The sequence below is a fragment of the Brassica napus genome, chromosome C9, assembly GCF_020379485.1.
Source record: "Brassica napus cultivar Da-Ae chromosome C9, Da-Ae, whole genome shotgun sequence".
Lineage (NCBI taxonomy): Eukaryota > Viridiplantae > Streptophyta > Magnoliopsida > Brassicales > Brassicaceae > Brassica > Brassica napus.
This window is the reverse complement of record NC_063452.1, coordinates 18514300-18586290: the sequence shown is the minus strand read 5'-3', so window position 1 is coordinate 18586290 and position 71991 is coordinate 18514300. Positions and strand designations below refer to the sequence as shown.

The 71991-nt window shown below is 33.7% G+C and overlaps 4 protein-coding genes, 5 long non-coding RNA genes and 1 pseudogene across 15 annotated transcripts; 6 read left to right on the top strand and 4 right to left on the bottom strand.

Annotated features, from left to right (window-relative positions):
* Positions 1–1448: 1448 nt before the first annotated feature.
* Positions 1449–3141, top strand: LOC106391578. Its single transcript, XM_013832260.3, has 2 exons — positions 1449–1730; positions 2264–3141. Exons 1-2 carry the CDS (start codon positions 1661–1663, stop codon positions 2980–2982), a joined length of 789 nt encoding a protein of 262 aa, XP_013687714.1. The 5' UTR covers positions 1449–1660; the 3' UTR covers positions 2983–3141.
* Positions 3142–11893: 8752 nt separating this feature from the next.
* LOC106414153 lies at positions 11894–14353 on the top strand. Of its 2 annotated transcripts, none has more exons than XR_007328354.1 (3): positions 11894–12286; positions 12362–13264; positions 13380–14353. It is a non-coding gene; the product is annotated as an uncharacterized LOC106414153 (long non-coding RNA). The 2 variants fall into 2 exon arrangements; XR_007328353.1 differs by having other exon boundaries at positions 13392–14349.
* A 745-nt stretch (positions 14354–15098) lies between these two features.
* Positions 15099–22392, top strand: LOC111205041 (annotated as a pseudogene).
* A 4875-nt stretch (positions 22393–27267) lies between these two features.
* On the bottom strand, positions 27268–30068 carry LOC125592397. Of its 2 annotated transcripts, XR_007328351.1 has the most exons (5): positions 29906–30068; positions 29533–29782; positions 29202–29326; positions 28061–28808; positions 27268–27967 (listed from the first exon to the last, which is right to left on the bottom strand). It is a non-coding gene; the product is annotated as an uncharacterized LOC125592397 (long non-coding RNA). The 2 variants fall into 2 exon arrangements; XR_007328350.1 differs by having other exon boundaries at positions 28061–29326.
* A 2728-nt stretch (positions 30069–32796) lies between these two features.
* Positions 32797–34356, bottom strand: LOC125592398. The gene is made up of 2 exons (XR_007328352.1): positions 33624–34356; positions 32797–33224 (listed from the first exon to the last, which is right to left on the bottom strand). It is a non-coding gene; the product is annotated as an uncharacterized LOC125592398 (long non-coding RNA).
* A 388-nt stretch (positions 34357–34744) lies between these two features.
* LOC106398970 lies at positions 34745–37070 on the top strand. The gene is made up of 7 exons (XM_048767478.1): positions 34745–35280; positions 35373–35459; positions 35546–35737; positions 35898–36056; positions 36208–36261; positions 36344–36475; positions 36601–37070. Exons 1-7 carry the CDS (start codon positions 35185–35187, stop codon positions 37000–37002), a joined length of 1122 nt encoding a protein of 373 aa, XP_048623435.1. The 5' UTR covers positions 34745–35184; the 3' UTR covers positions 37003–37070.
* A 9997-nt stretch (positions 37071–47067) lies between these two features.
* LOC125592396 lies at positions 47068–49120 on the bottom strand. 2 transcript variants are annotated; one of them, XR_007328349.1, is made up of 4 exons: positions 48627–49120; positions 48244–48504; positions 47914–48038; positions 47068–47524 (listed from the first exon to the last, which is right to left on the bottom strand). It is a non-coding gene; the product is annotated as an uncharacterized LOC125592396 (long non-coding RNA). The 2 variants fall into 2 exon arrangements; XR_007328348.1 differs by having other exon boundaries at positions 47068–48038; positions 48627–49089.
* A 2749-nt stretch (positions 49121–51869) lies between these two features.
* On the bottom strand, positions 51870–57626 carry LOC106397637. 3 transcript variants are annotated; one of them, XR_007328347.1, is made up of 5 exons: positions 57233–57626; positions 53430–56835; positions 53178–53307; positions 53047–53095; positions 51870–52840 (listed from the first exon to the last, which is right to left on the bottom strand). It is a non-coding gene; the product is annotated as an uncharacterized LOC106397637 (long non-coding RNA). The 3 variants fall into 3 exon arrangements; XR_007328346.1 differs by having other exon boundaries at positions 51870–52326; positions 52716–52840; positions 53047–53307; positions 57233–57624; XR_007328345.1 differs by having other exon boundaries at positions 53047–53307; positions 57233–57623.
* Positions 57627–57937: 311 nt separating this feature from the next.
* On the top strand, positions 57938–60739 carry LOC106400412. The gene is made up of 7 exons (XM_048767477.1): positions 57938–58910; positions 59001–59087; positions 59174–59365; positions 59527–59685; positions 59877–59930; positions 60013–60144; positions 60270–60739. Exons 1-7 carry the CDS (start codon positions 58815–58817, stop codon positions 60669–60671), a joined length of 1122 nt encoding a protein of 373 aa, XP_048623434.1. The 5' UTR covers positions 57938–58814; the 3' UTR covers positions 60672–60739.
* Positions 60740–67396: 6657 nt separating this feature from the next.
* On the top strand, positions 67397–71273 carry LOC125592395. 2 transcript variants are annotated; one of them, XM_048767475.1, is made up of 14 exons: positions 67397–67510; positions 67601–67668; positions 68111–68974; positions 69063–69464; positions 69565–69663; positions 69748–69795; positions 69873–69941; positions 70029–70103; positions 70199–70267; positions 70335–70484; positions 70576–70647; positions 70726–70797; positions 70864–70998; positions 71095–71273. In XM_048767475.1, exons 3-14 carry the CDS (start codon positions 68123–68125, stop codon positions 71197–71199), a joined length of 2148 nt encoding a protein of 715 aa, XP_048623432.1. In that variant the 5' UTR covers positions 67397–67510; positions 67601–67668; positions 68111–68122; the 3' UTR covers positions 71200–71273. The 2 variants fall into 2 exon arrangements, with proteins under 2 accessions (XP_048623432.1, XP_048623433.1); XM_048767476.1 differs by having other exon boundaries at positions 67397–67668; positions 68111–68923.
* Positions 71274–71991: the final 718 nt, after the last annotated feature.

The following is a 71991-nucleotide window of genomic DNA, read 5'->3' as shown; positions in this document are numbered from 1 at the left end:
AAATAACTATATTATAGATGTACGATAAATAAATAGATATTAATAACATTAAATGACTAAAATCTAATGAAGTAATTTTTTTTTTTCATTTTAAGCTCTCTCCCTTTTTTTTGTTAAAGGGTTTTATAGTTGGATTAAAAAAGTGAAAACATTGGTGATACTAAAGATTTTTTTACAGCACTAATGATTCTTTCGAATTATTCTTGTTGAATCAAATAATTAACCAATACGATTTAATAAATAATTAGATTTATTATTATATATTTAACCATAAATAAAAAACAATTTCATTGATATGATAATTATTTTTATCTAAAGTTAGTTTATAATGCGTTATCGAAGAAAACATTTTTCATAATGAAATTGTAATTTTTTAAAAAAAGAAAGATAAATTCATATAATTTTTTTTGGATATAACCATGTATTCTAAAGTTTTTCTAATTTTGTTTAAAATTATTTTACAACATAATATTTTTTTTTAAAAGAAATCCCTATATATTCACTTAATTTTATGTAAATATGATTGTTTTCAGGTTTATTTTATGCAGTAAAAATTATTTATTGTAATGATTTTTTGTAATATATATATAAAATTTTGATATTTAATTTATCATTCAATGTTTCTAACACATGAGTGTTTTCAAATTTATGTTAGGTTATAAAAAAAAATATGCTATGATGAAATATTTTTGTTATATATAAATATTATTTTGCTTAAATCATTATTAAACATTTTAAACACATGGACAATGATTTATGGTCTTTGGTTAATTATTTGATCCAAACAAGAATAATTCGAAAGAATCATTAGTGCTGTAAAAAAATCTTTAGTATCACCAATGTTTTCACTTTTTAATCCAACTATAAAAAAATTGTTAATCACTTATAAAATATAATAAAATCAGCTATAAGAGTTAAATAATATGTGTGTTTTAAAATTTTAAAATATTATTTATACAATATTTTTAATCGTCTATACATGTTTATATATGATTATTTCAATAGTTTTTATACATAACTTCTACAGATTGATATATTTATAATGCTGACATATATATAATTTATTTCAATATGTTTTTATATAATTATTATAATATAACTATATATAAAAATATAATCTCATTTTGTCAAATAAATACCTTTTAAAATAGAACTCATGTTTTTAATTGCAGTATTTTGTTAAGTGTAGACTATATTTTTGTTAAAAATACACTATATTAGATTTCAAAATATTTACTACTGATTTATTTAAGTTAGAAATGAATAGTAGTTTAACATAATTATAGTAGTGGCAGAATATTTAATATTTCCTTTGTATCAGTTTAATTAGAGTAAAATTTTCGTTTTTATTTTTTAAAAAATTATTAATAATATTCTACAGTTTGTTTTTTTTAGTATGTGTGTATAAATATAAAAAGACAAATAGAATGAAACATAAGAAGTATCTAAAACAAATCAATGCTAAATCCCAAAAAAGGATATTAATTTAACAGCATTGATTTATTATATAAGATTGATTTATGCGAAACCGGGATCAGGTCTCATTAGCTAACCGTCATCACATCCACATTGCTTTGAATAGTCTTTCCCTCTGCCACACTCAAACGTTTTGTTCTTTAAGCAGAAAAAATTGGGGGAAATCTGGAATCGAGAACTCTTCATGGACTTCCGCAGTAGAAGGGTTCAATTTCTTCTCTTCGCTATAGGAATCGTCGCTCTCAGTATCACAGGTGCTTTCTTCTTCATCCTCAAACTTACTGTTTGTTTTTTTTCTGGATGTTCATGTTAAATCAATGTATTTGTAGTGTAAATCTATCTCTTTTTCATCAATTTTTTCCTGTAAGTGCTAAATCTCGATCTGGGCTCTATTAGTTTGTACTGAAGTTTTGACATTTTTGAAGATCTGGTTTTAGAAAAAGTAAGTTTATTTATTCGTCTGATAGATTAGATTTGGCGTATGAACTTCATAGCTCAGTGTGCTGTGTAATTATTTTTATATACTATGGTTGTTAATATATACTTTGGTTTAAACTTGGTTATATGAGTTGTTGGGATGTCTGAAAGATCTGTTGTGTTAGCTCAGTGTGTTGTGTAGTTATTGTTTGAATCTTCAAATTTCGCAAACCCCTTTCCCTCATCTAGCTGCTTAATCCTCGGAACCATGTAGTTTTTGATATATACTATGGTTTAAAATTATTATATGAGTTCTTGGGATGTCTGAATCATCTGTGGTGTTGTCTTTTTTTTTTTATATGTTAAACAGCGGAAAAATGTCGGGAACTTGTTGGAGAAGAAGCTGCGTCAAAGAGTGGACAGTTTACATTCCTGAACTGCTTTGATATGAGTTCAGGAACCGTAGCCTGTGCGGTCAAAGAAGGCGTGAAACTCTATTTCTACAGCATAAGGTCTATCCACGTCGAGAAAGCGCGGAACGTCGCCATCGAGAAAGCCTTGCACGAGGCGTTGGTAAAAGGCATGGCTGCGAACGAAGCAGCCAAAGACGCTCAGAACGCGGGCGCGAAAGCGGCTAAAATGGCGACACGGCAAGCGAAACGGATCATAGGACCGATCGTAGCAGCCGGGTGGGATTTCTTCGAGGCGCTTTACTTTGGAGGGACGTTGACCGAAGGGTTCTTGCGTGGCTCGGGAACTTTAGTCGGTGCTTATTCGGGAGGGTATGTGGGAGAGCAGAGGTTTGGGAGATTCGGTTATCTTGTGGGAAGTCACTTGGGGAATTGGATCGGTGCAAGAGTTGGACTGATGGTTTATGATGTTGTTAATGGGGTGAATTTCTTTCTTGAGGCTTATCAATCTGGAGAAAGTTATGAGGATAAGTCTACTTATGAAACTGAGGAGAATCAGTCGACATTTGAAACTTCTGAGGAGGATCAGTCTACGTATAAAACTTCTGAGGAGGATCAGTCTACGTATGAAACTTCTGAGGATCAGTCTACATATGAAACTCCAAGTTACGAGCTGTAGAAGCTTCCTGGATTGACCATGGCCTAGGAAGCTTTTGAAGATGAATAGATTTGCTCTAGAAGATTCTGGAATGTTTGTTTGTGATACGTTTGACATAGTTGTATAGACCAAAAGAGTTCCAACATTGCTTATTTAAAGTTATAATTTGTTCCTGTTTGACTCGATTTTCCTTTCAGTCATGTCTTGTTTTAGAACCGGTTATACACTACAAGAAAACACGCCGAATTTCGACGGAGGTTCCGACGGACATCAATGTCGTCGGACGTTTGTGACGGATTACCGACCAATTTCCAACGAAATCCAAAAATTTGAAGTCGTCGGAATTCCGTCGGCCCTTTCCGACGGAATTCCGACGAAACATGGGTCGTCGGAATTTTCTGACGACTTTTCGACGACATTCCGATAAAAAATGTAACCGTTGTAGTCGTCGGAAATTCGTCGAAATATACCGACGAACTTCCGACGAATTTCCGAATCGTCGGAATTTTCCGACGACTTTTCGACGAGATTCTGATAAAAAATGTAACCGTTGTAGTCGTCAGAAGTTCGTCGGTATATTCCGACGAATTTCCGACGACATTCCGATTAACAGTACAGTCGTCGGAATTCCGTTAGAATTTTCCGACGAATTTCCGACGAACCATGTGACCGTTGCCGACAAATATATATGACCGTTGTATAGCCGTTTGAGATTGGACAATACCGACGGAATTCCGACGGACTGCTTTACATCCGTCAGAATTTCGTCGGAAAGTCGTCGGAGGGCCGTAAGCAATTTCATATAAATACAACCCCTCCTCATTCAACTCATTCACACTTCATTCTCTCTTCATTCTCTTTAGTCATAACAATTCCGTGAAAATCATGTCTTCAGAAGTTTATTATCGTTCGTGGATGGATAAACCTCATTTGGATCCGAACACCAATTTGCTTACGGAAGAATACGTTCAAGGGATTGGAGAATTCATGAGGCTTGTTCAACAGCAACCGGATGCAAAAAGTGGTATGTTAAGATGTCCCTGCTCTACTTGCAATAATAATAAGGTTATAAAAGAATTTGATGTTTGGACTCATTTGTATATGAAAGGGTTTTCACGTAATTATAAAGTTTGGTACCTTCATGGGGAAACTGGTTATGAATATGGTAGTACTAGCGAACCTCAGCCTGTTAGTGAACTTCAGCCTGATATTAGGTTAGAAGAATCTAGAACGGATATAGATTATGGTGTAGGTACTGAGCAGATGGTACATGATCATTATAGAGGGGAAGAACCAAATCCCGAATCTAGGAGATTTTTTGACATGTTGGATGCAGGAAAACAACCTTTGTATCAAAATTGTAGAGATGGTCATTCAGTCTTATCATCTGCAACTAGATTAATGGGTATTAAGACAGACTATAATTTGGCTGAAGAATGTATGGATGCGATTACTGATTTTGTCAAAGGTATTCTACCTGAGGATAACCTTGCACCGGGTTCATACTACGAGGTTCAGAAACTTGTTGCCGGTCTTCAACTACCGTATGAAGTGATAGATGTATGTATTGACAACTGCATGATCTACTGGAGAGCGGATGAGACACGGAATGTATGCAAATTTTGTGGGAAACCTCGTTATCAGGAGACGAGGGGAAGAGTTCCGATCCCATTCAAAAGAATGTGGTATTTGCCTTTGACGGAAAGATTGAAGAGGTTGTATCAGTGTGAGCGCACAGCAAAAGCAATGAGATGGCATGCAGAGCATTCCACAAATGGTGAGATTAGACATCCTTCAGATGCGAAGGCTTGGAAACATTTCCAGTCAACATATCCAGAATTTGCGGAAGAGAGAAGAAATGTTTATCTTGGATTATCTACTGATGGTTTCAGCCCATTTGGAAAGCATGGAAGACAGTATTCTCTATGGCCAGTTATTGTGACACCGTACAACTTACGGCCGAGCTTGTGCATGCGACGAGAGTTTTTGTTTCTCTCAATTCTCGTCCCCGGGCCAGATCATCCTAAAAGATCACTAGATGTGTTTCTTCAACCACTAATATATGAGTTGCAACAACTATGGGCGCATGGTTTTGAGACATACGATGTTCGTGCAAAGAAAACTTTCAGATGCGGGCAGTACTTATGTGGACAATAAGTGACTTTCCAGCATATGGTATGTTATCTGGATGGACAACACATGGGAGGCTATCATGTCCATATTGTCAAGATGACACAGATGCTTTCCAACTAAAGAACGGAAGGAAAACGTGTTGGTTTGACTGTCACAGACGATTTCTACCACCTGATCATCCATACCGCAGGAGTAAGACTTCGTTTACGAAGAACAAGCAGGTGTTTGATGGTCCACCTGAGGAAGTTAGTGGGAAAGATTTGTTGAAGCAGTTTAGGTATTTTGATGCAGAAAGGACGCCAGATGTAGGTGGACATGAAAACATTCGAGTCAGTGCGGTTGGAGAGCTACATAACTGGCACAAAAAGAGTATTTTCTGGGATCTGCCATATTGGGAGAGTCATCTATTGCGGCATAATTTAGATGTCATGCATATTGAGAAGAACTTCTTCGACAATCTGATGAACACAGTCCTTAACATCCAAGGTAAAACGAAGGATAATTTGAAGTCAAGGTTGGATTTAGTCGATATCTGTGATCGTTCTGAACTTCACGTTGATGAGAACGGTACGGCCCCTTTTCCCATTTATCGGCTGGATGGTGCTAGAAAAGAAGAGTTCTTTGATTGGATTACAGATAAAGTGAAATTTCCTGACGGATATGCATCAAATTTGGGGAACTGCGTTGATAGAAGCGAAGGAAAGTTTACTGGCTTGAAGAGTCATGATTGTCATGTAATTATGCAGCGCCTCCTTCCGTTTGCTTTTTCAGCATTATTGCCACGTAATGTTCATGAAGCAATTGCAGGTATCTTATATTTTTACAATTTAATTTATTTTTATATTTAACAATTATGCTTATAAAAACTTAATACTTACGAAAATTATGTCTTTTATCTATGTAGGGATTAGTGTTTTCTTCCGCGACTTATGCAGCAGAGTAGTGACTGAAGAGGGTATTAATAATTTGAAGACAAACGCACCAGTCAGCATGTGCAACCTTGAGAAGATATTTCCTCCATCATTCTTTGATGTAAGTGAACATCTTGCTATTCATCTCGCAAGAGAATTGGAACTTGGTGGTCCTGTGCAGTACAGATGGATGTATATTTTTGAGCGTTATATGCATCATCTGAAGAAGATGGTCAAAAATCAAAGCAGGGTGGAAGGATCTATAGTGGCACAGGTGATCAATGAAGAAACTGCAATCTTTGCTGAAAATTATTTTCCACCAGAAGTGCATACAAAACACCGAAGACCTGCTCGGCATGATGATAGAGGGGAGAGAGCAACATATCATGTTACTGTCCCAAGCATGTTCAAGGAAATAGGACGACTTAGTGGAAAATTCACGAAGCGGAGACTTACGGACACTGAGCACGCTCATTTGCAAACATATTTGCTCACCAACTGTGAAGATGTTCTACAATATGAGAGGTAAAAATATTTATTCATTTATTGTTAGATTAATATTCAATAAATTTATTTCATATTGATAATATTTTTGTATATAGTGTATATATGGCGGAGTTGCGTATGACTCACAGGCATGCAACAGAAGATGAGCTTCGACAACTTAGAGATAACGGATTTGCTGCGTGGCTTCGTAGTTATGTGAGTCATATATCATATTACCCTATGCAAATGATTAGTTTAAATTTAATATAAACTAATTAAATTTTCAATCATATATGTTTTTAATTTATAGGTGAATGATGGTTTGGCCAGAGGTCTTGTGTTCGATGATTGGATACGCGAATTTGTGCAGGAACCAAACTATGTGGTCAAATCATATCCTAAATTTTGTACGCGAGGATATGCATTCACAAGGAAAGGTCATTCTAAGACAACATATGATGCTGGTGTTTCATCTTCTTCTGGTGACGATGTCTACTACGGCAACATAAAAGAAATATTGGAAATTCAATTTCCTGGAATGGTTGGATTGCGTTGTGTAGTATTCTATTGTGATTGGTATGACACCACCCCAGATAGAGGAGTGAAGATTGATGCGTTTGGTGTTACATCAGTTCATTCGCGGCGGAAACTTCAATATTATGATCCCTTCATTCTTGGTTCGCAAGCTGATCAGGTATGTCAATCTATTCATAATTTTTTACCAATATAATTAATTAATGTTATATATTTTACTAATACTTGTATAATTGATATGTATAGGTGTGCTACATCAGTTACCCTCGGGTGACGTACAGAGACGATCCATGGGTTACTGTAACGCAAATCAACCCAAGAGGACGAGTGGATGGAACTTCTGATGATGATGAACCATTGCAACCAGAGTCTACCAGCAACGCCCAGGCAGTTGAAGATTTGGAAAATGTTCAACTCGTTGAGAATTTGACTGTGTTTGGACATGATGCTGTTGTACATTCGGAGCCAGAAGCCGAGGTTGGGGAGTTTGATGAAGATTCAGAAGATTCTGATTAGTTTTTTTTTTTTTTTTGGCCCGTCGGAAATCCCTCGCAATATACCGACGACATAGCGACGACATTGGGTTTCATTGAAATTTGGAAAGGTCGTCGGTAATTCGTCGGTATATTCCGACGAATTACCGACGACATGTGTTTCTAAAAAATTTCAATCATAAAAATCTATAAATTTAGATGCCAAAACTATGAAAATAACACATAATAAGTGTTTAGTATAGTATTAGATCGCAACCGTTCAAATATAACAACTCATTAAAATATTTATGTATGCATATCATTGTTTTCATAACATCTCATCTTAACACTCATATACTTATACAATCGTATTCATATAATCTTACATTACAAAAAATGTTGATTTGTAAAATCGTGTTATAAAAACATTTTTATTGTTAAATCTTTATGCAAATACTATATATCTTATCAAAGATATGGATTTTGCATTTAGAAACTTGTAATCAACATCCTAAACACTAAGTCGTCGGAATTCCGTCGGAATATACTGACGGACACATTCCGTCAGAATATACTGACGGACACATTCCGTCGGAATATACTGACGGACACATTCCGTCGGAAATCCAATTTGCCCGGGAGAACCAAACCTCGTGAAAATTTTCGCGAATCGCCATTTGGTATATTTTAATTATACCGACGGAATACTGACGAACCCGTGTCCGTCGGAAACTTTAGATATAAGAACCCTTCTTCTTCCTTCTTCGTTATTTCCGCCTCTCTCTCTCAAAAATCCTCTCTCTCACGGCGATTCCTCCCTCTACACCGGCGATTCCGGCCATTATCCACCTCCCTTCACCGGTGAATCCTCTTCTCACCCTCATATCTCTTCCCCAAACCCCAAATCATGTAAGAATCATCCCAAACCTTCTTTAATCTCAATTGTTTAGGGTTTTGGAAGTTAGATCTCGGATTTTAGGTTGTTTGATTGAAAATTTTAGGATTGAATGGATAGTTTAGGATATATAAGTTAGGATTATTGTTTGGATTGTTGTTTTAGTTTTTTTTGGAACGTTTTTTGATTTTTAAAAACGTTTTTTGATTTTTAAAAACGTTTTTTGATTTTTAAAAACGTTTTTTGATTTTTTAAAACATTTTTTGATTTTTTAAAAACGTTTTTCAAGTTTCCAGTAATGAAATATATATAATAAAACGTTTTTAAAATTTTTTAAAAATATTTAACAACATTTTTCTATATTTATAAAATTTTTATAATTTTGTATACATATATATATATATAAATCATATATAATAAAAAAATTTAAATTTTTTATAAGTTTCCACTAATAAACTATGTATAATAAAACGTTTTTTAAGAAAATTAATAAATATTTAACAACATTTTTCTTCATTTATAAATTTTTATAATTGTGTATACATATATATATATATATATAAATCATGTATAATAAAAAATTTTAAATTTTTTATTATTTTTTATAAGTTTCTAGTAATAAACTATGTATAATAAAATGTTTAATAGTTTTTTTAAAACGTTTATAAAACTTTTTGTAAATATATAAATGAAAACATTAAAAATAGAAATGATTTGAAAATATTTTTGATGTATTAATTTTTTTTAGGGCCTAGGATGAACCCCGCCCCGCAGCCCGTCTTCGACGTAGTTCGGTGAGCAGTTCCCGTGCATCGGGATCGTCTCATGACTCGGTTCCCGCATATATTTCCGCTCCAGCTCCCACTGCCCCTCGCGCTGCTGCTCAACAGGATCCGGGGGTCATGCCAGTTCATCTATTGGTTCAACAACCAGGTCGAGAGCATCTCCCGGTTCTCCAACCCAACCCACGACGAGGACATAGCACTTGGTTAGTATTTTTTTTATTTGTACCATTATGTTTTTTTCCTTTAATTAACTTGCTAACTTGTATTGTTTTTAAAGGTTCACCAAGTCGAAAAATGGCATTAGCCGGAGCATCAACCAGATGATGTACTCCATGCTCCGTTTTGGATATCCAAAGTGGAGTGTGATCCCTTCCGACGAACGAGAGTTGTGGTTTCGTCAGTTTGCGGTATAGTAACTCTTCATTTTTTTAAAGTTTTTACATTTTTTAAATATATTTACTTATTAAATTATGTTTGTTTTGTAGCAAGAGTTCAACTGGCACTCCGTTCTTACGGAAACAGTCCGTAAGAAATTCAACGAAAAGGCCATGGACTCTTATACGAAGCAGATAAACGCGTGGAAGACAGTTTGGCAGAAGAACAAGAGGCCACGGTTCATCAACGGGACGGTGTGGGAGCAGTTGATAGCTCATTGGGAGAAGGAAGAAACTGCAGAGACGTCTTCTAGGAACTCCAAGAACCGGAAGAGCGATCGTGGCGGGAAAGGTATGTATGTGCACAACCTCGGCGCTTGCTCTATGTCTACTAAGGAGGATGAACTTGTAAGTTTTTTATTATTATTTATCTTTATATTTTTTAAATAAATATTTTATATATTCCTTGGCTAATAATGGCGGTTTTTTTAGATCGAAGCAAATGACGGTAATCCCGTTGATCGTCTCCAACTCATTAAGGTGGCTCACACTAACAAGACGACGGGTCAAATTCAGGACCCCGTGATCAAAGGTGTCGTTGATTTGGTGGAAGCTGAAATAGTATCTCAATCTCAGCCTCTCTCTGATGACGGCGATTCTACGGGAGCTTCAACCAACTTGTCTCTATTGCAAATAAATGAGATGGTTGAAAAGGTAATTTTTTTATTAATATATTTTTTTATAATGTCGATTACTAACTTGTCCCTATTTACTAACTTTAAATATTTTTGTAGGCGGTTCCTAAAAGGAAAGGAGGCCGTTTAGTTGGGTTGGCCCGCCGTGCTTCTTCGTATCCGGCATCTTCTTCGCAAGCTCCGTATGCCGATCCCATGATTCTCGAGGAGCTACATGACAAAGATGAACGGATTGGGGCATTGGAGGAGCAGAACACCACTATCCTTTCTGAGAATGCCACTATCCGTTCTGAAAATGCCACTATCCTTGATGAGTTGGCATCCCAGAAGAAGTTCAACACCGAGATAATGCAGAAGCTAGATCGTTTGATGTCTTCGAGTTCATCTTAGTTTTTTCGGCTTTTTAAAACTTTCTGAATGTTTTTTTTTCTATTTCGGTTTGTATGAATTTTAAACTTTCTGAATGTTTTTTTTCTATTTCGGTTTGTATGAATTTAAATTATATAATATTATTAGTTTTAAATTTCTGATTTTTTTAATTTATTAATTAATTTTTAATATAAAAAAATATAAAAATGCAAAATTAATTCGTTTTTAAAATTGATATATTCCGACGAACTCTGGGCGTCGGAATATACCGACGAACAAATATCCGTCGGTATATTCCGACGACCAATGTCCGTCGGTATATTCCGACGAACCAACGTCCGTCGGAATATACCGAGGAATCTACTACGTCGGAATTGTCCGAGGAACGTTCTCCGTCGGTACATAGTTTTTCCGATGAACTCTGGTCTCGTGTGTCCGCATCGTAATATCGTCGGAAGTTCGTCAGAATGACGTTTCTCGGTATTCGTCAGAAAGTCGTCGGAAGTTCTGACGAAATTCCGACGAATTTTTTTTTCCGACAAAACGATACCGACGGACAGGTTCGTCAGAAATTCGTCGGAATCGGTCTATTCCGACGAATTTCTGACGATTTCGGCCATCAGAATCCTCATGTTTTCTTGTAGTGATAGGTAGCAGAAAAAACATAGCCCCCCGTTTGCACGTCTTTGCGATATGCAACCAAAATGTTGTTTGTTTTGTTGTTGCAGGTTCTACGACTGCTACTTGCATTCAAATGTTATATGTTTTCTTTGGTGGTCAAAAATTTATTATTAGTTTAGGCCTGGTCATTCGGGTCGTTGAGTCAGGTTAGTGACGGTTACTGTCGGGTCTGGATCCTTCGAATAATAAACATTTTGATCTAACTAGGTACTTAGAAATTTTCGGTTGGGGTCGGTTTCTGTTGAATCCGGATCGATTTGGGTCTATAATTCATACTAGATCTTAACCCGCGCCCTCGCGCGGATGTTGGATTTAACTTGCTTTCAATGTAAATTTATAAACCATTGATTTTATAAAATGTCCATTTATATTTTTATGTTTTTGTAAAATATATTTAGAGTAGAATATATTATATTATTATGTAGATGTTTGATAATAATTTTTTATATGTACCTAATATTATACTTATAATTTTATAACTTGATGCAATTTGATGTAATTGTAATATTTATATATTAACCTATTAATTTTTTTATTTATTTAAAAATAATTTAATTTTTTGCAGTAGGTTTTTATGAATTATTATTAATTTTATGATATTTGGTTTTCTTGAAAATTTATTGTAGCAGAGTAATCTATTTATATAAAATAGAGTTTATTCACTCCAGAATGCGCCACCTCAGCAGACAGATCAGAAAGTCGTGCTCTAAAAAAGTGACACGTGTCTCAGGAAGACAAAACACATTCTCTCCCCTTCATTCGACGGCGTCGACGCCTGAGTTTCTTCATATTATCTAAAACGGTCCGATTTAAGGCTTTCGTGTTAAATCTCATTGATCCGGTCGCTCACGATGAGTTCTGCGAGACGGTGTGTGTTAGGTATAAGTATGTGAACATAAGGGCGATCAAGCTTCCATGCGTTCATGATATTTTGAGGTGCAATCAACTCAAGCTTTAAACCAGGTCTTCGTGGCTTCATCAAAACATGAGTAACTCTTTCATCCTCATCTCTCATCTGCATTTTTTTATTGATTTGATATACAATGACAATTTTCTTGCTGCAGATCTAAGAAGGCTCCGTACAATGATTTTGAGGGTCCCGGTTTCAATCCCTAATACCGTTTAAGAATCAGTTGACTGGAAGCGGCAGTACCTAAAGTCTGGGTAGATCGAGTTTCCAGGTTTTGCTTTCATACTACTCTGACTACTTTATGAAATCTGATGAAGTTTTTCAAAAGGAAACTAACGTTAATTCTTTGAACAAATTGTTTTTTGAGGTTTTGTTTTAAGCCTTCTTCTCTGACCATTTTATGAAAATCCGATGTTATCACTTACAAGGTTTTGAGAAATTAACAGAGTCTTGGGATGGAATTGAATTAAAAGAGGGTGAACAACTTCAAACATGCAAGGCAGAACAAACCACTTTGGCCTCGAAATTACCTTCTTCCCAACTTATTATCCACTGCAAAAAAACCACTGGAAATGTAAAGCGTCAATTATAGAGAAAGTTAGCCTTATTTTCAATTGAATTGCTTATAGATTCAGAGCTAACCTGTAGGAAATGTCGGTGATGGATTGTTTATAGATTCTATATCAGATTGATTAATGGGCTAACAGGGTTTAATGATGGCAAGAATTTTCATATAATATTGTAGGAAATGTTTTCTCACAGATTAATTGTTTTCTGGTCTGGTCAGGTCAACAAGATTTAGTTTCCTAAAGTTTCTGGTGTTGTTCCTGTCATCCTGATGTGATAACTTCTAATTTTTCTGGTAAGTGGCTACTGGTAATCCGAGGAGACCAATAAACCTATGTTTATTCTTGATATAATGATTGTTTTGCCTGATGTTGCCACTTACAATACGATCATACGTGATTATTAACACGATATTAATCGATGGTACTTGCAAACAGAGCAGTGTTGGCAAGGGGATAAAGCTTTAAGATTAAATGAGTGCATTGTTAAGGTATCAAGATTTTTTTTTAAAGTTAACTTTCCAGAACGTTTACAATTTTCAGGTTTATTAATGTTGTTTTTTTTATTGTAGGCTCTCTTATCTCAGTAAATTCATCGCTCAAAAGATTGCGTTGCAGGTTAGATCATTCCGAGAATTTCAAGAGCTTCACTTGGAAGAACGTCTTCAACTCCTCCGGGGGTTGCTGGTTTGTCGGAGAGCAATGTTGTAGACATCGAGAAGGTGTATAGAAATGATACCTTCTTTGAAAGTAGGAGTCACGTGCAAAACAGAAGGTGATAGTTCAAGCTTGGATCACTCTAAAACTTTTCAATTGACTCTTAGGCGCTATTCCTCCCTCTCCTTACCACAAAGAGAAAGGCTTATGGGCTCTTCTTGCGGATTCAAACAATGTATGGCTCTTTCAAAAGGTTAGTTTCATGGATGGAGCTGAAGCTATACTCTTCTTCAACTGATGTTTGTTAGACATTGAAAAGTTTAGGAGCAAGCGTCGAGGCAAAGAACAATGAAGTTAGAGAAGGTTAAAAGCCGATCAAGATTGGAAATGGGGAAACGCTAAAAAACTTGCAGAAGATACTAGTAATTTGACTTGCTGATGAGTTTTGCGTAAGAGATGGTTGGATCAGTTGTGATCAAAAGACATTACTTAAAGTTGAGGTTTTGAAAAGAACCAGTGATTTGGAGGGTGAGGTTACAGAAGAAGGCATGGAGGAGGGAGAAGAAAATGAGAATGAAGAGAATTATGAAAACAAATATAGTGAGGAAGAGGAAGATAAGAAGAAAGGATCAAAGAGAGTAAAAAAGATGGGATCAGATGAAGATTGAAAAACAAAAAGGCGTCAAACCTGCACTGTGTAGGTTTTTGCCTCCAAAATTTACAGTGATACTCAATGACTTTAGCCTGTTATTTGTTCTTCCGCTGATTTCGTTGACGTTTTGGATTTTGATGGTTTTGGACTTTTGTTAACTCTTTAATTTATGTCTTGATCCGACTCTTCTAAGCTTTACTGTAAAATTATGCTTCCTGTTTCGGTTATTTACCTGGCTTTGGATGTGTTTTAAAGGTTTTACTGGGTACAGAGGCTGTTATGAGAACTTATGGTTTTGTCGCTGTTTATCAAATACACCAGATCTAGAAATAATATAATTTGGTAAGGTGAACATAACCCTTATACAAGCAACTATACAATAGAGAAAAAAATATAACAAAAATGAAACAGATCCACATTTGCGCGGTTGAAATATGTGAAGAAAAAAACACCTACTTTCACATATTATTGAACATCAAAAACGAAAAACATGTTGGTGACGAGTCACGAGCAAAAAAAAAATTGATAACAAACATAAATTTCAATATATTTAAAGATTTAATAACCCATGTTAGTTAACCATCTAATCTAATACTCTTTCCATTTCAAAAATATATATGGTTTAGAACTTTTACCAGTATTAAGAAAACAGACGAAATTTTGATTATCAATAGATTAATTTCTAAACCAATAAAATTTTAATAAAAACATTTATATTTTTTGAAATTTACAATTAACCATTTAGTAATGAATTGAAAATGTAAAAAAAAAAAATTAAACCATTTTTTTCTATAATGTGGATTTTCGATACAGAAGGAAGTATAATATATGTTAGCTAAATATCATAATATTTGTACTATTAAGTTAAATTAAAAAAAAATTGTAGAAATTAAATAATTTTCATCTTTTGTAAGTAATTTTATAATATAATCAAATATTAATTATAAAATGAGGGCGTCAAGTCAGCAAGAGCATTCTGGATGCGAATGTAAATTGTGAATGATGTAGTTGTGATGATATAACTGTATTATTATTATTTTTTAAACAAAAACTTAGGTCAGAAATGGAATCTTCATAGTAGCCAAATGTGCATGTTAAATATTTAAAGAGGTAACTGTAGAAATTTTATGTTATAAAGTATACAGAGATGATAGTGTATAAAAGTTCACAAAGAACTTAATAATTTACTTTGGCGCTGCACACGTAGAAGTTCCAAGACGGACCGCTGTCCAGGATTCTCTTTAAACATACGATTAAATTTTAACCAATGCGTTTTTCTTTTACTTTTTTTAATTGTAACATAGAGAATTTAAAATATCCTAAAACCGTTCAATTCATTTCAGATCGATGACTGTAAAAGTCAGTGTATGAGAGATTAAATAAGAAAATCTTTACTTATTCTATACAAGAATTAATATTAGGAAAACAAACAAACAAATTTGACATTGAAACAAAAACGCAATAAGGACTAATACATCTTCACATATGCAAACCACAATTGTGGTAAAGATAACTATATTTATGCCATAATTTTGCTATGAACATGAGAATATGAAGAATCCATGAAATTTATGTATTGTCATGAACGGCAAACCGACATGTCTCGAGCTGACAAATGCTGGAGATAGATTAAATGTTCCTTACGTGGCGTCTCTATATTGAAAAGAAATGTTATAGAACTAATATGATCTTTATAATTTTGAGTGTCAATGTTTTCTTATTTTGATTAACTTTGCTTTATTACCTTCTTCGGATTCAATATAACATTCTATTTTTAATAAAAAAATGCAACTTCAAATAATCACCACTTCCACTCCTTTAGCATGTCGAAAGATTATGATTTCAACATAAAGAGTAATTATTCTTATAACATACACAAAATAGTTATCCACAACCCAATCATTCCGAACCCGAAATATTACAAACCACAATACACCGAATATGAGATCAAATTTTTGTAAAAGAAAACAACATAAAAACCATTTAAAGCCCTCACAAACATATCAATGCCACAACTCTTAAACAACTATTGTAAACAAGCAAAATATATCTTATCATATTTAATCCCTCCTCACGTAAAATTTTCTAACAGACAAAAATCATTATCATATCTATCACTTACATATGCAAACCTAAAACATAAACCATAAAATCATACAAAAATGATAATCTAGATCGCAAGTAAAGTATATCCCGTCCGTAGGACGGGCCGACCCTAGTATACTATATATTACAGTTTGTGTTTTTATTTTCAGCAAAAAGAAATAACAATTCATTGTAATTAATTAATTTTAATTTTTGATTTTAAGTGAAATGACAGATTTGTAAATAAGAAAGAAATACAATGGCTAAATGTGTAAATAAAAAAAATATTTAATTTGTTGTCCGTGTTTCCTAATAATTCTCATTTAATCTGCTATCCAAGTTTTCAAATGACCGAATATGTAAATGAGAAAGAAATACAGTGACTAAATATGTAAATAAAAAAATATTTAATCTGTTATCTTTGTTTCCAAACAATTTTCATTTAATCTACTATATAAGTTTCAAATAGTACCAAAAGGTACTTTATTTTTAATAATATAGATACCCACAAAATATCTTTTTTTTTGTGCAACACCCACAAAATATCTATAAATCCAAAATTATACTCAAAAATCCGAACTCGAAAATTAAAAAAAAATATCCATAATACCAAAAATATACCCAAACACCTGGGAGATAGTAATAATTAACGTGGGTGTTGTTGTTATCTGAAAAACAGATTCGCCGAGTGGGAAGACCAAAGGCGAGATCAGTGAGACGACGATTGGCGAACCCGCCTCCAGATGCGGCAGGTGAATATTTGGTGAGTAGTAGTAGTAAGAACATGAGGACAGAGTCAATGGAGAAAGCAAGCGGAGAGGGGACAAGGAAGATGAGTCGTTGAACAGCGTCGTGGCAGCCCAACGTCCCATATTTTGATGAGGTCGCGGCTCGCGTGGAAGCCCTCACACGAAACTGATCTTTCTTCTTCTTCTTCAGTTACCATCCGTGTCTGTGTCTGTGAATGATTTCTTTGTAAACCTAAAGTGATGATTAGTTTTTTTTTTATTGTTTTATTTTATTAAAAAAAAATTAAAAACACCCCCAGCGATCCCTAGAAGAACCCTAAAAATCGACGAATTCCAACTAGTTTCTTTCTCAATCACCACAATCATATCATCTTTGAGGGAGAGCCTAAGATGGATGGAGGATTCAGAGAATGATCATGTGATGAGCGAGATTCATCTGGGTTGCCCACCCGCCACTATCGGACCCTTTCTTTCCCGCTTCACCTTCTCTTCTTCCTAGGTGGCCAAGAACCAGTAAGGAAGCCTCTCCATCTCACACTTCACTTGTCATCATTCATCTGCATTTACTTTCCTAACTTTGGTGAACCAACAGGCCCATCCTCTCACGGTCACGGGTCGTTTACTGTCACCATTCAGCATTCTATCACATCAACCCTCCCTGATGTTGGTCTGCAGGGAAGTTCCTCTTTCTCTCTCTTTGCTTTTTTTTCTTTTCTTCTATGCTTATGGCTTCCACCACTTCCTCCCTCCCTTCTCTCTTCAGGTCTGGAAATCAGAACTCGTCCTATCAGATTTTGTATCGTCTCTACTCAATGGCCTTGTGTGCCTTGAACTCGGTGCTGGAACAGGTTTTCTTTTTCAACTCTAAATATTATCTATACATCTTTAAAATTCCTTCACCAAATGCATCTTCTTATCATTTTCCAGGGGGTGGCCAAGGCTGTTTTCCTTACTGGTACACCTTCTTCACATCCTTCCTTCCTTCCTCTCAAACTATACCTATATCTCACCCACCTTCTCTTGTGCCATAGACCACGGAGACCAAATTCTTGGCAAACTGTCTTTGGAATTGAATTCTTCCCTCTTTCACCCTCAAGCTATTGTTAACGTTCGTGATCTCAACTGGATGAGCGAATGGCCTGTTCAAGATACTCATCGTGATCCTAAACCGTAATGAATCATCTTCATCTCCTCTTTTCTTCATATTTATGTTATATACTTTTGACTTTGAACAAGTCAAAAGTGCAAGCTTCATTTTTGCAGCAGATGTGATCTACAGCGATGATCTAACCATAGCCTTGTTCAGCATGTTAAAGAGAGTCATGTCCTTGGGTTGTGACAAGGTAACTATATAACTAGTTGGAGACTTTAAAAGCAACCAACCACATTGACATACATAAATGTTGATTGGCAGGTACTATATCTGGGTCTGGAGAAAAGATACAACTTCAGCCTAGACGATCTCAACGTTGTTGCCAATGGCTACGCATGCTTCAGAAGATACATCAAAGAAGATATGCTCCCTTTTTATACTTGTTAGAATCAATGTTGATGAAGTTTAGAGATGATTCAATTAAGTGGGTATGGAACAGGCGACAAGAAGAGTAGTTTTGTGGGCAAGCGCATCGACCTCAAACAGATCCCTCAGTACACCAAGGCCTACGATAGAGGAGAAGATGTCGAGCTTTGGGAGATCAAATATGTACGTTAACACTGTAATGCAGGATCCATTTCATTTGCTTGTAACAACAACAGTTCAGAAAGAGGCAGCCAAATGGCATTACATTTAGTTGTTAACATTTATAAGTATAAAGAAGAAAAACAACTAGGAACATTTAAAAAGATACTTGCTAGAAATCGTCATAGGAAGGAAGAAAGAAGTAAATACAGAGAATTTTAGGCACTACCTTGAGTTGGATTCTCTGACATCAGCTGCCTCACCATAAGCTTTGTCAGTGTCCATCTTACTAGTTTCCTTCGCTTGTTCTTTTGAGACGGGAACTAGGACTCTTCTTCCTCTTCCAAAACCTGCAACTAGGGGAAATATATAAACATATATTAAAGGATCTACAAGTTGGTAATGCAACGCACGCACGGCTCCAAATATATATATATATATACATATACATATATATATATATATACATATACATATATATATATATAAAAATATATATATATATATAAATACTCAGTCATTAGAGCCTTTTAAGTAATGTCAGCTGATGAACAATTCATTGGATGATCGTAAGAGCTGTAATTTGGCTTACAGTTGCCTATTCAACTGATAATTCCATGTAGGTTTAGTCTTACTTTCACTTCTTTGCTCTCTCATCTTTTGATGAGTGGAACAAACCAATCTACAAAAAGAAAAAAAGAAAGAAAGAAAGAACATAGTAGTATTCAAACCTGGATCGCAAGTGGGTTTGGTTGGTTGTGGCGATATTATAAATGGCGAGAAAAATGAATGAATATTATTATTATTTAAAAAGGGATAGATATTAATTGTAAAACTTAAAGAGCTAGTAAACGCTGTACCAAAGAAACAAAAGAAACTGGAACACCGTTTGTTGCTATTTCCCGATCGGCCCTCTCCGATCTGATTCGATATTCTCTCTGGTAGGCTTTCTCCGAGACCAACACTTCCTTTTGCTTTCTTCATCATAAGGTTTGTTGTGTCCATCTCAAATTGTTCCCGTCGAAACCTTTCCTAGTCTAGTCTAATTGGTTGAACCCTAATTTCAGTGGCCTTATGCAAATGCACACCCAGCCCTGTATTAAACTTCGTTTAGCTTTTGGAATGGTGCAGGATCCCTGTCTGTCTGATTAGGACTCGTTTTTGACTAAGAAAAAAAAAGGATGGGGGTCAAGTTGAGCCCTGCTGTCTCCAAGAAACAAAGGACCATTCATTGTCAGTGTCTCGATCTGGCAAATATAAGAGATCCTTGTTCAAAAAAGGTAAATTTAATTCCACTCAGCTCAATATTTGATACTCTCCTCCTAACTTGTTGATATTTTCTCCGCCGCAGATCTCTAACTTCTCTACATGGAGTAACTTGACACTTGTGGGTCGTCATGATTTTCTTGATTTATTACACTAAGAACATGAGCCTTGAGGTTAATATCTCAAGACTCTGATTGGTTTACTTACCTTCTTGATACTCGTTAATTTTGTAACACACAAAATCTACTTTCTTATTTTGTAACAGACTCAAGTTTTTGACCTATTTAGTTTACTTGGTTTGGAACCTGGAGTTTCAGATTCCGACATAAAGAAAGCTTTATAGAAGGCTGTCCATTCAATACCATCCTGATCCAGGTCCAAATGCTTTCTTCTCTCGTTGATACTTCCTCCCTTTTTAATTATTACGGCTGCACCTCAAAGTTTTCTTTTTATGTGCGTGTGTTTTCAACTCCGCAGAGGCCAACAAATATTTTGACTGACCCAGTATCCAGTGAAAACTTTGCAAAGTATGGTCTTCCAGATGGCTGTCGCATTTTCCTTCGTCTTGGTCAAGCCTATTGAAACTAATGTGATGGTATAGGGCTTTCAAATGGGCATTGCTCTTCCTCAATTTCTCCTTGACATAGATGGAGCATCCGGTGGCATATTATTGCTCTGGATAGTCGGTGTTTGTATCCTCTTGCCCCTTGTGATTGCTGTTATATCTCTCTCGAGGTCATCCAAGTATACCGGGAACTATGTCATGCATCAAACTCTTTCCGCATATATTATCTTCGTTGGCCCCAAGGTATATTATTAACTCATACACATATACTTTCGAGTGTGTTTCCGTATTTTACACATATACTTTCGAGTGTGTTTCCGTATTTTGTATGAAATGTTCGAAAATCTTCATTGTTCAGCAAAGTTATGGACGTTTTTACCAAGGCAGCTGTGAGCTAAGTTTGGACCCCAAGAACATGAAGCAAGAGCAAGCTAAGTTTTGGAAGCAGCATCCTGCCATAGTGAAGGTGGTCGATCTCTTATATTAAGCATCTGTAACACTAAATATTGATTTAACTGAAATACTCACTTTTCATTTTTACTTGACTCGTGAATCAGCAGCCTTGTCTCCAGCCCTGGAGGGTGATTTCAGACGTGTTCTAGAGCTTGCACCTCGCCTCCTTGAAGAGTTACTAAAGGTCCATACTCTATTTAAATAGTTGATTGACCTGAAATTCTTATCCCTTGTTTGAGAAGAGATCATTTTTCCTTCAGCCAAGGGAAACTCGAAGCGAATATCTATGTTAAGCGATGCCCTTCTGGGAGCATAGCTCATCCAATCGTTTATTGGATTATCTTCCTCGTGTAGATATTGATATGTTTTTTTATCACATTGTTATGATAGTATTTTACTTAACCACTCCATTATAATATTGTTTCCTGCAGATGGCGGTTCTACCACGAACTGCCCAAGGCCATGGATGGTTGAGACCTGCAGTCGGAGTAGTTGAGCTATCTCAATGCATTGTTCTGGTATTAATTTGCAGTCACGAAATGGCTTAGTCACCTAAAAGCAATTTCTCGGATCCTAGAAGATTTTGACACTTATGGTCGAACCAACACTAGTCCTAAATGGTTTGTGTGGGAGTTTTGTCTTTATTTCTGGTCTGTCTATATGAGAAGTTGTCTGATAATTTATTCTTTTAACAGGCAGGACATTCTAGGGCAATATTCTATGGTGAATATCGAGCTCTTTAACATTGTGGAAGAGGTGAAGAAAGTCTCCAAGGCCTTTGTTGTGCTTCCTAAGAACGTCAATGCTGAGAATGCTCAAAGTATGTTCCTTTCTTAATGGATGCTTTGCTTCGAATCATTATTCATGAAACCGCTAGGTTGCATGTTAGGCGGACGTATAGACCCATTTTTAGAACACTGATTCAAATTATTGAATATTGAATATGATTAAATGGTTTTGTGTGATGTTCAGTTTTACCGGTTATGTTATATTAGGTGCTGGTGAAATGCTATATAGGGATTACTAAAAATTTCCATAAAAATTAGAGTAAATGATAATATCCAGGGGCAGTGTTGTAATATAGGAAGGTACTTCTTAATATAATTAGTCATCTCTCGAGACTCTTACTTCTTGCATTTTTTTTTTTGACAAAAGGTTACTTCTTGCATCTTTTTCCCTTTCTTTCTTTCTTGCTTGATTCGGATGCTTTAAAGATTCCTTGCATTGCAGGTTGGGATCGAGTGAAAAGAAGGAGCATCTTGCTTTACAGGAATTATTTGCAAAAAGGTTAGTTATATCTCTTGTAAGTACATACATGTTGAGATCGAGTGAAATATTGAAAATATAAAAATATTAATTATGTATAAGTGTGAAAGTGATTCGTGCGTGGAAACAATACAGTGAACCTGTGGGAGAGACCCTAGAGATGGTTTTGTTCGTAATAATTATCTTCGTTTATGTGAGTTAGAACTTCATCAATTCTAAGTGTTTAATAAACCATCGTGGAACCGTAATCCCCTTTGTTATTTTTCTTTCATAGATGATAGAGATATATGTAATTTTTGTAAACTCTTCGATTATTAATCTACAAGTCTGGATTACGAATTGTAATTATTTATTTACAAAAAGGCTAGGCTTCAGGCTAAATATGAACTACTGGACCTTTAAATAAACCCAGCCAAAACCAAAAAATAATGAATATAGGCTTCATTTTTTTGATCGTTAAATTAACAAAATTCAACCATGATTTTATACAATTTCTGATAAAATCGAACCGTTAATTTTTAGATATAGTTTTCGTAAGTTATTATGCATGTTAAATATAATCAATTATTATTATTTTATTTTAAGTTAAAAATTATACATATATATGAATATATTAATTGTCATTTTAATCTCATCAGGTCTTATCCTAGTTAACAATAATAATAGATTTTTTGTCAACGTTAATGATAATAATAATAGATAACATTTTATTTTCATTGTTTTTAAAAACTTTTAATTTATATAAATCTTAAATATTATTTTTATTTATTAAAAACTTATATAAATCAAGTCTATATTATGTAAAATAAATATAAACTTTGTATCTTATATTTTTATGGATAAATTTTATTTAGTTTGAGAAAACATTATAATAAAAGAAATTTTTTAAAAATAATTATAATCATCTGTCGTATTTTTAAAGGAGAAGCTAAAAACAAATGAGGCACAGTCAAATTTTATAAAATTAGTTATTAGGACCGGTTTTTATTATTATTATGGGCCGTATGAACTATAGTTTGTGTTGAAGTCCAAATTAAATCATCTGTCGTAATTTTAAAGGAGAAGCTAAAAACAAATGAGACACAGTCAAATTTTATAAAGTTAGTTACAAGGACCAGTTTTTTATTAATTATTATTATGGGCCGTATGAACTATAGTTTGTGTTGAAGTCCAAATTAAATCATCTGTCATAATTTTAAAACAAGGCACAATCAAATTTTATAAAGTTAGTTACTAGGACCAGTTTTTTATTATTATAAATTAGATATGAAATGTAATTATAATGTAATTATAATAGGAAATAAAGCTAAACCAAACTAAACCATGAATAATTTTCTTCGTCTAACTTTTTTTTTTCGATTAGATGGAGCGTACGGATACTCTACCTAGAGTTTCAAGAGGTATCACAGCAGAAGGCTGGGCAAGCATAGGAAGTGTGATCACCGTGATCGTGCTGATCGTCATCTGGCGGGTTATAGTCTACGGCTGCAAGAAGCGCCGGGAGATATCCCCGCGAATCGTCCCCGTCGCTGACGTGGAAATGAATTGATAGTTTATATATTTTGAAATTATATTTTTATATTCATGTTTAGATATCAAATTAGACATGAAATCGTAAGTTGTTAGAACACTTGTTAACAACACAAAAAGATATGAAAATATGTTTTAAGTATTATTTGCATTATTTTATTAATATTTCATTATCAATTAATTTTAAAAATAAATTAAAATAAATTATTTATATAAATTAATTTTATTAAACTTATATTGTTTATCCCTTTTCAGGCATGTGTTAAATATGTTTTACATGCTTTAGATATGTGCTAAATATGATTTACACGTTTTAGAGGTTTTATTATTTAACATTCTAGTTATCCAAACCCGTTTCAAAACAGCATAATACCAATTTTATACCTATATCCAAACATGCATTGCAACCAACATAATAAATGTTGAAATTTTGCAAATGTTACTTTGAACAAGATAATATTACTAATATATTAGGTAAAGTGTTAATATAATAATAATGCTTTTTGAATATATGGCATGTAGGGTATATTTCATTTTTGTTATCTAGAGAGCCCCAAATTCGATATTTCGGATATTTGTTTGGGCAAATCTCAAAAATAGCATCTTCTTAAGTTTATGTCACAAAAATAACTTTCAAAAACTAAAATGATCAAAATAGCATTTTATCTTTTGAAAAAATTTAATTTTTTTTATTTTTCAAAATTTGAAATCTTATCCCAAAACCTCACTCCCCAACTCTAAACCCTAAAACCTAAACTCTAAACCCTAAACCCTAAATCCTAAACCCTAAATCCTAAACCCCACTCCTTAACTCTAAACCCCACTCCTTAATTAACTCTAAACCCAAAACCCAAAACCCTAAACCCTAAACCCCAGCCCTAAACCCTAAACCCCACCCCTAAACTCTAAACCCTAAACTCTAAATCTTAAACCCTAAATCCTAAATCATAAATCCTAACCCTACCCCTTAACTCTAAACTCTAATGTCTAAATTAATTTACCATTGGGTATAAGTGTATATTTATCTCTTTTGATAAAACATTAAGTGCTATTTTGATCATTTTTATTCTTAAATGCTATATTTGTGACAAAAACTTTTTTAGTGTTATTGTAGTCATTTTCTCTATTTGTTTTAGGTATTTTATTTTAAAATAAAAATATATAAATAATCTAGTTTACGTGACTATGTACAAAAGTATCATGTGGTCTGGTGGTATAGTTTTTGAGTTATCAAAATCCACCCCCGGGTTTGTCCCTTGGTTTGTTTTGTTATGCTTTTTTGTTATTAATGAGTGGTAGTTTCGTAATTATCTCTTCGTTTTCCTATTAGGGTTTTGCCGAGCCTGCAATTTCTTCTGCGGCCGCCTTAGGTTTTCTTCAAAGAATCTTCAGTTTTTATGGGTTCTAATTGTTGTTTATCAAAATTTAAAACTATAGATTTATCAATACTCATCGGTTTTGAATATCAAAATCGTGAAAAGTAAACATTTTTTTGTGCTACTTCACCTAACTATCCGATGCATAAAAAATTGCCATGGACAGGAGCTGAACTCGCCGGAAAGTCAGACCTCCTCACCGCGTTTTAGAACAGAAAAATAGAGATTGAAGAGAGAGAAAGGTCGTGAATTGTCTGTAGACACAAAGTATGGGGAAAAAGAAAACCTTTGAGATATGTTAGAGGGTTTCAGCTTAGGTTAGATTGTAATTTAGATAATTCATTAAGGGTGTTATAATATTTAGCCACGTTTTTTTAATTAAAAGAAAATAAAAAATAGATGATTTATTATGAGGGACAAAATAGATTAGAACATAGAGGTTTTTGGGAAAATTAGAATAAATACGGCGTTAGAGCATCTCCAATCCACCTCTATATTTGTCTCTATAATAGCATTTACAGATAAAATCATTTCAACCCTACTCTATTTCTTCCAATAAAATAGAGATTGCTATTTTCACCTCTATATTTAGAGGAAGATTAAGACCGTGAATTAATATAAGAATATTATGTGTACATTAAATTGAGTGATTGCAAGTTTTACAATGGTAATATAATAAATATTTGTAACAATACTTTATAACATAGAATATACCAAAGCGTGATTTTCAAGTTGTTAATGCGATTGCTTAAATTTCCAAATTTTGGTTAAGTTAGTAAGAGGGTAAAATGGTTTTAGGAAGATTTTATGGAGATATTTATGGATTTGAATAATTACAAAATCTAATATTCCTAATATTTCAAACGATTTATCTTTTTTTTACAAATTATAATTAATGGGAAATTTATCTGTGAAATTTTGAGATAGTTGAGTTAGTCAAATTTATTTACAATTACTATATAGTTAGTGGGAAAGTTACAATTGTATGCAATTCATATTATAAATATAATCCGATTGAATTATATTTTTGATTATTTCATAACTACAGTAATTTGGTAGAAATTTTTAATTTTAAATATAATCCAATTTAATGATATTTTAGACTAAATTGACTTTTATATGTTATTAAAGCGAGCTATATTTTTTTCTCTAATTAAGAGGCCTACATGAATTTAAAAATATACTAGGGTCGGCCCGCCCTACGGGCGGGATATTAGTTAATTTGTTTAATTTTATTGTGAATCTTTGATTATATACCATTGTTTATATAGTAAAATCTTAGACTTGCTAATTGAGTTGACTAATTTTTTTTTTCTAATTTAGTACTCTCATGAGTGTGGCACTAATTATGGATGAATGAGATTATGTGTGATGGGGAAAGTGGCTCTTTGAAGTTGAGATATGATGTTTAATAACCTAAAGTTGTATTGTTCATATTATCAGATATCAATCAATTGGTTGATGTGTAGATTTTGATTTTAATATTAATAGAAGTATACTAATAATATATTTTATTAGTTATGTACGTTAACATATGTTGTAACTAAATGATTGAAGATAATAAATAACTGGTTGAAATTTGATCCAAAAATAATAATTAACTGGTTGAATTTCATAGGAAGCATAGGTGCATCTTTCGTTTATGTTGTTTGGGTGTCATGTTATTCTCGCCTTTGGAGTTTGTATAGTTGAAATGTAACATAGGAGTTTTTCATCTGTGAAGGTCTAAACGATTCATCCTTCCAGCATGGTCACCTGCGAGGAGCTTAAGTACTGCGTACATGTAATTACCTTTTGCATAGTTTCTTGTTGCTGAAATTTTGAGGTGCATCATTCCTTTAGGATGATAAAGATTACAATAGGTATTATTTTGTATAATTTAAGATTTATGCATAAGTATCCAAGTACTTATGACTTGTGTCTCAAGACAAACAATACTGACATTAGGACTACTAATAACTCATACAAAATAAAATAGATGACCTAACTAAAATATTCATTGGATAGGTTACAACCTCATTGAGTTTGCTAACCAAAGTCTTCGACTGACATCGAATGATATTAGATATTCTAGATTTTGGCTGATAAAATAAATTTATTTTACAGACATTGGACTTTTGCGAATGATAAGAATTGTCATTTTAAATAAGGCATACGCGTCAATATATCATATTTACATAAACAACATACCATTTTTTTTTTAAAAGACAATCCCGGTTAATCAGGAATTAAATTTATACGATAATTACGCCTCAAATCACACCCTCCGCATAAATCATTATAATTACATAATCGAGGTTAGTGAATTATTACTCGGTATATTCAAACACATATCAAAACGAATCCGCATTTAAAACAAAAAAATGTAAAGCAAACCCGTCCTTCAGATGCATAAATATATATTATTCCGGTGACGTTTCCATTGGTGATTGGTGTTCCACCGAGATCCAGTTTTGTCATCGTACCGTCGGCGCTTCAAGCAAACCCGTCCTTCAGCTCTAACTACTCTTGATTCACCATGCTCCAGCCGCCGCCGTTGAGCCAAGCAAGAATCTACCATCTTCACTGCCGCCATTGTTGAGCCAAGCAAGAGTCACTGAAACCGGGAGATGCTCGGTACATCTGTCTGATGGAGTCAGATCTGATGGAGTCCATGGTTATGGCTCCCAGCCTTGTATCCTGTAAATCAGCATAGTTAAAACGATTTAACATGTAGAAAGAGATGGAGGGAGATATCGTGTGATAAGTAGATGCAAAAGACTTTGAGTTTCATCCACATAAGAGGGCCATTATATATATAGCAACTTAGCTTGAAAGTGAAGCCAAATAATCCAACTTTAATGGGGTGAATTCACTGAAATGCGTTACCGACAGCAGTTACTCGGCCAAGTTAAGGCGGTGGAAGGAGAGACGACAGCTGTTATGAGGAGTTGATTAACAAAGTCGGCTTCCCTTTTATCTTAGGTAACACAAAGCCCAAATAAAACATAAGCCCAAAAAGATTACATACACGTTTAATGAAACACAGCGGATCGACTCTTATGCCACGTGTCACGTTTACATGAGACTACTTATCTAGCTGGAATCTGATGTGGCATCACCAGGAGGGAGGCAAACATTTTTATATATATATAGATATTTGTAAGGTCAAACAATGATTTTATGAAAAAGGTCAAACAATGACCATAATCCCCCAAAACAAACGTAACGCGGGCTTTTAATGTGGATAGTTAAATTCATGTAGGCCTCTTAATTAGAGTAAAAGTTTAGAGATAACATGGTAATTATTGAAGAAAATTCATGATCAAATATAAAATGCATTTCCCTTTTAATAGAGTAGATAACCAATTACACAGTTATATTCTGTTATGCAGTAGTAATACCGGTCGTAAAACTGTTATGTATAATAGCGCTTTCTTAAGTGGTTAAAGATTTAATGTGGTCAAAAGTGGTTTGGTTCAAAAACATGGTTCCTAAACACGCCTTTAACTTCTGGGTGGCTAACCTTGATAGGTTGCCGGTGAATGAGCGACTGGTGCAATGGGGTTTGATGGATATTGGAACCTGTACTTTTTGCTCCACTGATGAGGAAACTAGGGATCGTTTGCTCTTGCGTTGCAGGTTTGCAGTGGAGATATGGATCGTGTGAAACAGAGGTTGGGAGCTCCACGTACATTCTTTACCTCTTGGCAAGCAATGATTGGGTGGCTTCTCCAGCAGAGATGGTCACCAAGGAGAAGGCTTCTCAGTTTAATTGTCTGTCAAGGTACAGTCTATCACATATGGAGAGAAAGAAATGATAGGAAACATGGAAGACCTCCATCAACTCCCCTAGCTATCTTTAACAGGATTGATAGGGTTACGGAGGACATTCTTCTAGCAAGACGACGCAACAAGGGGTGTACAACCTTACTCTCCTTATGGTTCAAGTATAGCTAACCTTAGCTAACAATTTGCTGCACCAAACTCTTAGCTTCTCACTGGTTTTTAATTTTTTTTGGCCATAGAAGTACTCTGCTCTTGAAGCTCATGTAACCAATTTTATTTTGGAAATATAATTTACAGTTATCAAAAAAAAAAAAAAAAATGAATCAGCAGACATAAGCAAAACTCTGAGAAGAAGAAAGTCTCAGTCTTTACTGTCACAATACCTTCAAAGGCTGCACTTGGCAATTCCAGTGAGAGACTGCAACATTCGTGTGAGTCTAGACGGAGACGAGTTCCAGACATCTCCTCTGCACAACACTAGCTCTTGCTCACGAGTCACGACCACCACCTTTACCAGGAACAAAAAAAACACTGATAAGCTTTCATTGGATGAAAGAAGTAGAAATATGTAAACTTGGTCTTTCAGTGAACCAATAGGTCTCTAACTAGACTTGAAACAAGCAGAGCACTTTTCAAAGATCAAGCTGAGTATCTGTAGTGAACAAACACATGAAAATTACAGAGTGATGAAAACAAATCAGAAAAGCTAAATACTTTGCAAACGTTGGGACATAGTTTTGGAAGAGTCATCCCTCTTGGACTTCTGCAACACACATAATTAAAGAAAGGAACTCAAACCATATAAAGCATAAACGAACTTGAGTATGGGACAACTTAAGGAGCGTGTCTGATTGTTTGTAGAGCGTGTTGACGTCCTCCAAAGCAAGTAAAATGTTTCTGAAGGAGCCTCTCCATATCTGGCTGCTCAGCTGCAACATTTAGGAGTGCCCGCGCGCATATTTTCCTGCACCAAAATGAGAATATTAGTGAAAAGCATCTTGGGCAGATTAACAATACTTTGATGCAGCACACTTAGTGAGTGGCCGTCTTATATCAATTTCTAACGCTATGGCATAGCCAACCTTACCTCAGTGAGATCATTCCCAGAACCCGCGTTAAGGTACTTTTCGTTCACTACACTGTCGGATGCAGGATGGCGATGCCTTCCCTGTATGCTCCACCAGCAGTGGTGGTGGTGACGAGCGATTGGGGATGGGAGAGATGGCGATGGTGGTGATAGTAACCAGCGATGGTGGTGGTGGTGACGTCGCGTCATCTCCTTTCTCTGCCATCTACAAACTCCATCTCTTCTCTCTCTTGCTTCTCGAATCGTAGATCTCACAAAAAAAATAATTAAAAAAAAAAAAAGAATAAAAGAATTAATCTCAAACGTTGATTCAATGTCATCGAAGAATGCAGATGGTGATCCATGTCATAAGAACAAGTAAGCGAATAGGAAAAAAAAGATGAGGATAGGTACAAGATTAATTTTGAGCATGTTCAAAAAATACAATACTAATTGTCTTTTTATTTATTTATAACTATTTTAAAAACTATCTTAGCTTTAAATACTTTGATCATAATGAAAATTTGAAATCTAAATTTTGTATTTAAAATTATAATTTATTTACAAAATTATAATTTATTTAAAAATTAAGATTTAATGCTTTATGATATACTAGTATTCTATCCGCACTACGTACGGGATAAAAAAATGATTAACATTCTCTTGTTTAATAATTATCTTCTAAAATTCATTTCACCTTTTCAATTCAGTTTACTTGATTGCAAAAATTTTGTAGCTAACATTATGATTAATTTTGTACATAATGAACATTATGATTAAACATACAAAATATTATTTTTTTGCCACCCCCTGTTAAATATACACAATCTAACACATGTATTTGTAAAGTATTACTAAATGCGGAATTACATACACTCGTGACCGATGAATTTACACTCAATTTTCATCTTTAAGAAAAAGTCGATTTCAGCTCCACTATAGAATCTACTTGCTTTATACTCCATCTTCCCAAATAAAACATAAATTTTACCGAAAAATATAGACTTACTATTCATGTAGTCTTTCCCAAGAAACAATGATATTATTGGTGTTATCCTCATGACTTCTATTTTATTTATTGTCAGAAGAAAATAAGATACTTCTTTATGGTAAAAAAATATTTGTAAAATGTAATATGTATACCTTAATTCCATTTTTGATGATAGTCTTTTCCCCGTAGTGTTTGATTTTTTTGCTCTTTCCACACTTTTTGAAATTTACATCAGTCGATCATTATTATTAACCATTAGATACAATTTTTTCAAGCATGTAAAGGCTACAAAAATTTAATAGAGATTTTTGAATATAGCGTAAAAGACAGAGAAAACTTTGATATATCCATTTTGTCTACTCCGACTCGTATTTTTGTTTTGGAAAAGAAGTACTAACCTTGAGTTTTTTGAAGAAAACCTTGCATGTGGTGAATGAGGTTTAGTAGAAATAGAGAAAAGAGTAAGATCGAAAGAGATTAAGCAGTAGCAAAAAAAAAAATGATTTGAATTTAACAAATAATATAAGAAAGAAGCTTTGCATGCATTCCCAGATCAGGGTCGTGAGGAGGAGAGAAAACGTGATTTTTAGCAATATGCGGTCACTGAATAAACTGATACAAATATAAATAATAGAAAGTAGGTAGTTATTGTTCTGAAAAGAAAGAAAATATAGTAGTTAATTCCGAGATTTCTGGTGAATGGTGATCGTGAAAGTGTAAAATCGGCGAGGTGGACTGTGAAAATGCTTTTGATTTTGTCTATCAAATATTTAAATTGGCACGTATTGTACTATATTTAGCCTCCTCCATTTTTCTTTATTTCATTTGCATTTGTGATTTTAAATTATTTTTATTTCTTAAATTATGTGGCAAAATATGATTGGTAGGGTGACTTGTGCTTTGGTATATAATGGATGTTACAATGAGATATGTGATTTGGGGGTTATGGTTAAAATTTAGGATTGTGTATATGATTTTAGTTTTATTATAAATTTGGAGTTTAAATTTAAAATCTCTATTATAAGTTTGTAAATATTGGATTTATGATTTTGTACGTAGAGTTTAAGTTTGGGGTATAAGGTATTAGATACTCTATTTGTTTTATATTAAGTGTCGTTTTGGGTTTGTGCACACAGATTAAGGAAACAATTAATTTTACATATTTTCTATATAAAAACACAAATACCAATATACCTAACCATATTTCAACCAATAGAAAAATAATTTGCTAAATAAATTAATAAATTTTGCATTGAAAATCGAAAACGACACTTGTTTTGTAACGAAAAAAATTATCTACAACGACACTTAATATGAAACGAAGGGATTATAGTTTTAGATTTAAGATTTAATTCATTATGATTTAGGGGTTTAGAGTTTTGAAAGTATAAGGGTTAGAGTTGTATATAAAGGTTTGTGATTAAAATTTAGATTTGAAGTTTATTAAATTTTTAAAATTTATATTGGAAGTTTATATTTAGTGAATGAAAGGTTTATGTTTGAAGTTAAGATTTAGGGTATATAATTTGATGGAAGATTTAAGGTTTACATTTAAGATTTTGAATGGGTTTTTTTCTTTTTTAAATTAGATATAAAGTTTTTAAGTTTAAATTTTGGCATTAAAATCTGAAAACATTTTATTTAGAGATTTTATTTAGTATTTAGAATATCTTTTAAGCTTGAATTTAAGGATTTAGGGTATTAGTATATTTGTATCGAACTGTATTTTCATATAAAGTTTAAAAGTTTAAAATTTAAATTTTATGATTATATTTAGGGCTGAGGGGTTAAAAATAAATCTAACTAGTCACTATGTAAAATTATATATCCCTAATTTTATAAATAGAAATGATAAAATATTTATAATATATATTGCAACGATATTAATAAATATAATTTACTCTAATAAAACACAAGTAAGTCATAAGAATATCATATGCTTTTCCATTAAAGATTCAAAACACACAAAATCAATACATGAACTCATTGCAAAATACAACAGATAAACTTGGTGATTGAAATCTGGCCATAGTGGAGCCTGCATAGAACCCATGGCCAAGAGGCTCTTTATCAGGACAGTCTTCAATGTGCAGCAATACCATCTACATACATTTACACCATTGTTATGTTACAAACAACATCACAATCACAAGCTTGTTCTTTGAGGTTGCAGAATAAAACCAAGTTCATATCACCAGCTCTCCTCCCAAACTTTTGAGTAAGCAACACCAACGAGTCAATGGTGCCTTTTGGCTCTGGTGGATCACGTCCAATCTCTGCAATCTGCAAACGCTTCTCTTATCCTTGGTATATCAAACCTCAATATATTGTGACCTGCCCATACCCTTCCTACGTATAGATACAAACCACTAAAACATCAACACAACGGAACATAAAGAGAAACAAGCAGAGACAGTACCACAGAAACCCAAAAAGAACAAAACTTTTGTATCAACAAGCAATTCAACAACACAGATAAGAAAGAAAGTACAAACCATTCAAACATGGATCAACACAACTAAACATAAAAGGAAAAAAAAAATGAAAGACAAACAGAGACAGTTTCATCATCTCCACAGAAACCCAAAAAGAACAAAACTTTCGTATCAGAGAGACCAAGAGACATTATCAGAAAGAACAAAAAAAAACAGAGTGAAACAACAGAGAGAGTATCATCTCCTTTTGTAGACTCATAAACCAAAAAGAACAAAACTTTATCAAAACGCAGAGAAGAAATAAATTTCAAACCATGGAGAATCTCGTAGACGTCGTCAGCGATATCTGCAAAACCACGTTTCAATTGCTCTACATGTTTCACTTGATTGTTGTCTAAGAAAAGAGACTTTAACTGAACCAGATTGCAGCGTGCTGCAGGGAGCTCTGAAATAAACACAGCACAGAGAGAGAGAGAGAGATGGCGGATGGTGCTGATGAGCTGCTGGTGGTGGTGGTAACGAGCGAAGGTGTCAAAAGGAGTGTGGTGGTGAGGCTTCATTCGACGGTGGCTAGAGATCAAATCTGAGAATTTGAGGAAGCTAAGCGGATTGAATCTGAGACTACTCTGATTTCTCCGTATGGAGAAGAAAGCAAAAGAAACAAAAGAAAATAAAAATAAAAACTAAACTATTTTGTGTAGGCATGGGCATTCGGGATCCCAATCGGGTTTCGGTTTTTGGTTTTTTGGGTTTATCAAAATCAACCCCATTCGGGTTATATAAAAGTTCGGTTCGGGACCGGTTCGGGTTCTATCGGGTTCGGGTCGGAGTTGGTAAATCTTCAAAGAACCGGTATAACCCATTGTACTTTTGGGTTCGGGTCTCAATCGGTTCTTCGGTTTAAAAATACCTGATTTGTATTTATTTTGTAACTAAAACATAAATGAAATCGGTTCTTCGGATTTAAAATACATGATTTGTACATATTTTAATAGCCAAAACATAAGTAAAATCGATTCAAAATAGGAAAAAATATCAAACGTGATCATTCAAAATCAAGCGAAAAATAAACATAGTCAGTGATAGAAAGAAAACCAGATAAATGAAATCATAAAACAAAAGCTAAGTTTTCATGAGAAACATTATTCAATGAAAACAAAACCAAAATCTAAAAACTTCAGGCTTCAACCGCCACATTCCACCATCAACCTTCATGTAACAGATAATTATTTTAGAAGTTCAATAATATCTTAAAGTATTTTGGATACATATTAAGAATTAAGATCATATTTGGTAGAAGTTCTTTTGTGATTTTAAATGTTTCGGGTTCTATCGGATATCCATTTAGGTTCGGGTTCGGTTTGGATAATACCCATAACCCAAAATACCAAAAAACAAGATCCATTCAGTATTTATGTCGGATTCAGATCGGTTCGGATTCGTTTTTATCTGATCGGGTTCGGTTCGGATTTTCGGGTTCGGTTTATTTGCCCAGCCCTAATTTTGTGTATAAAGTCTGGTCAAAGATTAACTTTAAATTATTTTGACTAAAATTATAGATTTTTTTACGTTTACGATAAATGCATTTAAGATGTCAAATGTATAAAGTAATTATTACATTGATTCCGGTAATATTTCTGGGTCATTACTCTAACAAGAATCAGTAAAGGAATGTCTATGTAAAAAGATATGATACGAAAATTAAATTTGACATGCTTCTAAGAATGTAATTTCATTTTGAATAACCGCTAATTGACACATTGATTCCACATTTAATACTTCGTAACGTTTCAAGATATAAGACTGACCTTCACCGATCACCAGTGTATATAAATTATTGAGTGTTTTCAATTTTGAGACACAAAACAAATAAAATGTCAACTATAATTATGATGAATCTGATATCTCTTCTGTTTTCAACAGCTATAGTTCATTCCAATCAAAGTACAGTACCTCTCAGATCATTCAAGGTTAGCTTAACACACAACTTGAGATCCACTGTTTCTTCTATTATGTAGAATGCCATGTAACATATAACCCTTTTTTTTTTTGTCCTTGACAGATAAGTGAAAATGTAACGTATGATTGCATAGATATTTACAAGCAACCAGGGCTCGAGCATCCTTTGCTAAAAACCCACAAAATTCAGGTGCATCGCCTCAGAATTTCATCTGCTGCGTTTTTTACTTGTATTAGTATTATAAAATATTGATTTTACAATTTTTATTTGAAAAGAGGAAATCATCAATTTCAAGAAATGAGTTAAAGATGCAAACCGGCAAAAATGAAACGTCTAACAAAAGGAAAATAGTATGTCCAAATGGAACTGTTCCCATATTGAGAAATACAAAAGAATATGTCACAAATTCGCAAGTGTTTGCTGAGAAACATTTTCATCCGTTATCAGCCGATAGTCCTGGAACGCATGTAAGCACTCATCTCAATTTTCTTAATACGATAGATTTAATACTTTTATGTATATATAATATATCTAGTATTAAGTCATTAATGTTTGTGTTGCAAAAAAAAAAAATCATTAATGTTTTGCCCAAAAAGAGTCACTAATAATGTAACCTGCTTTTGATAGATTGCTGGAGTAAGATCATCCATTGGTCCATTTCGGGGTGTACAAGCTTGGTTTAGTGCAAATGCGCTAAACGTGGGAAAGGATCAAGTCTCGTATAGTCATATATATATAGGCAGTGGATCGGAAAACCAAGTCAATTATATCTCAGCGGGTTGGACAGTAGGTTTTATATTACACTACAAAACACTTATCATTTGAGACACACTTTATTTTGTCAAAAAAACTCTTATAACCCTAAACTAAAGAGAATATCTCTCATCTTCTTATTTCATTTTATTATTTTTCTTATTCTGCAATTCCATGTTGATAGATAAATCCAGGTCTATATGGCGACCAACGTGTTTGGGCATTTGGATTTTGGAAGGTATGTGGCTACAAACAAATTAGTGTATGATGAAAACATTGATCAAATAATAACAAGTATGGTATTAAAAATTATTTAATAGGGTAAGGATGGGAAAGGATGTTACAATACCGCATGTTCAGGGTTTGTTCAAGTATCAAAGGTGATTCCAATTGTCGAGCCCATTGATCTTAAGCCAGGGGTCCCTGGCTGGTTTCGATATTTCATTCATCAGGTTAATATTTATAATCAGTTTTATAAGCAAACTAGTGATCGATATATTTGACTATAAATCTCTAGACCCGTACATTTTTTTTAATTGATATATGAATTTGTCTTGTCTCTTAATATTCAAAAAAGGATATAAATACAGGAAACTGGTGGATTACACAACTTATGCAAAAGTCACCTGATGTAGATATTGGTTACTGGCCAAAAGAATTATTTAACCTTTTAGAAAATGGTGCAAATATGGTTGGAGTTGGTGGTGTGGTTCAGGCTTCACGTTCTGGTTCAAGCCCTCCCATGGGTAATGGTAATTTTCCAAATGGAGGCCGCCTAGATTCAGGACTTTTTTCAAATATTGATGTCTTGAATTCCAACTATGAGCAGCGTAAAATAAATTCTTTTCCTGTAGAGAATTTGTTAGATAGTGAGAAATGTTATGGGCTAAGAATTGGTACGGTAAAACCATTCCATCGTAATCATCTAGGTTTCTTCTTCAATTATGGTGGTCCGGGAGGGAATTCATGTGGAGTATGACATTTGCCAACATATATACTCTTTAAATTGGCATTTTATAAATTTATTATAAATTAGTAAAATGCAAACTATTTTATAGATGTACTTTTCATGTTTTGCTTTGTTCTCGAGGTTGATGTCTCTCTAACTTGTAAGTGCAGTTAACGTTCTATTTGAATGTTAGAAACTATTGTAAAAAATAGCTAAATTAGTGTAGAATCCGAACAATAATAACAAACAGAAGCGTGGTTAAAATAAAATGCCTCAACATTTTAAATAATAATAATAAAATACTATTGTTTCATAGCATTTTTTTTTTAAAAACATCAACAAACTAAACATGCACTCTAAAGTTCTAAATATAATTTTTGCTTTTCTGGAAAACTTATCACCAAAATTTCAAATGCTTTTGAATCCTTTTCTCATCGCACAAGTTAACCAATATTACTTAATATTTTTCTTTATCTTATTTTTAGTATTAACATTTTGGTTATTTTACTATTTAAACTACTAAATTATCATTAGGTAGTCATTAGACATTAACCATAACAATCAACATTCCCTGATTCTCTTCTTTTAGCATGTATTAAGCTTATCCAAATTGCTATAAAACTTCTGACATGTATCGTATATAGATATTTTCTATTCTGTAGGATTAAAACAAAGAGAATTACAAATATGACTCAAAATTTGATTTTAAACTGATAAACAACGAGCCAGAAGTCTCCTAAAATATGATTGAATGCTGACACTGACTGGTTAATAACACCAAACTCAATTTTCCGAGAGAAAAACATTGGGGCAACTGGAAGAATCTGAATGAGGTAGCGGTAGCCATCAGTGAAGAACTCTAGGTTTCTAGATGCGATCAGCAATTCCTGCAGGCGAAAGAATGAACAAACTCACTGAGGAAGTGAGGGGATAAGAGAATCAGATAGACAAGGGTAATCTTTACAGTTAAATTATCAAAAGCGCTTCAGTAGAAGCTGCATTTCATTCTGTTCACCTCCGTAGAAAGCAATTGATTCAGCATTTTCCCTCACGCGTACAAGGCTAGTCGGCCTCTTTCTTCTCTTGCAGAAAGTTGAGATTCACTAATCCCTGAATTCAAGAGGAGATCAAAGTCACTCAAATGAAATTAGCTAATACTGCAACTCTGGGAATATGATCAAGGACAAGAGCCAAAACAAAGAGTCATAATCTGAAAATGAAAGTGATATTTTAAGCCATTGTAACAAGTAGAGAACTTGTAAGAGGAAGTGAAGAGAAGTGAGAAACACAGTATACGGAGGAGCAGAATGAAGATATATGTGTCTGGGTCAGGTCAAGAGGGATGATGGTAAGGAAAAAGAAGTATGTTAAACCTTGCCAAGAAAGACACTGAGGGCAGTTCCACCAAAGGAGTAGAGGAAGAGAGCGAGAAAGAGAGGAGGGTAGATGGTGAAGAGGATGTTGCTAAAAGAGATGAGGTCGCTGAAAAGGGTGAGAGAGAAAGACAAAGCTGTACAAGTGAAGGAACCTAGGTCGTCAACAATGCGCTGATCAGGATTGTCAATCAACGATTGGGACTGGATCTTGTACAAGGTTTGATCTTTCAAATAGCGTTAGAGGTAGTATAAGAATGATATTATAACAATAAGAGTGTTTTATCACATTGCGCTCGTTATCGATACATATACTGAAAACAAAAAGATGAACTGTTAATAACTCTACACTTTAGAGTGGCCATATACCCTAATAAACTAGGTGATGATCCGCACCCTGCGCGGGATAAATGGATTAAAAGAGATTATAAATTTTAATCTCTAGCTACTGAAAAAGGTTAAAAGAAAAAGTGGCATATTATACATTAATGCAAAGAAAACCAATTTGAGATTGAAAGTTAACTGGAGTTTTCAGTCAAAAAAAAAGTTTACTGGAATATCCGGGTAACGATAATCTTATTATGGTCGAAAAACAGTAATTTCCCTATTATCAAAGTTGTATCGTTATATTTTATTTAAATTATACTGGTTCTGGAGTACATAAAGATTGTAAAAGAATAAAAATAAATTGAAGTAAATAATATTAGTTTGGAAAGAAAAAGAGAAAAAAAGTAAATTATTTGAATATACAAATTTAGTGGGGTGATTATGAGTCTAATTTGTAAAAGAGGCCCATTATTAAACCTTGATATTGATTATGACTCAAAAATACATATGAGCCTATTTTAATTTATCTTTTATTTTTTTAAAAATGTTTTTAATTTATTTTTATTCTTTTACCATAAATTTAATAACAATCGCATGGAGAATAAAGCTGATACTTGAACATTTAAAAGACAATATTAAACTTAAAATAAATAGTTGTTATCAATAAAAGGCAACAATTTCATACTGAAATAAAATATAACTCCATATTAAAAAAGAATATAATCATACTGGAATTAAATATAACTCCATATTAAAGAAATATATAAATAGTGTATATTTTAGTAACAAAATGAGTTTATACACATAGACAAAATATCATAAACGTACCAACACAAAACTTTGGATGAGAAAGACCACGAATGATCCAATGGAAGTTGGCTAGACAAATGTAGTTACAATCATTGATCGGTTCAACCTTGGAAACAACACATGATTTCAGATTGTATGGTAGTGTTGAAGCATAAACGACCTCCATTATATATAGGTACCAATACTCTTAGGTCATTAATGAAATAGTCAACAAAGGAATGATAATATATACTCCCTCCGTTTTTTTATATAAGTCGTTTTAAAGGAATTTTTATGTTCCAAATTATATGATGTTTTCGGTTTTCTATGTAAAATTTATTAACAGTTAATGTTATATGACCAATGATAATATACCTTCTATTTTATTATTGGCTGATTTGTGGTTAGATTAATAATTGATGATGTTTTTGTTTAGAAAATATAAAAAAATTAATGATTTCTTAATCTATGTGCACAATTCTAAAACGACTTATATTAAAAAACGGAGGGAGTATGAATAAATGAAAACTACCTATCTCTACTATATAAAAAAAACTAAATTAGAGGATTTCTAGGCATGCCATATCAGCACAAATATTTAGAGCCAATAAGAGTTACACATCATCACATTAAACGTGAGTTTCATGAAAAATATTTTGAAGCCCAATTTAGACTTGCGGCCCAAATTCTCTTTCTTCTCTGCCTTGCCAAAGGAAACTCTAACGGCCACAGTTCTTGCGTTCTCTGGTGAAACGCCTTTTCCCACGACAATGAATCATCAACCTTGCTTCATTATTTTCTTCATTAATTTCCCAATACCAGACAAATGTTCTCTTCACTTTCCCTGAACTTCCCACTATAAAATCAACTCTGCATATAAGAAAAAGCAGAAGATATCGCATCCATGATTTTCAACGATGTTGCTACGGGTTGGGAGAGACCATAATTATCTTCAAGCTCATACATTTTTGGGAAGTTTAATTGCAACATGCAATGGGAAGTCTCTGATCGGTGTAGAGATGCTGCTCATCTACAAACAGGTGGGATTCTATTTACTATTCATATATTCTCTCTTTTCAAGAATCAGAACCCCATACTAATTGCATTAACACATGGCTCATCGCCTGATTGTGTTGTTTAGAAGCCAGATATGAAAATCTGTATCAGGCTTCCTCTACCAAAGTGATTGTTAGTGAGAAATTCAAAGTTTTATGTGGGATCATGTTATTTCATCTGTTACCATCAAAACCAATAAATCTAAGCAATGAAAAATGATGAGCATCTGTATACTCCCGTTTTCTTATATCTACTTATCAGCACCAGTATGGTGTATATATATGTATAATCTTAAACTTTCTCTTGAGATTGTGAATGGAACTATTAATGTCAAACCAACTCCAGGGATACGAAGATGGACCAAGAGAGGAAGAAACTGCATAAGGTAACTTGAGGAACGATGTTTTTTTTGTTTCTGTTTAATATTTTGTAAAGAAAAAACAATTTAACATGTTTCCATGCGTTACACATCGCAGAGAAAAGAGTTCCACGTTTCTGGCTGATGGCCTTGAACAACAATGATATCACTTCCGAGGAGGAAAACTATATGCAGTTTTGGTATCCATTTTGTCTGCAACTCCAATCATAACCATGGACAATAGCTCTAGCTTAATGTCTTTGATGTCAGGACACAGAGTGTGATGATTAGCTCTCAAATAACTTAGATGGTGAAGGAGTGAAGAGCCTAAAGGATTCAAACTTGAGCTTTTCTTTGACTCGAATCCTTATTTTAAGAACACTATCTTTACAAAGTCTTATCCTAATTGTTGAGGTGACCCACTGCTTGAGAAGTCTATTATGGTAACTGCTTATGCTCGTCTACATATGTTCATTTTAGTAAATTAAAAACGTTTACACTTTTCTTATCATGAAAAAACAGAAACTTTATTACTTGGATTGTTTTTTGTTTGCTTCTATGATAATTGTCCTTGCTTCGTGAGCTCAAGGTGGTTATACAAATACAGGTATTTGATCTTACAGAAGTGAAACCCATTGTACGGTACAGTTTGGCGTTTTTGCAGCAAAACGAGATGAATGTGCAAGAGAGTGCAGAGAAAGGATGCAGTTTATGGTGAGTAATATATATACATCTTTAACCTTTAGCGTATGGGAGTTAGATTTTTCAAGTTAGTGGCAGTGATGATGATGATAGATGGCAGGTGGTGATGATCCAGTTGGTTGGGTTCCTGGTTGTCTCGATACAACTTGGCTCTAAAAATTCTTCAATCCAAATTGTATCAAGAAACATCAAGATTCTACCAGAGACGAGCCAGGTTTTGATTTGTATACACTTGATTGATATGTAGAAAACTTGCACAGTAATTTGTAGCTTTTGTTTCTCTGATTGAAGTGGTCTTTAATATCTCCATTTGTTTAAAGTGCAGTAAGATTTTTTCGTTGGTAGCTTCGTTCTATGCTGCAGTGTATGTACCAAAAGAGAAAGCATATTTTCCCCCAAAAAATAGAATTCAGCTCAAAGTTGTAATGTCTGCATCAGCAGAGGTGCTTCAAATGTATCTCGCATGGAGACAACAAGTCTGTGAGACATTCTGACCTCAGGTGATGGTGATAATAGGTGGCATGTGGTTTTAGTGGCAATGATGATGATGAGGATAGGTGGCAGGTTGTGATGGTCAAGTTGGTTTGGTTTGTGGTTGTCTCGACGAGATACACAAAGGATGGCATGATGCTTTTGACATACACAACTTTGCTATGTAACTCTAAAATTCTTGAATCCAAATTATGATAAAAATATATGTTTTATACATGGATAATAACTTGATCGTAAAATAAGAAAACATGATATTCAACAAAAAAAAACAAACATAAAAAAATATAGCAGTAACAAACAACACTAACTTTTATATTGTGTATCTAATTAAGATACTAACTCTATTACATTGAGTAGATTATTTCTTCTTTCGCAATATCTAAATCAAATTTAAGAAAATAAAGTATAACAAAAAATCAAAGTAAATGTACAAGACTACAAAAATAAATCATGATTTGTGTAGATTCAAAGTATATAAATAACTGTTTGCAGTTTTGGTGTGTATAACTATTTTCTTGATGATATATTCTTTGATTGTTTTGGTCTAGAATATAAACCTAACGTATTGTTTGTTCCATTTAATTATGTAAGTATACATGTTTTATGATGTTATGTCACTATGTGGAAACTGAGAATGAGATATTTAATTACATAGAAACATTCAATACATCGCCACTGAAAAGATTAAATGATATAGTTACTTGTTTTGGTTTTAGTCTTGAAAAGAAAAACAATTTTCAGAAAACATTTGTACGTTATTTGGTTTCTCTTAATTTCCATATTATTAATGATTACGCTACATTTAAGTTATTTGATTAAATTATGTTTGGTTTACTCTAGCTTATTCGAAGTAAATTATTTGTTATGATAGGGTGTGAAACTCAAATAAAACTCTATTAGAAATGTAATACCTTATTAATTTATAACACTATTTATAAAAATATTTTAAATAGCATGAGTGACATTTCAATAATATTTTTTATAAGAAATTTAGCAAATGCTAAAACAATTTACAAAACATAATTAGTAAAACACAAAAAATTAAGGAAAAATTCATTATAACTTGAATATCTAATATAAACTGAAAATATATATTTGAAAACATAATTTTTGTTACATAAAATATTCTAATTATTATTTATGAAATTATGAAACTTTTTATATATTACTTTAAAATATAATTATTTATAATTTTATCACATTACATTTGATTTTCGATTGATTTCTCTTGGAGGTGGATGTATTATTATCGCGAGAAAATAAGTTATTGCAATAATATTAAAATCTGATACTAGAAATAAAAAATATTTGTTATTCTTACTTTAGATTTTCTTAAATTTATCAAAGGGCAATTGTCCAAAAGAACACCTTTCAAGTTTATGTCACAAAAATGACACCAGGAAATGAAAGTCACAAAAATGACATTCATTAAAGGGCAAAATGTCACTACTATCCTTGTGTTATAAGAATAAAAAAAACAAACAATTCATTTCCTTCACTCGCGACTCTTCAAACAAACTTGTAAAGTCACTTTATGGGCTTAAACAAGCTCCTAAACAATGGCACGAAAAATTTGACAATACAATGATGTCAAATGGTTTCAAAATTAATGAATGTGACAAATGCATATACTACAAAACTACCAAAAATGCGTATGTTTTGCTATGTCTATATGTAGATGATATGCTCATTATTGGAAGCAATAAAGACATTATCAATCAAACAAAAAACATGCTCAAAGGGACATTTGAGATGAAAGACTTGGGATTAGTAGATGTAATTCTCGGGGTTAAAGTCACAAGAAATTCAAACGGAATTATTTTAACCCAATCTCATTATGCTCAAGCAATATTAGAGAGATTTAAAAATTACTCTAATAGTACGGCGAAAACTCCGTTAGATCCTCAAATGCACTTGACAAAGAATTCAGGTGAAGCGGTTTCACAAAACGAGTATGCACGTGTGATCGGAAGTCTCATGTACTTGACCAATTGTACTAGACCGGATCTGGCGCATGCAGTAAACGTACTTAGTCGATATACAAGTAATCCAGGTCATACACACTGGAAAGCTATAACAAGGGTACTCAATTACTTGCGCTACACCAAAGATTTTGGGCTTCACTATGGTAAAGAACCAGCAGTTTTAGAAGGATACAGTGATGCTAACTGGATATCAGATTCTAAAAACTCAAAATCCACGAGTGGATATGTCTTTACACTAGGAGGAGCAGCAATATCATGGAAATCTACCAAACAAACAGTGTTAGCCAGATCTACCATGGAATCTGAGTTCATAGCCTTAGACAAAGCAGCAGAAGAAGCTGAATGGCTTAGAAATTTTTTGGAAGATATTCCTATGTGGGAGAAACCTGTGCCAGCTATACGCATACATTGTGATAGTCAATCAGCAATAGCTCGGGCTCAGAATAATCTCTACAATGGAAAATCTCGTCACATCAGAAGACGACATAAAACCATTAGACAACTTATCTCAATTGGTGTAATCACAATAGACTACATCAAATCGGCTGACAACCTAGCGGATCCATTTACTAAAGGTTTGCCACGAGATGTTGTTGCTAAATCATCAAAAGGAATGGGTTTAAAGCCTATAACGAATGAGGATGCTTGATGGCAACCCTACCTATCATGACTGGAGATCCCAAGACGTAGGTTCAAAGGGAAAACAAAATCAAACAGAATCTAACCAAAGCACTTGAGACAAAGTAGTATATTCCCAGCTCCTAAGATGATAAAAGTGCTAACAAATGTGTGAAGGATAAGCATAAGCTTTTAATGATTCCATAGCTTCTAAGCGGGGTATTACTCAATACTTTTCATGGTCAATCACCTAATGAGTGTGAAATGGGGCCGTTTCTAGGAGAATGAATGCAAGGCTATATTCTCTAAGTTCACTCATGAAAACCAGGAATAGTTCAGGGCCACAATGAACACAATAGAGAACTAAGTTCTACGAGAAAATGAAGCTGCGTTATGCCTGTTGTCTCGGTTTACATAAAACACCGGTTGGTTCAAGACATCATGTTCACCTTCTGGTAAAGTAAACCCGACAGATATTAACTATGAGTGGTTCAAGGCTTAAAAATGCCACCAACTCAAACACAGTGAATTTTTCGCAAACACTCTCGATAAGTTTGTCTAGTCTAGTAAAGATTAGAATAAGTATAGTTTTTAAAGTCTATCGAGTCTGCATTTAGTCTGCATATGTTTTAGAAGAGTCATTTCTTTTCATGTGGGGGATTGTTGGGCCTAATTATTTAGCCTAGTGGCTCAAATAATATATGGCAAAATGTGAAAACAAATGGGCCTATGGGTTCTTATAAAAAGCCTTGTTGGCTTTAATGAAATGAAGTTAACAACATCTCACATTGGTTGGGAGAGTTGATTTTGAGGAGTATATATATGTCTTCATGACATGAGAGGTTAAACAGCTCAGAGGAAGAGAGAGCTCCCCACGCGCGCGCCGCCGCCGCCGTCCTGCTCGGCTCGGCGTGGGCGTGGGCTTGGGCTTGGGCTTGGTCTTGGTCTTGGTCTTGGTCTTGGTCTTGGTCTTGGTCTTGGTCTTGGTCTTGGTCTTGGTCTTGGTCTTGGTCTTGGTCTTGGTCTTGGTCTTGGTCTTGGTCTTGGCTTCCGGCCCGATAAGAATATTCTTTTTGGACCAAGTTAAGCTCAACGTTTTGCCATTTAATTCCCGAAAAACGACATGCATTTTATTTTAAACAACATCTAGTTCGTTTAAAAACAACACGCTGTCTCTCTTCTTGACGATAAGTTTAAACGAGAAAAGATCTTGCGGAGGAAGTTTCGTAACGCCTCGCCTCCGAGATCCTCGCGAGATTTCCGCCAACGTGCGCACGTGCGGCATTAGTTACGGAAAATGGCTCGTCTTCTCTTCTTTAAAAACTCGTCTCCTCCTTCATTTTTCTTTAAGTTTTTACGCAACAAAAAATCACCAGATCCCTCAACGTAAGTCTAGAGAGTGTTTCGTAGAGTTTATAGTTCGATAGGGCGATCACGAGTGAGGCGTGATTCGTCTGCCATGGTTGTATCCTGGGACTCTATATTCGTACAGTCCCGTCTCACTAACGGAGCGAATATTTTGAGTTAAGGAAAGAGATCATATCTCGACTCCATGTCTCTTTGCGAATACGATTTCTTATCGTTCTTGTATTCGTTTTTTACATTCGTTTATTTTCCTTAACATCGTTTTTTTTATTCTATCGTTTATGTCAGTCCGGTTTTCCGGCTTCTACAAGGTCGCCGCCGTCGCGTCGCGTAGAGAAAAAGAATCGCCGTGCTTGGCGTGAGAGAGAGAGAGAGGTTGTTCTGATTTATTTTATTTTTTTGTTTGTTTAATTAATTTAAAAAAAAAGGGTATTAGGGACATTTTGTCTATTAATAAATGTCATTTATGTGACTTTTTCCTCTTGGTGCTATTTTGGCGACAAAAACTTTAAAAGTGTTATTATGGAGAATTGCCCTTTATCTTTTTTTACAAATTATAATTAATGGAAAATTTATCTGTGAAATTTTGAAATACTTAAGTTAGTCAAATTTATTTACAATTACTATATAGTTAGTGGGAAAGTTACAATTGTATGTAATTCATATTATAAATATAATCCGATTGAATTATATTTTTGATTATTTCATAACTACAGTAATTTGGTAGAAATTTTTAATTTTAAATATAATCCAATTTAATGATATTTTAGACTAAATTGACTTTTATATGTTATTAAAGCGAACTATATTTTTTCTCTAATTAAGAGGCCTACATGAAGTTAAAAAAAATATATTTGTAAGGTCAAACAATGATTTTATGAAAAAGGTCAAACAATGATCATAATCCCCCAAAACAAACGTAACACGGGATTTTAATGTGGATAGTTAAATTCATGTAGGCCTCTTAATTAGAGAAAAAGTTTAGAGATAACATCAGTGGTATTTGATGGTAATTATTGAAGAAAATTCATGATCAAATATAAAATGCATTTTCCTTTTAATAGAGTAGATAGCCAATTACACAGTTATCTTTTGCTATGCAGTAGTAATAGCGGTCGTAAAACTGTTATGTATAATAGCGCTTTCTTAAGTGGTTAAAGATTTAACGTGGTCAAAAGTGGTTTGGTTCAAAAACATGGTTCCTAAACACGCCTTTAACTTCTGGGTGGCTAACCTTGATAGGTTGCCGGTGAATGAGCGACTGGTGCAATGGGGTTTGATGGATATTGGAACCTGTACTTTTTGCTCCACTGATGAGGAAACTAGGGATCATTTGCTCTTGCGTTGCAGGTTTGCAGTGGAGATATGGATCGTGTGAAACAGAGGTTGGGAGCTCCACTTACCTTCTTTACCTCTTGGCAAGCAATGATTGGGTGGCTTCTCCAGCAGAGATGGTCACCAAGGAGAAGGCTTCTCAGTTTAATTGTCTGTCAAGCTACAGTCTATCACATATGGAGAGAAAGAAATGATAGGAAACATGGAAGACCTCCATCAACTCCCCTAGCTATCTTTAACAGGATTGATAGGGTTACGAAGGACATTCTTCTAGCAAGACGACGCAACAAGGGGTGTACAACCTTACTCTCCTTATGGTTCAAGTATAGCTAACCTTAGCTAACAATTTGCTGCACCAAACTCTTAGCTTCTCACTGGTTTTTAATTTTTTTTGGCCATAGAAGTACTCTGGTCTTGAAGCTCATGTAACCAATTTTATTTTGGAAATATAATTTACAGTTATCAAAAAAAAAAAAATGAATCAGCAGACATAAGCAAAACTCTAAGAAGAAGAAAGTATCAGTCTTTACTGTCACAATACCTTCAAAGGCTGCACTTGGCAATTCCAGTGAAAGACTGCAACATTCGTGTGAGTCTAGACGGAGACGAGTTCCAGACATCTCCTCTGCACAACACTAGCTCTTGCTCACGAGTCACGACCACGACCTTTACCAGGAACAAAAAAACACTGATAAGCTTTCATTGGATGAAAGAAGTAGAAATATGTAAACTTGGTCTTTCAGTGAACCAATAGGTCTCTAACTAGAATTGAAACAAGCAGAGCACTTTTCAAAGATCAAGCTGAGTATCTGTAGTGAACAAACACATGAAAATTACAGAGTGATGAAAACAAATCAGACAAGCTAAATACCTTGCAAACGTTGGGACATAGTTTTGGAAGAGTCATTCCTCTTGGACTTCTGCAACACACATAATTAAAGAAAGGAACTTTAACTCAACTCAAACCATATAAAGCATAAACGAACTTGAGTATGGGACAACTTAAGGAGCGTGTCTGATTGTTTGTAGAGCGTGTTGACGTCCTCCAAAGCAAGTAAAATGTTTCTGAAGGAGCCTCTCCATATCTGGCTGCTCAGCTGCAACATTTAGGAGTGCCCGCGCGCATATTTTCCTGCACCAAAATGAGAATATTAGTGAAAAGCATCTTGGGCAGATTAACAATACTTTGATGCAGCACACTAGTGAGTGGCCGTCTTATATCAATTTCTAACGCTATGGCATAGCCAACCTTACCTCAGTGAGATCATTCCCAGAACCCGCGTTAAGGTACTTTTCGTTCACTACACTGTCGGATGCAGGATGGCGATGCCTTTCCTGTATGCTCCACCAGCAGTGGTGGTGGTGACGAGCGATTGGGGATGGGAGAGATGGCGATGGTGGTGATAGTAACCAGCGATGGTGGTGATAGTAACTAGCGATGGTGGTGGTGATAACGTCACGTCTTCTCCTTTCTCTGCCATCTACAAACTCCATCTCTTCTCTCTCTCTCACTTCTCGAATCGTAGATCTCACAAAAAAAATAATTTTAAAAAAAAAGAATAAAAGAATTAATCTCAAACGTTGATTCAATGTCATCGAAAAATGCAGATGGTGATCCATGTCATAAGAACAAGTAAGCGAATAGGAAAAAAGGATGAGGATAGGTACAAGATTAATTTTGAGCATTTGATTCAAATCAATCAATGGTTCAAAAAATACAATACTAATTGTATTCTTATTTATTTATAACTATTTTAAAAACTGTCTTAGCTTTAAATACTTTGATCATAATGAAAATTTGAAATCTAAATTTTGTATTTAACATTATAATTTATTTACAAAATTATAATTTATTTAAAAATTAAGATTTAATGCTTTATGATATACTAGTATTCTATCCGCACTACGTACGGGATAAGAAAATGATTAACATTCTCTTGTTTAATAATTATCTTCTAAAATTCATTTCACCTTTTCAATTCAGTTTACTTGATTGCAAAAATTTTGTAGCTAACATTATGATTAATTTTGTACATAATGAACATTATGATTAAACATACAAAATATTATTTTTTTGCCACCCCCTGTTAAATATACACAATCTAACGCATGTATTTGTAAAGTATTACTAAATGCGGAATTACATACACTCGTGACCGATGAATTTACACTCAATTTTCATCTTTAAGAAAAAGTCGATTTCAGCTCCACTATAGAATCTACTTGCTTTATACTCCATCTTCCCAAATAAAACATAAATTTTACCGAAAAATAAAGCAAGAAATATAGACTTACTATTCATGTAGTCTTTCCCAAGAAACAATGATATTATTGGTGTTATCCTCATGACTTCTATTTTATTTATTGTCAGAAGAAAATAAGATACTTCTTTATGGTAAAAAATATTTGTAAAATGTAATATGTATACCTTAATTCCATTTTTGATGATAGTCTTTTCCCCGTAGTGTTTGATTTTTTTGCTCTTTCCACACTTTTTGAAATTTACATCAGTCGATCATTATTATTAACTATTAGATACAATTTTTTCAAGCATGTAAAGGCTACAAAAATTTAATAGAGATTTTTGAATATAGCGTAAAAGACAGAGAAAACTTTGATATATCCATTTTGTCTACTCCGACTCATATTTTTGTTTTGGAAAAGAAGTACTAACCTTGAGTTTTTTGAAGAAAACCTTGCATGTGGTGAATGAGGTTTAGTAAAAATAGAGAAAAGAGTAAGATCGAAAGAGATTAAGCAGTAGCAAAAAAAAAATGATTTGAATTTAACAAATAATATAAGAAAGAAGCTTTGCATGCATTCCCAGATCAGGGTCCTGAGGAGGAGAGAAAACGTGATTTTTAGCAATATGCGGTCACTGAATAAACTGATACAAATATAAATAATAGAAAGTAGGTAGTTATTGTTCTGAAAAGAAAGAAAATATAGTAGTTAATTCCGAGATTTCTGGTGAATGGTGATCGTGAAAGTGTAAAATCGGCGAGGTGGACTGTGAAAATGCTTTTGATTTTGTCTATCAAATATTTAAATTGGCACGTATTGTACTATATTTAGCCTCCTCCATTTTTCTTTATTTCATTTGCATTTGTGATTTTAAATTATTTTTATTTCTTAAATTATGTGGCAAAATATGATTGGTAGGGTGACTTGTGCTTTGGTATATAATGGATGTTACAATGAGATATGTGATTTGGGGGTTATGGTTAAAATTAGGATTGAGTATATGATTTTAGTTTTACTATAAATTTGGAGTTTAAATTTAAAATCTCTATTATAAGTTTGTAAAGATTGGATTTATGATTTTGTACGTAGAGTTTAAGTTTGGGGTATAGGGTATTAGATACTCTCTTTGTTTCATATTAAGTGTCGTTGGGTTTGTGCACACAGATTAAGGGAACAATTAATTTTGCATATTTTCTATATAAAAACACAAAGTTTTACGCAACAAAAATCACCAGATCCCTCAACGTAAGTCTAGAGAGTGTTTCGTAGAGTTTATAGTTCGATAGGGCGATCACGAGTGAGGCGTGATTCGTCTGCCATGGTTGTATCCTGGGACTCTATATTCGTACAGTCCCGTCTCACTAACGGAGCGAATATTTTGAGTTAAGGAAAGAGATCATATCTCGACTCCATGTCTCTTTGCGAATACGATTTCTTATCGTTCTTGTATTCGTTTTTTACATTCGTTTATTTTCCTTAACATCGTTTTTTTTATTCTATCGTTTATGTCAGTCCGGTTTTCCGGCTTCTACAAGGTCGCCGCCGTCGCGTCGCGTAGAGAAAAAGAATCGCCGTGCTTGGCGTGAGAGAGAGAGAGAGGTTGTTCTGATTTATTTTATTTTTTTGTTTGTTTAATTAATTTAAAAAAAAAGGGTATTAGGGACATTTTGTCTATTAATAAATGTCATTTATGTGACTTTTTCCTCTTGGTGCTATTTTGGCGACAAAAACTTTAAAAGTGTTATTATGGAGAATTGCCCTTTATCTTTTTTTACAAATTATAATTAATGGAAAATTTATCTGTGAAATTTTGAAATACTTAAGTTAGTCAAATTTATTTACAATTACTATATAGTTAGTGGGAAAGTTACAATTGTATGTAATTCATATTATAAATATAATCCGATTGAATTATATTTTTGATTATTTCATAACTACAGTAATTTGGTAGAAATTTTTAATTTTAAATATAATCCAATTTAATGATATTTTAGACTAAATTGACTTTTATATGTTATTAAAGCGAACTATATTTTTTCTCTAATTAAGAGGCCTACATGAAGTTAAAAAAAATATATTTGTAAGGTCAAACAATGATTTTATGAAAAGGTCAAACAATGATCATAATCCCCCAAAACAAACGTAACACGGGATTTTAATGTGGATAGTTAAATTCATGTAGGCCTCTTAATTAGAGAAAAAGTTTAGAGATAACATCAGTGGTATTTGATGGTAATTATTGAAGAAAATTCATGATCAAATATAAAATGCATTTTCCTTTTAATAGAGTAGATAGCCAATTACACAGTTATCTTTTGCTATGCAGTAGTAATAGCGGTCGTAAAACTGTTATGTATAATAGCGCTTTCTTAAGTGGTTAAAGATTTAACGTGGTCAAAAGTGGTTTGGTTCAAAAACATGGTTCCTAAACACGCCTTTAACTTCTGGGTGGCTAACCTTGATAGGTTGCCGGTGAATGAGCGACTGGTGCAATGGGGTTTGATGGATATTGGAACCTGTACTTTTTGCTCCACTGATGAGGAAACTAGGGATCATTTGCTCTTGCGTTGCAGGTTTGCAGTGGAGATATGGATCGTGTGAAACAGAGGTTGGGAGCTCCACTTACCTTCTTTACCTCTTGGCAAGCAATGATTGGGTGGCTTCTCCAGCAGAGATGGTCACCAAGGAGAAGGCTTCTCAGTTTAATTGTCTGTCAAGCTACAGTCTATCACATATGGAGAGAAAGAAATGATAGGAAACATGGAAGACCTCCATCAACTCCCCTAGCTATCTTTAACAGGATTGATAGGGTTACGAAGGACATTCTTCTAGCAAGACGACGCAACAAGGGGTGTACAACCTTACTCTCCTTATGGTTCAAGTATAGCTAACCTTAGCTAACAATTTGCTGCACCAAACTCTTAGCTTCTCACTGGTTTTTAATTTTTTTTGGCCATAGAAGTACTCTGGTCTTGAAGCTCATGTAACCAATTTTATTTTGGAAATATAATTTACAGTTATCAAAAAAAAAAAAATGAATCAGCAGACATAAGCAAAACTCTAAGAAGAAGAAAGTATCAGTCTTTACTGTCACAATACCTTCAAAGGCTGCACTTGGCAATTCCAGTGAAAGACTGCAACATTCGTGTGAGTCTAGACGGAGACGAGTTCCAGACATCTCCTCTGCACAACACTAGCTCTTGCTCACGAGTCACGACCACGACCTTTACCAGGAACAAAAAAAACACTGATAAGCTTTCATTGGATGAAAGAAGTAGAAATATGTAAACTTGGTCTTTCAGTGAACCAATAGGTCTCTAACTAGAATTGAAACAAGCAGAGCACTTTTCAAAGATCAAGCTGAGTATCTGTAGTGAACAAACACATGAAAATTACAGAGTGATGAAAACAAATCAGACAAGCTAAATACCTTGCAAACGTTGGGACATAGTTTTGGAAGAGTCATTCCTCTTGGACTTCTGCAACACACATAATTAAAGAAAGGAACTTTAACTCAACTCAAACCATATAAAGCATAAACGAACTTGAGTATGGGACAACTTAAGGAGCGTGTCTGATTGTTTGTAGAGCGTGTTGACGTCCTCCAAAGCAAGTAAAATGTTTCTGAAGGAGCCTCTCCATATCTGGCTGCTCAGCTGCAACATTTAGGAGTGCCCGCGCGCATATTTTCCTGCACCAAAATGAGAATATTAGTGAAAAGCATCTTGGGCAGATTAACAATACTTTGATGCAGCACACTAGTGAGTGGCCGTCTTATATCAATTTCTAACGCTATGGCATAGCCAACCTTACCTCAGTGAGATCATTCCCAGAACCCGCGTTAAGGTACTTTTCGTTCACTACACTGTCGGATGCAGGATGGCGATGCCTTTCCTGTATGCTCCACCAGCAGTGGTGGTGGTGACGAGCGATTGGGGATGGGAGAGATGGCGATGGTGGTGATAGTAACCAGCGATGGTGGTGATAGTAACTAGCGATGGTGGTGGTGATAACGTCACGTCTTCTCCTTTCTCTGCCATCTACAAACTCCATCTCTTCTCTCTCTCTCACTTCTCGAATCGTAGATCTCACAAAAAAAATAATTTTAAAAAAAAGAATAAAAGAATTAATCTCAAACGTTGATTCAATGTCATCGAAAAATGCAGATGGTGATCCATGTCATAAGAACAAGTAAGCGAATAGGAAAAAAGGATGAGGATAGGTACAAGATTAATTTTGAGCATTTGATTCAAATCAATCAATGGTTCAAAAAATACAATACTAATTGTATTCTTATTTATTTATAACTATTTTAAAAACTGTCTTAGCTTTAAATACTTTGATCATAATGAAAATTTGAAATCTAAATTTTGTATTTAACATTATAATTTATTTACAAAATTATAATTTATTTAAAAATTAAGATTTAATGCTTTATGATATACTAGTATTCTATCCGCACTACGTACGGGATAAGAAAATGATTAACATTCTCTTGTTTAATAATTATCTTCTAAAATTCATTTCACCTTTTCAATTCAGTTTACTTGATTGCAAAAATTTTGTAGCTAACATTATGATTAATTTTGTACATAATGAACATTATGATTAAACATACAAAATATTATTTTTTTGCCACCCCCTGTTAAATATACACAATCTAACGCATGTATTTGTAAAGTATTACTAAATGCGGAATTACATACACTCGTGACCGATGAATTTACACTCAATTTTCATCTTTAAGAAAAAGTCGATTTCAGCTCCACTATAGAATCTACTTGCTTTATACTCCATCTTCCCAAATAAAACATAAATTTTACCGAAAAATAAAGCAAGAAATATAGACTTACTATTCATGTAGTCTTTCCCAAGAAACAATGATATTATTGGTGTTATCCTCATGACTTCTATTTTATTTATTGTCAGAAGAAAATAAGATACTTCTTTATGGTAAAAAATATTTGTAAAATGTAATATGTATACCTTAATTCCATTTTTGATGATAGTCTTTTCCCCGTAGTGTTTGATTTTTTTGCTCTTTCCACACTTTTTGAAATTTACATCAGTCGATCATTATTATTAACTATTAGATACAATTTTTTCAAGCATGTAAAGGCTACAAAAATTTAATAGAGATTTTTGAATATAGCGTAAAAGACAGAGAAAACTTTGATATATCCATTTTGTCTACTCCGACTCATATTTTTGTTTTGGAAAAGAAGTACTAACCTTGAGTTTTTTGAAGAAAACCTTGCATGTGGTGAATGAGGTTTAGTAAAAATAGAGAAAAGAGTAAGATCGAAAGAGATTAAGCAGTAGCAAAAAAAAAATGATTTGAATTTAACAAATAATATAAGAAAGAAGCTTTGCATGCATTCCCAGATCAGGGTCCTGAGGAGGAGAGAAAACGTGATTTTTAGCAATATGCGGTCACTGAATAAACTGATACAAATATAAATAATAGAAAGTAGGTAGTTATTGTTCTGAAAAGAAAGAAAATATAGTAGTTAATTCCGAGATTTCTGGTGAATGGTGATCGTGAAAGTGTAAAATCGGCGAGGTGGACTGTGAAAATGCTTTTGATTTTGTCTATCAAATATTTAAATTGGCACGTATTGTACTATATTTAGCCTCCTCCATTTTTCTTTATTTCATTTGCATTTGTGATTTTAAATTATTTTTATTTCTTAAATTATGTGGCAAAATATGATTGGTAGGGTGACTTGTGCTTTGGTATATAATGGATGTTACAATGAGATATGTGATTTGGGGGTTATGGTTAAAATTTAGGATTGAGTATATGATTTTAGTTTTACTATAAATTTGGAGTTTAAATTTAAAATCTCTATTATAAGTTTGTAAAGATTGGATTTATGATTTTGTACGTAGAGTTTAAGTTTGGGGTATAGGGTATTAGATACTCTCTTTGTTTCATATTAAGTGTCGTTGGGTTTGTGCACACAGATTAAGGGAACAATTAATTTTGCATATTTTCTATATAAAAACACAAATACCAATATACCTAACCATATTTCAACCAATAGAAAAATAATTTACTAAATAAAATTAATAAATTTTGCATTGAAATCGAAAACGACACTTGTTTTGTAACGAAAAAAATTCTCTACAACGACACTTAATATGAAACGAAGGGATTATAGTTTTAGATTTAAGATTTAATTCATTATGATTTAGGGGTTTAGAGTTTTGAAAGTATAAGGGTTAGAGTTGTATATAAAGGTTTGTGATTAAAATTTAGATTTGAAGTTTATTAAATTTTTTAAATTTATATTGGAAGTTTATATTTAGTGAATGAAAGGTTTATGTTTGAAGTTAAGATTTAGGGTATATAATTTGATGGAAGATTTAAGGTTTACATTTAAGATTTTGAATGGTTTTTTTTTCTTTTTTTAAATTAGATATAAAGTTTTTAAGTTTAAATTTTGGCATTAAAATCTGAAAACATTTTATTTAGAGATTTTATTTAGTATTTAGAATATCTTTTAAGCTTGAATTTAAGGATTTAGGGTATTAGTATATTTGTATCGAACTGTATTTTCATATAAAGTTTAAAAGTTTTTTTTTGATCAAAAAAGTTTAAAAGTTTAAAAGTTAAATTTTATGATTATATTTAGGGCTGAGGGGTTAAAAATAAGTCTAACTAGTCACTATGTAAAATTATATATCCCTAATTTTATAAATAGAAATGATAAAATATTTATAATATATATTGCAACGATATTAATAAATATAATTTACTCTAATAGTAAGTCATAAGAATATCATATGCTTTTCCATTAAAGATTCAAAACACACAAAATCAATACATGAACTCATTGCAAAATACAACAGATAAACTTGGTGATTGAAATCTGGTATTGTTATCCTTGTGGCCATAGTGGAGCCTGCATAGAACCCATGGCCAAGAGGCTCTTTATCAGGACAGTCTTCAATGTGCAGCAATACCATCTACATACATTTACACCATTGTTATGTTACAAACAACATCACAATCACAAGCTTGTTCTTTGAGGTTGCAGAATAAAACCAAGTTCATATCACCAGCTCTCCTCCCAAACTTTTAAGTAAGCAACACCAACGAGTCAATGGTGCCTTTTGGCTCTGGTGGATCACGTCCAATCTCTGCAATCTGCAAACGCTTCTCTTATCCTTGGTATATCAAACCTCAATATATTGTGACCTGCCCATACCCTTCCTACGTATAGATACAAACCACTAAAACATCAACACAACGGAACATAAAGAGAAACAAGCAGAGACAGTACCACAGAAACCCAAAAAGAACAAAACTTTTGTATCAACAAGCAATTCAACAACACAGATAAGAAAGAAAGTACAAACCATTCAAACATGGATCAACACAACTAAACATAAAAGGAAAAAAAAAATGAGAGACAAACAGAGACAGTTTCATCATCTCCACAGAAACCCAAAAAGAACAAAACTTTCGTATCAGAGAGACCAAGAGACATTATCAGAAAGAAAAAAAAAACAGAGTGAAACAACAGAGAGAGTATCATCTCCTTTTGTAGACTCATAAACCAAAAAGAACAAAACTTTATCAAAACGCAGAGAAGAAATAAATTTCAAACCATGGAGAATCTCGTAGACGTCGTCAGCGATATCTGCAAAACCACGTTTCAATTGCTCTACATGTTTCACTTGATTGTTGTCTAAGAAAAGAGACTTTAACTGAACCAGATTGCAGCGTGCTGCAGGGAGCTCTGAAATAAACACAGCACAGAGAGAGAGAGAGAGATGGCGGATGGTGCTGATGAGCTGCTGGTGGTGGTGGTAACGAGCGAAGGTGTCAAAAGGAGTGTGGTGGTGAGGCTTCATTCGACGGTGGCTAGAGATCAAATCTGAGAATTTGAGGAAGCTAAGCGGATTGAATCTGAGACTACTCTGATTTCTCCGTATGGAGAAGAAAGCAAAAGAAACAAAAGAAAATAAAAATAAAAACTAAACTATTTTGTGTAGGCATGGGCATTCGGGGTCCCAATCGGGTTTCGGTTTTATCCATTCGGTTTTTGGTTTTTCGGATTTATCAAAATCAACCCCATTCGGCTTATATAAAAGTTCGGTTCGGGACCGGTTCGGGTTCTATCGTGTTCGGGTCGGGGTTGGTAAATCTTCAAAGAACCGGTATAACCCATTGTATTTTTGGGTTCGGGTCCCAATCGGTTCTTCGGTTTAAAAATACCTGATTTGTACCTATTTTGTAAATAAAACATAAATGAAATCGGTTCTTCGGATTTAAAATACATGATTTGTACATATTTTAATAGACAAAACATAAGTAAAATCGATTCAAAATAGGAAAAAATATCAAACGTGATCATTCAAAATCAAGCGAAAAATAAACATAGCTAGTGATAGAAAGAAAACCAGATAAATGAAATCATAAAACAAAAACTAAGTTTTCATGAAATGAAAAACATTATTCAATGAAAACAAAACCAAAATCTAAAAACTCCAGGTTTCAACCGCCACATTCCACCATCAACCTTCATATGTAACAGATAATTATTTTAGAAGTTCAATAATATCTTAAAGTATTTTGGATACATATTAAGAATTAAGATCATATTTGGTAGAAGTTCTTTTGTGATTTTAAATGTTTCGGGTTCTATCGGATATCCATTTAGGTTCGGGTTCGGTTCGGATAATACCCATAACCCAAAATACCAAAAAACAAGATCCATTCGGTATTTATATCGGGTTCGGATCAGTTCGGATTCGTTTTTATCGGATCGGGTTCGGTTCGGATTTTCGGGTTCGGTTTATTTGTCCAGCCCTAATTTTGTGTATAAAGTCTGGTCAAAGATTAACTTTAAATTATTTTGACTAAAATTATAGATTTTTTTACGTTTACGATAAATGCATTTAAGATGTCAAATGTATAAAGTAATTATTACATTGATTCCGGTAATGTTTCTGGGTCATTACTCTAACAAGAATCAGTAAAGGAATGTCTATGTAAAAAGATATGATACGAAAATTAAATTTGACATGCTTCTAAGAATGTTATTTCATTTTGAATAACCGCTAATTGACACATTGATTCCACATTTAATACTTCGTAACGTTTCAAGATATAAGACTGACCTTCACCGATCACCAGTGTATATAAATTATAGAGTGTTTTCAATTTTGAGACACAAAACAAATAAAATGTCAACTATAATTATGATGAATCTGATATCTCTTCTGTTTTCAACAGCTATAGTTCATTCCAATCAAAGTACAGTACCTCTCAGATCATTCAAGGTTAGCTTAACACACAACTTGAGATCCACTGTTTCTTCTATTATGTAGAATGCCATGTAACATATAACCTTTTTTTTTTGTCCTTGACAGATAAGTGAAAATGTAACGTATGATTGCATAGATATTTACAAGCAACCAGGGCTCGAGCATCCTTTGCTAAAAACCCACAAAATTCAGGTGCATCGCCTCAGAATTTCATCTGCTGCGTTTTTTACTTGTATTAGTATTATAAAATATTGATTTTACAATTTTTATTTGAAAAGAGGAAATCATCAATTTCAAGAAATGAGTTAAAGATGCAAACCGGCAAAAATGAAACGTCTAACAAAAGGAAAATAGTATGTCCAAATGGAACTGTTCCCATATTGAGAAATACAAAAGAATATGTCACAAATTCGCAAGTGTTTGCTGAGAAACATTTTCATCCGTTATCAGCCGATAGTCCTGGAACGCATGTAAGCACTCATCTCAATTTTCTTAATACGATAGATTTAATACTTTTATGTATATATAATATATCTAGTATTAAGTCATTAATGTTTGTGTTGCAAAAAAAAAAAAATCATTAATGTTTTGCCCAAAAAGAGTCACTAATAATGTAAGCTGCTTTTGATAGATTGCTGGAGTAAGATCATCCATTGGTCCATTTCGGGGTGTACAAGCTTGGTTTAGTGCAAATGCGCTAAACGTGGGAAAGGATCAAGTCTCGTATAGTCATATATATATAGGCAGTGGATCGGAAAACCAAGTCAATTATATCTCAGCGGGTTGGACAGTAGGTTTTATATTGAATTTTTTACATGTAGAGACATTTTCTCACATTCAAATTACACTACAAAACACTTATCACTTGAGACACACTTTCTTTTGTCAAAAAGACTCTTATAACCTTAAACTAAAGAGAATCTCTCTCATCTTCTTATTTCATTTTATTATTTTTCTTATTCTGCAATTCCATGTTGATAGATAAATCCAGGTCTATATGGCGACCAACGTGTTTGGGCATTTGGATTTTGGAAGGTATGTGGCTACAAACAAATTAGTGTATGATGAAAACATTGATCAAATAATAACAAGTATGGTATTAAAAATTATTTAATAGGGTAAGGATGGGAAAGGATGTTACAATACCGCATGTTCAGGGTTTGTTCAAGTATCAAAGGTGATTCCAATTGTCGAGCCCATTGATCTTAAGCCAGGGGTCCCTGGCTGGTTTCGATATTTCATTCATCAGGTTAATATTTATAATCAGTTTTATAAGCAAATTAGTGATCGATATATTTGACTATAAATCTCTAGACCCGTACATTTTTTTTAATTGATATATGAATTTGTCTTGTCTCTTAATATTCGAAAAAGGATATAAATACAGGAAACTGGTGGATTACACAACTTATGCAAAAGTCACCTGATATAGATATTGGTTACTGGCCAAAAGAATTATTTAACCTTTTAGAAAATGGTGCAAATATGGTTGGAGTTGGTGGTGTGGTTCAGGCTTCACGTTCTGGTTCAAGCCCTCCCATGGGTAATGGTAATTTTCCAAATGGAGGCCGCCTAGATTCAGGACTTTTTTCAAATATTGATGTCTTGAATTCCAACTATGAGCAGCGTAAAATAAATTCTTTTCCTGTAGAGAATTTGTTAGATAGTGAGAAATGTTATGGGCTAAGAATTGGTACGGTAAAACCATTCCATCGTAATCATCTAGGTTTCTTCTTCAATTATGGTGGTCCGGGAGGGAATTCATGTGGAGTATGACATTTGCCAACATATATACTCTTTAAATTGGCATTTTATAAATTTATTATAAATTAGTAAAATGCAAACTATTTTATAGATGTACTTTTCATGTTTTGCTTTGTTCTCGAGGTTGATGTCTCTCTAACTTGTAAGTGCAGTTAACGTTCTATTTGAATGTTAGAAACTATTGTAAAAAATAGCTAAATTAGTGTAGAATCCGAACAATAATAACAAACAAAGCGTGGTTAAAATAAAATGCCTCAACATTTTAAATAATAATAATAAAATACTATTGTTACATAGCATTTTTTTTTAAAAAAACATCAACAAACTAAACATGCACTCTAAAGTTCTAAATATAATTTTGGCTTTTCTGGAAAACTTATCACCAAAATTTCAAATGCTTTTGAATCCTTTTCTCATCGCACAAGTTAACCAATATTACTTAATATTTTTCTTTATCTTATTTTTAGTATTAACATTTTGGTTATTTTACTATTTAAACTACTAAATTATCATTAGGTAGTCATTAGACCATTAACCATAACAATCAACATTCCCTGATTCTCTTCTTTTAGCATGTATTAAGCTTATCCAAATTGCTATAAAACTTCTGACATGTATCGTATATAGATATTTTCTATTCTGTAGGATTAAAACAAGGAAAATTACAAATATGACTCAAAACTTGATTTTAAACTGATAAACAACGAGCGAGAAGTCTCCTAAAATATGATTGAATGCTGACACTGACTGGTTAATAACACCAAACTCAATTTTCCGAGAGAAAAACATTGGGGCAACTGGAAGAATCTGAATGAGGTAGCGGTAGCCATCAGTGAAGAACTCTAGGTTTCTAGATGCGATCAGCAATTCCTGCAGGCGAAAGAATGAACAAACTCACTGAGGAAGTGAGGGGATAAGAGAATCAGATAGACAAGGGTAATCTTTACAGTTAAATTATCAAAAGCGCTTCAGTAGAAGCTGCATTTCATTCTGTTCACCTCCGTAGAAAGCAATTGATTCAGCATTTTCCCTCACGCGTACAAGGCTAGTCGGCCTCTTTCTTCTCTTGCAGAAAGTTGAGATTCACTAATCCCTGAATTCAAGAGGAGATCAAAGTCACTCAAATGAAATTAGCTAATACTGCAACTCTGGGAATATGATCAAGGACAAGAGCCAAAACAAAGAGTCATAATCTGAAAATGAAAGTGATATTTTAAGCCATTGTAACAAGTAGAGAACTTGTAAGAGGAAGTGAAGAGAAGTGAGAAACACAGTATACGGAGGAGCAGAATGAAGATATATGTGTCTGGGTCAGGTCAAGAGGGATGATGGTAAGGAAAAAGAAGTATGTTAAACCTTGCCAAGAAAGACACTGAGGGCAGTTCCACCAAAGGAGTAGAGGAAGAGAGCGAGAAAGAGAGGAGGGTAGATGGTGAAGAGGATGTTGCTAAAAGAGATGAGGTCGCTGAAAAGGGTGAGAGAGAAAGACAAAGCTGTACAAGTGAAGGAACCTAGGTCGTCAACAATGCGCTGATCAGGATTGTCAATCAACGATTGGGACTGGATCTTGTACAAGGTTTGATCTTTCAAATAGCGTTAGAGGTAGTATAAGAATGATATTATAACAATAAGAGTGTTTTATCACATTGCGCTCGTTATCGATACATATACTGAAAACAAAAAGATGAACTGTTAATAACTCTACACTTTAGAGTGGCCATATACCCTAATAAACTAGGTGATGATCCGCACCCTGCGCGGGATAAATGGATTAAAAGAGATTATAAATTTTAATCTCTAGCTACTGAAAAAGGTTAAAAGAAAAAGTGGCATATTATACATTAATGCAAAGAAAACCAATTTGAGATTGAAAGTTAACTGGAGTTTTCAGTCAAAAAAAAAGTTTACTGGAATATCCGGGTAACGATAATCTTATTATGGTCGAAAAACAGTAATTTCCCTATTATCAAAGTTGTATCGTTATATTTTATTTAAATTATACTGGTTCTGGAGTACATAAAGATTGTAAAAGAATAAAAATAAATTGAAGTAAATAATATTAGTTTGGAAAGAAAAAGAGAAAAAAAGTAAATTATTTGAATATACAAATTTAGTGGGGTGATTATGAGTCTAATTTGTAAAAGAGGCCCATTATTAAACCTTGATATTGATTATGACTCAAAAATACATATGAGCCTATTTTAATTTATCTTTTATTTTTTTAAAAATGTTTTTAATTTATTTTTATTCTTTTACCATAAATTTAATAACAATCGCATGGAGAATAAAGCTGACACTTGAACATTTAAAAGACAATATTAAACTTAAAATAAATAGTTGTTATCAATAAAAGGCAACAATTTCATACTGAAATAAAATATAACTCCATATTAAAAAAGAATATAATCATACTGGAATTAAATATAACTCCATATTAAAGAAATATATAAATAGTGTATATTTTAGTAACAAAATGAGTTTATACACATAGACAAAATATCATAAACGTACCAACACAAAACTTTGGATGAGAAAGACCACGAATGATCCAATGGAAGTTGGCTAGACAAATGTAGTTACAATCATTGATCGGTTCAACCTTGGAAACAACACATGATTTCAGATTGTATGGTAGTGTTGAAGCATAAACGACCTCCATTATATATAGGTACCAATACTCTTAGGTCATTAATGAAATAGTCAACAAAGGAATGATAATATATACTCCCTCCGTTTTTTTATATAAGTCGTTTTAAAGGAATTTTTATGTTCCAAATTATATGATGTTTTCGGTTTTCTATGTAAAATTTATTAACAGTTAATGTTATATGACCAATGATAATATACCTTCTATTTTATTATTGGCTGATTTGTGGTTAGATTAATAATTGATGATGTTTTTGTTTAGAAAATATAAAAAAATAATGATTTCTTAATCTATGTGCACAATTCTAAAACGACTTATATTAAAAAACGGAGGGAGTATGAATAAATGAAAACTACCTATCTCTACTATATAAAAAAAACTAAATTAGAGGATTTCTAGGCATGCCATATCAGCACAAATATTTAGAGCCAATAAGAGTTACACATCATCACATTAAACGTGAGTTTCATGAAAAATATTTTGAAGCCCAATTTAGACTTGCGGCCCAAATTCTCTTTCTTCTCTGCCTTGCCAAAGGAAACTCTAACGGCCACAGTTCTTGCGTTCTCTGGTGAAACGCCTTTTCCCACGACAATGAATCATCAACCTTGCTTCATTATTTTCTTCATTAATTTCCCAATACCAGACAAATGTTCTCTTCACTTTCCCTGAACTTCCCACTATAAAATCAACTCTGCATATAAGAAAAAGCAGAAGATATCGCATCCATGATTTTCAACGATGTTGCTACGGGTTGGGAGAGACCATAATTATCTTCAAGCTCATACATTTTTGGGAAGTTTAATTGCAACATGCAATGGGAAGTCTCTGATCGGTGTAGAGATGCTGCTCATCTACAAACAGGTGGGATTCTATTTACTATTCATATATTCTCTCTTTTCAAGAATCAGAACCCCATACTAATTGCATTAACACATGGCTCATCGCCTGATTGTGTTGTTTAGAAGCCAGATATGAAAATCTGTATCAGGCTTCCTCTACCAAAGTGATTGTTAGTGAGAAATTCAAAGTTTTATGTGGGATCATGTTATTTCATCTGTTACCATCAAAACCAATAAATCTAAGCAATGAAAAATGATGAGCATCTGTATACTCCCGTTTTCTTATATCTACTTATCAGCACCAGTATGGTGTATATATATGTATAATCTTAAACTTTCTCTTGAGATTGTGAATGGAACTATTAATGTCAAACCAACTCCAGGGATACGAAGATGGACCAAGAGAGGAAGAAACTGCATAAGGTAACTTGAGGAACGATGTTTTTTTTGTTTCTGTTTAATATTTTGTAAAGAAAAAACAATTTAACATGTTTCCATGCGTTACACATCGCAGAGAAAAGAGTTCCACGTTTCTGGCTGATGGCCTTGAACAACAATGATATCACTTCCGAGGAGGAAAACTATATGCAGTTTTGGTATCCATTTTGTCTGCAACTCCAATCATAACCATGGACAATAGCTCTAGCTTAATGTCTTTGATGTCAGGACACAGAGTGTGATGATTAGCTCTCAAATAACTTAGATGGTGAAGGAGTGAAGAGCCTAAAGGATTCAAACTTGAGCTTTTCTTTGACTCGAATCCTTATTTTAAGAACACTATCTTTACAAAGTCTTATCCTAATTGTTGAGGTGACCCACTGCTTGAGAAGTCTATTATGGTAACTGCTTATGCTCGTCTACATATGTTCATTTTAGTAAATTAAAAACGTTTACACTTTTCTTATCATGAAAAAACAGAAACTTTATTACTTGGATTGTTTTTTGTTTGCTTCTATGATAATTGTCCTTGCTTCGTGAGCTCAAGGTGGTTATACAAATACAGGTATTTGATCTTACAGAAGTGAAACCCATTGTACGGTACAGTTTGGCGTTTTTGCAGCAAAACGAGATGAATGTGCAAGAGAGTGCAGAGAAAGGATGCAGTTTATGGTGAGTAATATATATACATCTTTAACCTTTAGCGTATGGGAGTTAGATTTTTCAAGTTAGTGGCAGTGATGATGATGATAGATGGCAGGTGGTGATGATCCAGTTGGTTGGGTTCCTGGTTGTCTCGATACAACTTGGCTCTAAAAATTCTTCAATCCAAATTGTATCAAGAAACATCAAGATTCTACCAGAGACGAGCCAGGTTTTGATTTGTATACACTTGATTGATATGTAGAAAACTTGCACAGTAATTTGTAGCTTTTGTTTCTCTGATTGAAGTGGTCTTTAATATCTCCATTTGTTTAAAGTGCAGTAAGATTTTTTCGTTGGTAGCTTCGTTCTATGCTGCAGTGTATGTACCAAAAGAGAAAGCATATTTTCCCCCAAAAAATAGAATTCAGCTCAAAGTTGTAATGTCTGCATCAGCAGAGGTGCTTCAAATGTATCTCGCATGGAGACAACAAGTCTGTGAGACATTCTGACCTCAGGTGATGGTGATAATAGGTGGCATGTGGTTTTAGTGGCAATGATGATGATGAGGATAGGTGGCAGGTTGTGATGGTCAAGTTGGTTTGGTTTGTGGTTGTCTCGACGAGATACACAAAGGATGGCATGATGCTTTTGACATACACAATTTTGCTATGTAACTCTAAAATTCTTGAATCCAAATTATGATAAAAATATATGTTTTATACATGGATAATAACTTGATCGTAAAATAAGAAAACATGATATTCAACAAAAAAAAACAAACATAAAAAAATATAGCAGTAACAAACAACACTAACTTTTATATTGTGTATCTAATTAAGATACTAACTCTATTACATTGAGTAGATTATTTCTTCTTTCGCAATATCTAAATCAAATTTAAGAAAAAAAAGTATAACAAAAAATCAAAGTAAATGTACAAGACTACAAAAATAAATCATGATTTGTGTAGATTCAAAGTATATAAATAACTGTTTGCAGTTTTGGTGTGTATAACTATTTTCTTGATGATATATTCTTTGATTGTTTTGGTCTGGAATATAAACCTAACGTATTGTTTGTTCCATTTAATTATGTAAGTATACATGTTTTATGATGTTATGTCACTATGTGGAAACTGAGAATGAGATATTTAATTACATAGAAACATTCAATACATCGCCACTGAAAAGATTAAATGATATAGTTACTTGTTTTGGTTTTAGTCTTGAAAAGAAAAACAATTTTCAGAAAACATTTGTACGTTATTTGGTTTCTCTTAATTTCCATATTATTAATGATTACGCTACATTTAAGTTATTTGATTAAATTATGTTTGGTTTACTCTAGCTTATTCGAAGTAAATTATTTGTTATGATAGGGTGTGAAACTCAAATAAAACTCTATTAGAAATGTAATACCTTATTAATTTATAACACTATTTATAAAAATATTTTTAAATAGCATGAGTGACATTTCAATAATATTTTTATAAGAAATTTAGCAAATGCTAAAACAATTTACAAAACATAATTAGTAAAACACAAAAAATTAAGGAAAAATTCATTATAACTTGAATATCTAATATAAACTGAAAATATATATTTGAAAACATAATTTTTGTTACATAAAATATTCTAATTATTATTTATGAAATTATGAAACTTTTTATATATTACTTTAAAATATAATTATTTATAATTTTATCACATTACATTTGATTTTCGATTGATTTCTCTTGGAGGTGGATGTATTATTATCGCGAGAAAATAAGTTATTGCAATAATATTAAAATCTGATACTAGAAATAAAAAATATTTGTTATTCTTACTTTAGATTTTCTTAAATTTATCAAAGGACAATTGTCCAAAAGAACACCTTTCAAGTTTATGTCACAAAAATGACACAGGAAATGAAAGTCACAAAAATGACATTCATTAAAGGGCAAAATGTCACTACTATCCTTGTGTTATAAGAATAAAAAAAACAAACAATTCATTTCCTTCACTCGCGACTCTTCGAACCGTGTTGTCTCTGGCTCGGGAATCTTCAAACCCTCACTGGCACTGTTGTCTCCGGCTCGCAAATCATCGTCTCCGGCTCGGGAATCATCATCTCCGGCTGGGGAATCATCTTCTCCGGCTCGCGAATCATCTTCTTCGGCTCGCTAGTCATCTTATTCGGCTCGCTAATCATCTTCTCCGGCTCGCTAATCATCTTCTCCGGCTATCTAATCATCAGCGTCACACTCTCTACTCTCAAAATCGGACACAAATCACTATGTAACTTTTTAAAATTAGGGTTTTTGAATTAAAATTTGTGAAGCTTGCGTTTTGATTTTGATTTGTTTGTTACTCTTTCTTATTAACCAGCGAAGCAAATGAAAGACTTTTGAATTGTGGGAACACAAAGTTGTTGGAGCATAATTCATCTCTTTGAGGTATGTTGCAGATTCAACCTTCTGTGTGTTTGTACAAATTTATAAAATAAAAGTTTGTTGTCTCTTGCTGCATCTATTGAATGTTTTTAGAAGATTTCCAGAAAGCATTTGTTGCTGCATCTATTGAATGTTGAATATTGAAACTCGTATGGTAACACATTTTGAAACTTTTTTGCTTGGAGTCTTGTTTTGATTAGGAATGTTGATATTTTTGATAGGGTCTTGAATTTGCTTATGAGTCTTTTGTTGCTTGTGAAACTGTCTAGTGTTTATAATAATTTCAGAAAGCATTTGTTTTTGATAGGGTCTTGAATTTGCTTATGAGTCTTTTGTTGCTTGTGAAACTGTCTAGTGTTTATAATAATTTCAGGAAGCATTTGTTGTGTTATTTCAGGAAAGCCTTCCAGAAAAGTTTGAAATTTCTTTTTCCTTGTTTACGCAGGATAGAAACAAGATGGGAGATTCAGTACCTCTAAAACTAGCACTGCCAGAGCTGAAGTATCCTATTGGTTCACAGCCAAAGCAAAAGTCAGCAATCAACCAATATTCCGGCTCAGAGTATATCTCCATTGTTGACAGCATCCTAAAACCAGATGAGATGATAAGAGTCCGAGGATCATTTCTGGGACCTATAATGAAGCTCAGTGAGAGAGGATTGAAGTTATCAGCAAAGATGGTCTACGCCATTCTCACTAGAAGCATCGTTTCTGTCAAGGAGAATGAAGCCTGGTTCCATTTCGGTGCGCAGCCAATGAGGTTCTCTATAAGAGAATTTCATATGATGACAGGCTTGAAATGTAGTGGTGCATTAGAAGGACCACGAAGGGAAACCGATAGATTTAATTGGGAATTGCTAAAGGGGCGTAGTCATAAGTTAAGTGACGTGGTGGAACAGCTCAGAAACACAAGAGAAGATGCTTCTGAGGAGAGAGTATGCCTCGCAATGCTCATCCTGGTAGAGAGCATATTATTGCGGAAGAGCAAAGGAGGGAGTTTTCCTTTGGAATATGCGAAAAATGCACAGGATATGACATATCCATGGGGGAAAGAGGCTTACATTGTGCTCCTGAAGTCAATTCAAAACGCTGTCGCGAATCATTTGGAGAATAAATCCAAATTTGAGTTGCAAGGTTATCCTCTAGTATTCCTTCTTTGGATACTAGAGTCGATTCCTTTGCTAAGGAATAAGTTCAGTAAGTGTGTACCAACAGTTGAGGTTCCTGGGCCGACTTACTTGTGTGAAAAATACACTGAGGTAGAGAATCCATCACTTGATAGGGTTTTACAGGTTGAAGCTGATACAAAGGTAAGCTTTTCCAAGTATATGTTTCTCAGTTTATTTGGCTTCTTCTTTTTAATATGTTTCTCATTGGTCTTTTTTAAAATACTCTCAGCTGAAGGTCCATTGCATACTACCTTCTATTCCTCATGATCCAGAAGATGATATCTCCATTGAAGACAAATATAGTGACGAGCTGGAAACACTGAAAGATGTAACAAAGAAAGGGTACAAGCTTACAGCCGATGACTGGGAAAATAGGTGTGTAGACACATTTGAAACATTGGATGCTCTTATTCAAATGATGGCAAATAAGGAGACTGGCCAAGCTTCTACTCCGATTGATGAGGATTCAGTAAATGAAAAAGTGAACAGGATCATTGAGGTAATGGAGGAGAATCTGAAGAGCATGAAGGATCGAATGTCATTACTGGAAGAAGAAAACATGCATCTTAGAGCCCGTGTGTCAGAGTTGGAAGGAAACAACAATGTTTTTCCCACTAACGTGACACAACAGGTAAATTCTCAAAACATCTTCTTTTACATTTGCATTTTCAAGTATTTTTTGGAAGATCTTGTACATATTCTTGAATGCCTTCCTAATATTTGACAAACAGCGATCCAGTGGGACACCTTTATCTCCAATGTCTCACACGCAACCATCGAGTGAGACGCCTTTATCTCCAATGTCTCAACAGCCTAATTTGACACATGAGGTATGTAACAAATAAATATTGTTGAGTTTTGAAGTAATATTTGGAAGCTTTTGTACTTCTTGAATGCATTCCTGATTTTTGCAGGAGACAATGATTGAATCAGCTGCATCTCCAAAGTCTCAACAAAATGAGGTATATGCTCAAAATTTTTTAAGAAAATATTTGGAAATTCTTGTACAAAATCCTGAATGCCTTCCTGATTTTTGCAGGATTACACGCAACCATCGAGTGAGACGCCTTTATCTCCAATGTCTCAACAGCCTAATTTGACACATGAGGTATGTAACCAATAAATATTGTTGAGTTTTGAAGTAATATTTGGAAACTTTTGTACATATTCTTGAATGCATTCTTGATTTTTGCAGGAGACAATGAATGAATCAGATGATGACACTCCTGCCCTTGATACTCAAGTATTCTCTCCTAATCTGACAAAAGAGGTATATGCTCAATGATATTGTTTTCACAGTTGGAGTTTACAAATTAGTTTTGGGTGATTTTTTTTACATATAAAGGCTTTTCTGATTTTTGACAGAAAGAAACAAGTGAGTCACCTGCTGAGAGGCCATCCAATCCTAATCAAGATGGAAAACCAGATGATGAGGTAATATTTATTCTAGAAATTATAGTTGAATGTATTCATGATGGCCTTTCCTGATATTTTTTTGCAGATTGTGAGAGAGAAATTAACAAGGGAGTCACCTGCTGCTCAGAGTCAAGTTTCGCAGAAAGAAACAGTGGAAATGAATGAGACACCTTCTTCTCCAATAGCTCCAAAGAGTATTGAAACTCCCGTTTATACTCCAAGTCAGACTCAGCAGGTACATGGTCAAAAAAAAATCTTGGATTTTTAAGTTAATGTTTGGAAGCTTTAGAACGTACTCTGGATTGCCTTCGTGATAATTTTTACAGATTGAGAGAGAGCCATCGGATGACACGCCTGCCCTTGATAGTCAAGTTTTCACTCCTAATCTGACAAAAGAGGTATATGCTCAATGACAGTTGGAGTTTACAATTAGTTTTGGGTGATTTACATATATAGACCTTTCTAATTTTTGGCAGAGGGAAACACAAACCTCTACTGATGAGACGCCACCCAAAACTAATCAAGAAGAAGGAAAAACAAATGATGAGGTAATATTTACTCTAGAAATTATAATTGAATGTATTCATGATGGCCTTTCCTGATATTTTTTGCAGATTGTGATTGAGTCACCTGCTGCTCAGACTCAAGTTTTGCAAAAAGAAACACTGGAAATGAATGAGACACCTTCTTCTCCAATATCTCCAAAGAGTATTGAGGCTCAAGTTTTTACTCCAATTCAGAAACAGCAGGTAAATGCTCAAAAAATCTTGGAGATTTCAAGTAATGTTTGGAAGCTTTTGTACGTGTTTTTGATCCCCTTCCTGACTTTTTTTGTTTTTTTGCAGACGGTAACAGAGGGAACGTATGAGGCTACACAGCCATTGACTGAGATCATTTCAGCAAACAATAAAAAGGTAAGCATAGAAATGTCTTTCATAAGTACAACTTGAATTTTAAATTGTAGAAACTTCTTCATAACTACCTCTTTTATTTTATTGTTATTACAGGAGAATACACATGCTGTGCATCACACACCTTCCTCTCCATTGTCTTCACTAATTGCACTAGTTATTGAAGAAAATAAGAATGCTTTGGTAAGAAGAAATATTTAAAATGTTTATGTAATATTTTTCTATTCAACTAACTCTTACCATTTACTTTTGTCTTATAGAGTGAGACAGAAACTGCGACCCAATATTTTTCTCTAAGTGAGGGAGAGGAGACACAATCAAGCAGAAAGAATCAAGCAGAAGAAAATCTCAAGGATACTACAAAACATACAACTGAGCTAGTTTCCACAGATGTTTCGAAGACACAACCTCTTACACAGCCTCTTACACAGCCTCTTACTCAGCAAACACAGCACCTTCAGACAAGTGAGGGAGAGCAATCCGATGAGACACCATCAGAGCAGAATCAAGCAGAAGAAAATCTCAAGGATACTACAGAACCTACTACTGAGCTAGTTTCCACAGAGCCTACTACTGAACCTACTACTGAGCATGTTTCGAAGATACCGCCTATTACTCAGAAAACAGAGCATCTTCAGACAAGTGCTATAGATTTTTCAGAAACAAACGAGGTATGCATCGAGTATATTTGATCTTTAATTATTATTCTAACAATTTGAAACCGCTGATGTTACTGAATCTTCATTTTTCATAGGTTGAAGTAAGCAGGCTTCTAGCTCACTTTCAAATAGGCGCAGAGGTTGAGATTTTGTCTACTGATGACGAAATATG

Coding starts and splice junctions, on each gene's coding strand:
- LOC106391578 (XM_013832260.3), top strand. CDS start 1,661: ATGGACTTCCGCAGTAGAAGGGTTCAATTTCTTCTCTTCGCTATAGGA. Junction 1,731..2,263: donor CGTCGCTCTCAGTATCACAG/GTGCTTTCTTCT, acceptor TATGTTAAACAG/CGGAAAAATGTCGGGAACTT.
- LOC106398970 (XM_048767478.1), top strand. CDS start 35,185: ATGTCAACTATAATTATGATGAATCTGATATCTCTTCTGTTTTCAACA. Junction 36,057..36,207: donor ATATCTCAGCGGGTTGGACA/GTAGGTTTTATA, acceptor CCATGTTGATAG/ATAAATCCAGGTCTATATGG. Junction 36,262..36,343: donor GGGCATTTGGATTTTGGAAG/GTATGTGGCTAC, acceptor ATTATTTAATAG/GGTAAGGATGGGAAAGGATG.
- LOC106400412 (XM_048767477.1), top strand. CDS start 58,815: ATGTCAACTATAATTATGATGAATCTGATATCTCTTCTGTTTTCAACA. Junction 59,088..59,173: donor TAAAAACCCACAAAATTCAG/GTGCATCGCCTC, acceptor TTATTTGAAAAG/AGGAAATCATCAATTTCAAG. Junction 59,686..59,876: donor ATATCTCAGCGGGTTGGACA/GTAGGTTTTATA, acceptor CCATGTTGATAG/ATAAATCCAGGTCTATATGG.
- LOC125592395 (XM_048767475.1), top strand. CDS start 68,123: ATGGGAGATTCAGTACCTCTAAAACTAGCACTGCCAGAGCTGAAGTAT. Junction 70,104..70,198: donor CTCCTAATCTGACAAAAGAG/GTATATGCTCAA, acceptor GATTTTTGACAG/AAAGAAACAAGTGAGTCACC. Junction 70,648..70,725: donor CTCCTAATCTGACAAAAGAG/GTATATGCTCAA, acceptor AATTTTTGGCAG/AGGGAAACACAAACCTCTAC.